This window comes from Schistocerca cancellata, chromosome 9, assembly GCF_023864275.1.
Source record: "Schistocerca cancellata isolate TAMUIC-IGC-003103 chromosome 9, iqSchCanc2.1, whole genome shotgun sequence".
In the NCBI taxonomy this organism is placed as follows: domain Eukaryota; kingdom Metazoa; phylum Arthropoda; class Insecta; order Orthoptera; family Acrididae; genus Schistocerca; species Schistocerca cancellata.
This window is the reverse complement of record NC_064634.1, coordinates 104,027,963-104,100,051: the sequence shown is the minus strand read 5'-3', so window position 1 is coordinate 104,100,051 and position 72,089 is coordinate 104,027,963. Positions and strand designations below refer to the sequence as shown.

Sequence of the window (72,089 nt, the reverse complement as noted above, 5' to 3'; positions counted from 1 at the left end):
CAGTAATTTGCGGTAGGATCGTACTTCTGTCACGTTGGACGATTATCTTCAGTCGTCATTGGTCCCCTTCTTGCAGGATCTTGTTCCGGCCGCTGGGTACAACTCGTGAAATGGTCGTACGGGGAAAATTCCACTTCACCGCTACCTGTATTCCATCGCTCGTGCGCCAACTATAACAAAACGTTCAAACACACTTGAATCTTGATAACCTGCCATTGTAGCAGCAGTAACCGATCTAACAACTGTGCCAGACACTTGTTGTCTTACACAGGCGTTGCCGATCGCAGAGCCATATTCTGCCTATTTACATATCTCTGTACCTGAATACCCATGCCTATACCAGTTTCTTTGCAGTTTCGATGTAGATGTACCTTGATCCCACTTCAGAAAGTCGTCCGTACATAGGGACGAAACGTTGGGTTTTAATGTGAAATCAATTCGGCCGTAGCATAACGGCCAGGAATATTTCATAGACTGTGACATTTGCCGCCGTGAAAGTTTGCATTTTTCAATGATGATACAGCTCACCAAACTTTGTATACGGTTCATGATAAAGTAACTGCTACTCACACAGTCTGTTCTGCATTGCACGCTGAGTCGGAGTACATTAATATTATCATACCTGGTGAGTAAATAAGATTTTATCTGTGCGGTACCGAAATGTGTAGGCCCTGTAAAGTGCCCGTTCACCTCTTCACGTCCCTCACGACACTCCAACTGTAACAGGTCGAAACACTCCGTTCGGGTCTCGTTCCTGTTGCACCGAAGATGCACGTAGTGCTTCAGTGCCCTGCATCTTAATACTGTTGTTATTAAAAGAACGATTTTTTTTTAAAAAAGAAACTTAATTTGCTTATTGTATACGATCTTTTACTATTGAGAGCAGTTACTATGGTTGTCAATCAATTCAGAATTTAGATATAAAAGCCAGTTAATAAATGCCAGTTGTCTACAATTCATTTCATCACTTACACCAAATCAGCTAAAATTAACCTACCTAATTAATAAGTGAGGCATGGGAGTGAACGATATGGCTGCCTGAGGCAGTAACGTCAAGGTTGTCATAAACAGATTAAATACGTTGTAACCATTTTAAACTACCGAACGAAATCACCTACAGTCCTGGATTAGTCTTTGGTAAGTAATTTTCGTGTGGAAAATTTAGTAACATAATAAACACTGTGTGTTGTGGTTGCGGTCTTCAGTTCAAAGACTAGTATGGTGTCCTTTTTATGGTCTTCTGTACTGTGCCTGTACTGTGCAAGCCTATACAGCTCGGAATAACTACTGCAACCTTAATCCTTTTTAACCTGCTTGCTGTATTGGCTGTATTGATCTCTTGGTCTCCCTTTAAAATTCCATAATTCCCCCCCCCCCCCCCCCACGCTCCCTCCACACTTCCCAGCAACACCAAATTGGTGATTCCTTGATGTTGCAGACCTTCTTCCGTCAACGGACACTTTTTTTTCTTGAAGCTGTGCCAAAAATTTGTTTTCTCGTTAATGCTATTCAATACCTCCTCATTGGTTACATGATCTACCCGTCTAATCCTCAACATTGTTCTGTAGCACCACATTTCAAAAGCTTCTATTCTCTAACTGAACTATTTGTCGTTCGCGTTTCATTTCCATACAAGGATGCCCTCCGTACAAATACCGTCAGAAACGACTTCCTAAAACTTGAACCTATGTTCGGTACTATCAAATTTATTTTCTTCAGAAACTCTTTTCTTACCATTGACAGTCTACATTTTATATCCTCTCTACTTCGGCCATCATCAGTTATTTTACTGCTCAAACAGCAAAACTCGTCTACTAATTTCAGTGTATCGTGTCCTAATTTAATTCCCTCAAACATCGCCTGATTTCATTCGACTACATTCTGTTATCCTCATTTTGTTTTTGTTGATGTTCAACACACCGTCCATTCCATTCAGTTGCTCTTTCAAGACCTTTACTGTCTCTCACTGAATTACAATATCATCGGAAACCTAAAAATTTTCTGTTTCCTGTTCCTGAACTTTAACTCGTTCCTTTTGTTTCCTTACTGCTTGCTTGATGAACTAATCGGAGATACCAAGGATAAGCTACAGCCTGACCCTCTCAGCAACCACTGCCTCTCTCTCTTGCTCCTCAACTGTTATAACTGCATCTGGTTTTTGTAAAATTTATAAATACCATTTCGCTGCCAGTATTGTACCACTGCTGCTTTCAGAATTTCGAAGAGTGTATTCCAGGCAACATTGTCAGAAGCTTTCTCTAAGTTTACAAATGCCATTAAAGTAAATTTGTCTTCTAAGAGAACTCTTAGGGTCCTAAATTTATCCGGAATCCGAGCTGATCTTCCCCGAGGTCGGCTTCTACCAATCACCGTGCGTCAATCTGAAAATGCACTTCTTTTTCTTTTCTTTTTTTCACTTCTTTAAATTGAATTAGCACTCGGAATTAGGTTTAATATTCACGGAAAATTTAAGGGACAATGCTTGTAAAAATTTCCTAAGATGAGTTCTATAACTGTGCTGTAGATTTCATAGAGTACGCACTTGTGCGACAGGTGCTGCAGTGCGCTGCAACCTGTCATCTCTTAGTACACGAAGCTCACAGCCTACTTTCGAAGCTGTCCTCTGAGATTGGAGACAACGGCCTCCATCAACAACATTTGAACTGCCAAAGGAAAAGTGGAGCTGTGCATTTGTTAAAATTGATGGTTCCAAATTGTTTTAAGATGGTCTAGATGGGCAGTTTCACGAGGGTGAAACTCTTACAGGGGCTTTTGGTAACACGACCTTGGTTCGCTACCAGGCCACTTGGAGCGCTACAAGTCCATAATCTCGCTTTCTTATTGCTTGTGTCTTCTGTGTTTGTTTTCATTTAGTAGTTAACAGGAGATGGTCTCATCACATTGTACCTGTGATTACGACTTCTCATATGTATTGCATTAATTGAATTGCATTGTAAAGGTGTTGCTCGTATTCTGATTGTGTTCTGCAGGCATGCGCGATACTGGGTGGGGTAAATGATTCCATATTTGTTTTTATTTTCTGTGAAACAGAAACTGCTTCCATCGTATGGTATTCCGTGGACTTCAGTTGTTATTGCTTACAAATCAGTGTGTGGAGTGCTAGATTTAAATGCATTTAAGTATGTTGTTCTTATCCTACTTTATTTTCGTTGGAATCCGTTCCGTTCTTTCTCGCATTTAATGGGGAACTCCGTGTTAGCAGATTTTGATAAAACTGATATTGAACTTTATTGCATTTTGTCACGGAATGAGCAAGTAATTCTGATTTGCCGGTGTATTCTCTGTAGCCTTAGTGAAAAGAACGTTTTTTCATGGAAATGTTAAAAATGTGAGAGTAATTACGCAAATGTTTCCACACGTTGTTACCAGGTACTACAAAGTGTACATTTTGGCAGAAGTCAATGAAAATTTCGGTGGCCTCCATTAAATGCGCATCTATGAAAAACGGATGGGAATAAAATTACGCAGAATACGAACAATATACATACTCTTTTAAATCGAGCATTTCCATACAGACTCATAAGCAATAACAAACAGACCTGTGTCCACAGAATACCAGCTTCTCTTTCATGTGAAACAAAAACAAATATCGTATCATTTACTCCATTCGATATTACGAATGACAGAAAAATTTAGACAGAATACAAACAACATACTTACAATACAATTGAAAGAGGGCCACGCACCCTAGAAGACCATAATCAGGAGCATAATTTCCATTTGATAACATGCACATGGTCAGAACTGAAATATTCGATTTTACAAATAAATACACTTTACCACCGACTACCAGATCAACTCCAAAGAAAAATGAAAAGTACTATCATCTAGTACTCGTATTTCACAGAGCAAGAATACAGATTATCGTACCATATTTACCCAAATTCGAAGTTCTCTGCCAGGCCACTTATTGCGCTATTGTCGGCCTGTGTTTCTGTATCGTAAAATGGGCGTCGCAGTTCTCATATTTTGGTTTTCAGTCGCAGTACCGTTTCAGCCGAACGGAAGGTCGGTTCAGGTTGTGAATGGATAGTCTTGAGTATGATAGCTGTCCGCAGCAACCTGCTGAATACGATGTATCGTAATGGAAGAGACTATCGACGACATATATTGCTTCGCTTATCCTTCGAAGATAAAGTTTGGAGGATCTGATCTTTTAGAGTCATGGTTGACAGAGTCACGTAACAACTCATATGGTGGGTACCTTTAGTAGCTGGTAAATGTTTAACGGGTTTGCGTAATTATTTATTGGTATAATAGTCTTTTTACGGGCTGTGTGGATCAATAGTTAATGACTGTAATTATGAGTAGTTGATTTACGATAACAGACTGGAAACGGCGTATTGATGGAGTTTCTGGACGCACACTAAGAGGTAACTAAATTTTATTACTCTGCGGTACACTCTGGGATTGATTTGTTGCTTTTTAGTGGTTGGGCACAGACGAATTTTTAGTCCTTAAGCTATATTTAAGGTGAGAGCATTTGACAGTGGAAAATCATCTAGTTCCTACAGTGAAAATTTGCTCCTGAGTTCGTGAAGATCTCCCTTGATACAGTTACAGAGAAACCTCGCCTGGTGGCGAGGTGAAACTAGCTCTCCGATTTGAGTAAAATCTGCGTCTCGTGTTGTGAAGATGATTATGAAATGGTTACATTATTAAATTCTTGTTTCTGTAAGAATAATAAACCTTTAAAGTTACTGAAAAAATATTGACTGCTAAACTCTGTTTGTTCATTCAACAAGTTGTCAGACGCTTTCTAATTACTCTAGCAGAACAAGTTTCTTACCATTGTTTTCCATATGGAGTGCACCTACACTGATATGGATGTCTCTTTGCGTCTGTTAGGGTACATTTGGTCGGATATTGCAGATTTGTCAAAGGGTTAAGTATAAAGGCATCTGTGTATTCTCTGTAACGTTGTAAGATGTCTAATTGCCTTCGTTGCTTACTTATTCCGCCCTCACAATCATATTCCGCACATCAAGACGCTTCATTCGAACCCAAACTCGATAAGATAAAGTCAGTGTTGTATGAATTCATGTGAACGATATGCAAGTAACAAGTAAGCGCATCGTGGTGGAAATACTCGAGGCTGGCGTACACACATACATTCCAGACACGACGGTCACAGAAGCTTTTAGTTCGGGAGAGAAACCGCACAACGGGACGCCGGTCCCTTCAGAGAACAACCCAGCCTATGTCAGCCAGTGACCACCCGTGTAGCGTGGGCCCGAGTGAAAGGGGGGAACAACCCCGTGTTTGGCTTAAAAGCAAATTCCGATACATTGTGTGGGAGTGGCCAGCCTATGCATTGTCTACACATAGCATGCAGTTTCAGAGATTTTCACAGGGAGATAGCAAACGCCAAACGCCAAAGCTACAGGTATTCGGATTGGTCACCTTAAACGAAACGTCATTCTCGCGTTTTAGAAGAGCAATGCTGATTGGCAGACGATATTTCTGACGCCTTGAGCTGAAGAAATAATGGAAGAGACCGAAAGATATACCCCCTCATATCTGGCATGGAGAGGTGCTGTTCCGTTGTCGCTCTTGGAGCGAGGAACAAGTCTCTCCTTAGTACTTCACTGGGAGAGCACCTCTGTCGAGAGTGAATCGAAGGGCGACTCTATATTGAGTCCTTGCGATTAAGTGTTGTTGACTGTGTTGGCTGACACACTTATTGTGCGGTGTGAACGGACAGAGTTATAGTTAAATGCCTGTGAGCGAATTTTGAGTGGCATCGCGGTGGACTGGATATCTGACGGGTGTACCACGTCAATACTTAGATTGGGGGCGAATAGGAATCCTTAACTTCATCAAGACATAAGGAGAGTTTGCTTGGTGAAGGTCAATCCAGATAGAACGAGAGTTATCTTATTTGTCAGCAGCGAGCGGCACAGACAGCAGTCATCGCAGCTTACGGTATTGTGCGCTACAGCTATTGCGAGCCCCATATTTCCTCCACAACAGTACACTTCACTGCATTTCACACGCAACAGCCTTGACCATACCTAGCAACAATCTAAAGCATAATTATTCAAGTTGAGTAGGCGCGCCTCTCACCCATTCTGCCAAGTCAACAACCATCTTAAACTTTGTATAGAAATTTCGTTAGCGATTCCTATCCTTTAGAGGTAACTTCACATTCCGAAAAGAACCAGGATATAACTTTTTCAATTTATAACTAAAAGTGCCATTGTGATTTTTCAGAGTTTTAGCAAAATAAATAATAACTTTTGTTAGTTTCATGTTTTTCTTACACTAACTGGCACTCCAGTACCCAAGCATCCCACTAGTTACGTAAGAAATTTTGTGAATTTTTGTGTCATTTCCTTACGGCGGACGACTCCAGAAGATATTTATTGCTGAAAGTTTTTCAGGCATTTCTCTTTCGAACGTCAGGAGCGTCTGCCTGACTTCTGTAGTAGTGTGGGGGTGGAAATTGCATCTTGCAGGAGCCAAAGGGTAAAGGGTACATCTCAGATTAATCCGTTGCGCAGAATAACAGAATAACAGATCAACCCCACACCTCAGAACGTGTATGGAAAGTTCTTCTTGTAGTGCTGGGCGCTCAAAATAACCGAGTCCCTGCATTGCCGAAGCTACCTAATACTTTACCAATCGCTGTGATCGATTCATTTTCGGTCAGCTATAGGCGAAGAGCTGCACTGCAATCAGGACTGGTGATCAACTTGACGAGCTGCGGCCGTGGACCATGTTCCGACAAGTCGCGGTATCGCACCCGAGCTTCGCTGACCGGGGATCCAGATCAGCACTTATACGTACTTCGTCTGGGCTACCAAGAGATTGAATACTCTTAACTCGACTGATGTTTGGTCTGTACTTCACATCTCCTCTCCCTGGTGGTCCAGAATAAGTTACTCAAGAAATTCCGTTCTCTACACAAACCATAAAATTAAGATAAACCACCACATCAAGCCGCATGACTGCCAATAGTGGCCGGTTGCACACCATTCATAAAGGTAGAAATCCCCGCACACAACCCTCCAAAAATCCACGAAATAGAAGACACCCTGTTGTCACCGAGCCGTGATTCTAAGAACACAACTATACAAAGCCCGACTGCCCTGGCCCACGCACAAGGGCAACTTGCTGGCAGATTCCACGCAATCCTCTTTGCCTTCTCTCCGGCCGAGGGATAGCCGAGGGCGCCTTTGAAAGAGAGCGGCCCCGACAGCCGCTATTATCGCTTGTCCCCGACATTCCTGGAACCCGGTGCAGGTCGCCGCACACAACTATCCTCTCCTGTGCCCTGTCTGCTCAGAATGTCCACCGACAGAACTTGGAAAATATAGCAGACGGAGTAAAACATATCGCCTGATTTAATTTATGCAAAGAGTAATTAAAGCCCTTGATACCCACTCACCTTTCTGTCATCATTTCCCTGTGAGGGCAGTTAAAGTAAAGAAATAAGTGAGGACAAGCCAAGACGGTTTGGTATCTCTCGAACTCGGTAGACCAAAATGGCTGCGGCTCCTAGGATTTTTTATTTGGCCTTTTCGTTGATGGCCGGCCGGAGTGGCCGTGCGGTTCTAGGCGCTACAGTCTGGAACCGAGCGACCGTTACGGTCGCAGGTTCGAATCCTGCCTCGGGCATGGATGTGTGTGATGTCCTTAGGTTAGTTAGGTTTAATTAGTTCTAAGTTCTACGCGACTGATGACCTCAGAAGTTAAGTCGCATAGTGCTCAGAGCCATTTGAACCATTTTTTTTTTTTTCGTTGATGATTACTGTCCGTCTATGGGAATTTAGAATTTTTGTGGCCCTCGTACACTTATGACGAATTGGATATACTGCTTATTGAAATTACAAGAAATATCATAAAGCTACGGTACTTAAGCAAAATTCGGTTCCCGACTTACAAATCAAAATACATTACCCTTCTACGATGTCTTATTACGTCAAAACTAGAGATAAGTGAGAAATAATAACTTGCAAGGCTTCTTAAATGAAAGGAAAGATTATGAATATACTCTATTTGGTCATAATTGCAGTAAATTTTACCTAAATATTGTAGTTACTTTATGACTACCTACTTTAAAAAGAGAAATAAATACAATTGTTTAAAAGAGTATTACTTGAGAATCAAAGGTACAGATATTCTGATTGGTTTATAAATATCACTAAACTAATTGCATTTGGCAAAGATAAACAGCAACGGAAATCAGATTTGTCTTCATGAAGGAAGAATAAGAGAAAGGTAATAAAACATATTGCTAAATTGGCCTCTGTGAGGCTGTGATACATTTAACAGAAGAAAACTGCGTACTTTTCGCGGAACAGAAATTGCATAAAAAAGTTTTACGTAAGTATTTTGGGCAACTGATATTGACTTGATATCGATGAGAGAAGAGTCTGAATGAGTAGTCTGAATACGTTTTCGTAATACACGAGTGCTAATCCGCTGTATGAAGGGTAATACAAAAAGGTACGGCCAAACTTTCAGGAAACAATCCTCACACAAAAATAAAGAAAAGATGTTATGTGGACATGTCCTGAAACGCTTCATTTCCATGTTAGAGCTCATTTTACTTTCGTCAGTATGTACCGTACTTCCTCGATTCACCGCCATGATTTCATACGCGGTACTTTACCTGTGCTGCTAGAACATGTGCCTTTAAAAGTACGACACAACATGTGGTTCATGCACGATGGAGCTCCTGCACATTTCAGTCGAAGTATTCGTACGCTTCTGAAAATCAGATTCGGTGACCGATGGATTGGTAGAGGCGGACCAATTCCATGGCCTCCACGCTCTCCTGACCTCAACCCTCTTGACTTTCATTTATGGGGGCATTTGAATGTTCTTGTCTACGCAACCCCGGTACCAAATGTAGAGACTCTTAGTGCTCGTATTGTGCACGGCTGTGACACCATACGCCATTCTCCAGGGTTGCATCAGCGCATCAGGGATTCCATGCGACTGAGGGTGGATGCATGTATCCTCGCTAACGGAGGACATTTTGAACATTTCCTGTAACAAAGTGTTTGAAGTCACGCTGGTGCGTTCTGTTGCTGTGTGTTTCCATTCCATGATTAATGTGATTTGAAGAGAAGTAATAAAATGAGCTCTAACATGGAAAGTAAGCGTTTCCGGACACATGTCCACATAACATATTTTCTTTCCCTGTGTGTGAGGAATGTTTCCTGAAAGTTTGGCCGTACCTTTTTGTAACACCCTGTATATATACCGAAAATGTGTGAAACTGAAACTGTAAATGCTCGACTATAATGACTTGGAAGCAGTGAATTTTGCACCAAAACAGTGTGCAATATTGTATCTTACATTATCAAAATGGCTCTGAGCACTATGGGACTTAACATCTGTGGTCATCAGTCCCCTAGACTTAGAACTACTTAAGCCTAACTAACCTAAGGATATCACATACGTCCAAGCCCGAGGCAGGATTCGAACCTGCGACCGTTGCAGCAGCGCTGTTCCGGACTGAAGCGCCTAGAACCACTCGGCTACAGTCGCTGGCCTCTTACATTATCGCTGTACACAATTTTTCTTCCGCTATCATACTCTTTCGGAAATTTGTGTTCCGTTTCGAAATTTCACCCTATCTTCTACAGCGCATGAGGCAGTGTATTACCGTTCATTTTGTAACGTGTAAAATTTTTCAGTGAATTTTCAGTTCCCCGGGTAAAGAAAAACAAACTCTCCTAAATGTCTGTCGCTATTTATGAGATGAGTTGTTATCTCCGACTTCTTCTCTGTTTCAAAACCCGACGAGTCATTGCACTGTCGAAACAATGTCAATAAAATGATGAGGTCATTTTTCTACGTAATAGCACAGAGTGGCTGACAGTGAATAGCTGCAGCCATCTTATCTAAGACCTAGCGCGTCAACTGTCGCAGAGTTCTAACTCAGTTGCCGTCGGGAGCGGGGAAGTGTGAGAGGACGGGGGAAGGGGGGGGGGGGGGTGAAGAACAATTATGGGGACACCTGCATCGATCGATAACAATTCGTTCAACTGTCCTACAGTATTTGAGGGTATCAGTATACTAAATCTGCCGATTGTTAGGGGAACTCGTGGCGGAACGGGATACTTAATGTTTAACAATTTCTATAAAATAAGGGAACTCAAGGAAACACTTCTTCAAGTGATAAAAAATCTGAAGTGTCGGCAGACGTGCCAACACTGTTTTGTTGGAGGAGACCGAAATGCACGCTATAAGCTCACGCAGGCTGGCGTGAGGTCTGAAACAGGATACGTAATGAATGCTATAAAGAAAAGTACGTAGCTTCTGGAATACTTAACTTTAATCCACATTTGTAGAACATCTCTCGTTACTGTACAGGCTTTATAATCACAATATCAATTGGTAATGGCGCCTTGCTAGGTCGTAGCAAAAGCAGCTGAAGGCTATGCTAACTATCGTCTCGGCAAATGAGAGCGTAGTTATCAGTGAACCCTGGCTAGCAACGTCGGCTGTACAACTGGGGCGAGTGCTAGTAAGTCTCTCTAGACCTGCCGTGTGATGGCGCTCGGTCTGCAAGTACTGACAGTGGCGACACGCGGGTCCGTCGTATACTAGCGGACCGCGGCCGATTTAAAAGCTACCACCTAGCAAGTGTGGTGTCTGGCGGTGACACCACAAAAACACCTTGTAGTGTAACCTAATGTACCTTATTTTAAAATCACTTAAAACAATACATTTTGCATATTTTACAATTTTTCAAAGAAAGTCTTGCATATTTCCCGTTGCGCCCCACCCACGGGGCAAAATGAGATAAGGGTATTTTTTTTTAAATTGTTGCATAAACGTTGCATTTGAATTACGAATATCGTATTAAACTATGACAAAATGTTGTGTAACAGGCAGTTCAGACTAAGGAATGTGTAATTTAAACAATTAAAAAGTCATTCTTCAAAATAAGAAGATATTTTGCTGTCATTCTGAAAAATGTACAAAGCTTAATACCCACCAAACCACTAACTACTAGCCCTTTCGACAATAGTCACAAATCAGTATTTCCTCTTCATCTTCACTGTCTATGCCAGCACATGATTTGTGTGTCCACTCTGGCATGCGACCCAGCCCTCATTAGAAACGGAGTAGAAGTCCCCACAGTAGAGACCCTCAGTATCATCTCTCTCTGATTCTCTCTTGTCCATCATCTTCTTCCTTTTATTTTTCTTAAGGTCTTTGATGTCCCCTGTTTGGTTTTTTTGGGTGCACAGTTTAATATTTTTGCCTTAAGTTGCATTGCACCTGACGTCTCTGTGCTGACATTGTTCATATTTGCGCATCCTCCTCCTTTCTGTAGGCCTACTTTACGTGCGACAGCATTCTGCAGTTCCTTCTTATAAGCAGAATCAGTTAATACTTCGGTTTTTCCTTTTCGTCTTGTAGTCCACCGTGTATTTTGACAGATTAGTGGGATTGTAATGACAGCCTCGGGCGATATCTGGAAAGCTGAGTTTTGCGGCGAACATAGCTCTTTGGGAGAGTCTGGTATCCATGAACATCCAGGCTGGGTTTGCTTTCTTCTTGCATCAAAATATGACGGGGCAGAACGGTACACTATCCCATTCTGCCCCGTCCCGTTCCGCCCCAAGAGCACTTTTGAGGTTAACAACTTTCATGGAGTGTAATAACTGACATATTTAAACGCATTAAATAACTAAAGTATGACATATGCCATGCACTTTCAGGGAATGTGTCATTTTAGGGTATACAATTAACAATTAACAGCTTACCTGGCGTTGAAATTCACCAAACGTTAGAACAACGCAAGCGGTAACGTGACGGACAATTCACTTAGATCTCGCACTTCAAACTAAATCAGAATGCCTGCCCTCACTTCCCTTCCATTCGGAGAAATAGTTACATGGCCATACAACAGGTTGCAACACTGTCCAGTCTAGAAAAGAGCAATTTCCCATTATGCCCCGCTATCCCGTTCTGCCCCGAGTTCTCCTACTTGTTTTGTAAATAAAACCGCCTTTTCTTGTTGCAACTTAATTTATTTCTCCCAGATGCGTTTTACCTTTCTCTTACTCTAAGGCGTCTTCAGTATCATAGTTTGCTGGGATCTGCCTTTCCTCTCATCTGCTCTGGAGGCTGGACCACAACTCTATTTCAGAAACATAAGCACAATTTTGTATTCCGAACTTTTTGACACTCTTCACTATGTTTATCCTTGTTATTTATGGTGTACTATTATTCTTATGGCACTAATTGTAGCTACCTGTCCGAACACTATAGTTTTAACAACGTAAATATTGTAACTTCGTTATGTTATGTATTTCTGTGCTTGCTGCGGAGGATGGCCACGCAAACAAACTTGCTGCCCATTTTTCATTCTGTTAACAACCTCTAACGACTTCCATGTTGACGAGACATTGAAGCCTGATCTTCCTGTCTTCCATCTTTCTGTTAAAATAGCAAAAACTAAATGGAAACTCCTCAGATACAGGCTGAGAATTTAAAAATTTCGCAAGGTGAATTTAATTCAGGGAAAAGTCCAAGGAAACACAGGTGCTTCTGCCCTTCGATTCATCACTTGAATTTCTTAAAAGAAATATTATGCCTAAGAGCTATGCCGGAGTAATGCAAGAGTAGGTTAAATTAAGAATAAGAAAACAGAAATGCGATTAAGCTGCCACGAACACCATAGTGAGCGCATTATTGTAGCCTAGAAAGACACAAAGTCCCCCGCCCTCACCACCACCACATTAGTGATGAAGAGATTGAAAAATGTATGATGAGGTAAAGTAAATTATTTAGATAGTTAAGGGAGACGAAAATTTAGTAGTGGTTGGGGACTGGAGTTCGATAGTAGGTGAGGGAAGAGAAGAAGATAGTAGGTGAGAGAAGAAAAGGAAAAATAATGGGTGAATACGAACTGGTGGAAAGGAACGAAAGAGCAAGCCGCCTGGTACACTTTTGCACAGAGCCTAATCTAATCTTGCTAACACTTGGTTTAAGAGTCATGAAAAAAAGGTTATGTACGCGGAAGAGACGTGGACACGCCGATAGGTTTCAGATTGATTACATAATTATAAGACGGAACGAGGTTTTAAATTCTTAGAGATTTCCAGGAGCAGAAGTGGAATCCGACAACAATTTTTTTTATGAGCTGTAGATTAAAAGTAAAGAAATTGCAAAGAAATTAGGAAACTGAGAAGCTGGGACGTGGATAAGTTGAAAGTATTAGGCGTTGTTGAGACTTTCAGAGGGAGCGTTAGGTAACAACTGACAAGAACAGGAGAATATAGTACAGTAGAAGACCAATGGATAGCTCTGAGAGGTCAAATAGTGAAGACAGCAGAGGATCAAATAGGTAAGAGGACATGGCCTAGTAGAAATCCTTGGATATCACGGAGATATTGAATTTAATTGATGTGTAAAAACTTCTAAAAAATTAGATTGACAGTAACTACAAAATGACTAAACACTAATGGGAAGAGGACGAATGTAAGGATTTAGAAGTATGTATCACCAGGGGAAAGATAGATGCGGCTTACAGGAAAATTAAAGAGCATTTGGAGAAATGAGAAGCTGCTGTATGAATATCAAGAGTTCATATGAAAATCAGTACCAAGCAAAGAAGGGAAAGCTGAAAGGTGGAAAGTGTATGTAGAGAATCTATACAAGGGAGATGTACTTCAAGGCAGTTTTATAAAAACGAAAGGGGATATAGATGTAGATGGCAGATATGATACTGCGAGAAGAATTTAATGGACCGCTGAAATACCTAAGTCGAATCTAAGCTCAGGAATAGATTAAATTTCGTTACAATTACTAATAGCCATCGGAAAGCCAGCCATAACAAAATTCTTCCATTTGGAGGCAACTTGCATGAAACAAGCGAAATACTCCCGGACTTAAAGACAAATAAAACAATTCCAATTCCTTAAGAAAGCAGCTGCTGACAGGTGTGAATATTATCGAACAATGTATTTAATGAGTCATGGTTGCAAAATACTAACACACATTCTTTACAGAAGAATGGAAAAGTCAGTACAATCCGACCTCGGTGAAGATCATTTTGGTTTCCGGAGAAATGTGCTAAAAAGCGAGGGAATACTGACCCTACGACTTCTCTTACAGAACAGGTTAAGGAAAGGATAACGTATGTATATAGCATTTGTAGAATTAGAGCAAGTTTTTGACGATGTTGACTGGAATACTCTGGCTGATAGCTTGAAGGTATCCCAGGTAAAATACAGAGAGCAAAAAGGCTATTTACAACTTTTACAGATACCAGACGGCAGCAAAAAGAGTCGAGGTGCATGCAAGGTAAGCAGTGGTTGAGAAGGGAGTGAGACAGGTTTGTAGCGTATCCCGATGCTATTCAGTCTGTACAATGAGGGCAGTGAAGGAAACAAAGAAGTATTTGGAGTAGGAATTAATTTTGACAGAAAAGAATTAAACGCCTTGAGGTTTACTGATGACATTGAAATTCCGTCAGACAGTCCAAAGGGCTTCGAAGAGAAGTTGAACATAATGGACATTGTCTTAGAAGGAGGGTATACGATGAACATAAACAAAAACAAAACAAGAATAATGGAATGTTGTTTATTGTTGTGGTCTTCATTCCAGAGACTGGTTTGATGCAGCTCTCCATGCTACCCCATCCTGTGCAAGCTTCGTCATCTCCGAGTACCTACTGCAACCTACATCCTTCTGAATCTGTTTGGTGTATTAATCTCTTGGTCTCCCTCTACGAGTTTTACCTTCCACGCTGCCCTCCAATACTAAATTGGTGATCCCTTGATGCCTCAGAATATGCCCTACCAACCGTTACCTTCTTCTAGTCAAGTTGTGCCTCAAATTTCTCTTCTCTCCAATTCTATTCAGTACCTACTCATTAGTTATGTGATCTACCCATCTAATCTTCAGCATTATTCTGTAGCACCACCTTTCGAAAGCTTCTATTCTCTTATTGTCTAAACTATTTATCGTCCACGTTTCACTTCCATACATGGCTACACTCCATACAAATACTTTCAGAAACGACTTCCTGACACTTAAATCAATACTCGATGTTAACAGATTTCTCTTCTTCAGAATCGCTTTCCTTGCCATTGCCAGTCTGCATTTTATATCCTCTCTACTTCGACCATCATCAGTTATTTTGCTCCCCAAATAGCAAAACTCCTTTACTACTTTAAGCGTCTCATTTCCTAAACTAATTCCCGCAGCATCACCCGATTTTGTTCGACTACATTCCATTATCCTCGTTTTGCTTTTGTTGATGTTCATCTAATATTTTCCTTTCAAGACACTGTCCATTCGGTTCAGCTGCTCTTCCAGGTCTTAACTCCTGATAACAACGTCCTCCTGAGTAGTCCCCGCCCGGAGATCCGAATGGGGGACTATTTTACCTCCGGAATATTTTACCCAAGAGGACGCAATCATCATTTAACCATACTGGAAAGCTGCATGCCCTCGGGAAATATTACGGCTGTAGTTTCCCCTTGCTTTCAGCCGTTCGCAGTACCAGCACAGCAAAGCCGTTTTGATTAGTGTTACAAGGCCAGACCAGTCAATTATCCAGACTGTTGCCACTGCAACTACTGAAAAGGCTACTGCCCCTCATCAGGAAACACACGTATATCTGGCCTCTCAACAGATACCCCTCCATTGGGATTGCACCTACGGAACAGCTATCTGTATCGCTGAGGCACGCAAGCCTCCCCACTAATGGCAAGGTCTATGGTTCATGGAGGGGGGGGGGGATATGTAGTCGAATTAAATCAGGCTATGCTGAGGGATTTAGACTGAGGAACGAGACACTTAAATTAGTATTTTGGCAGCAAACTGATGATGGCCGAAGTAGAGAGGACATTAAATACAGACTGGCAATGACAACAAAAGCGTTCCTGAAGAACTGAAATTTGTTAATGTCGAATATAGATTGAGGCGTTGGGAGTATTTTCTGAAGGTATTTGTGTGGAGTGTAGGCATGTATGGAAGTGACACAAGAACAATAAACAGTTTAGACAAGGACACAGCAGAAGCTTTTGAAATATTGATCTACAGATGAATGCAGTAAATTAGACGGGTAGATCGCGTGACAAATGAAGTTGTGAACAGAGTTTGGGAGAAAAGCAATTAATAGCACAACATGACTAGGAGATGGGATCGGTTGACAGCGCACATTCTGAGACATCAGAGGAAAACCAGTTTACTGCTGGAGGGAAGACTGGGGGCTAAAAAATCGTAGAAGGAAACTAAGAGATGAATAGGGTAAGCAGATTCAGAAGGATGCATTAGTTGTTCGGAGATGAAATGGCTCGCGCAGGACAGAGTAACATGGAGAGTCTTTGGACTGAAGACCACAACAACAAGAAGTGCTATGCACATTTATCTAAAATTGGAAATTACGTCGATATAAAGCACGTATTTATTTACAACTTGCGGCACTACTCTTTCACATAAATACGAAGGCGAAAATTTCGAAAAGGAACATCGTGAGTATTAGTCAACTTAAGACATAAGCTGCGTATCAAAATGAAGGATCACATTTTCGAAACATCCTAATTGTCTCCCGTTGCGACGCACGAGTTTGAAATTTGGCTTAAAGGTGCCGACAACGTTCCTCTGTAGTGCTGAAAATGTATGGCGCCGTGTGTGACGTCACGGACTCGGCGCATCTTCAGACATCAAGGCGTCGACACAGACGAAAACAAGGCTACAGCTCAGAAGTTCACGTGAAGTGTAAGTTGGGTTCATGACGTCACGTTGGCGCCAAATCTTGCCACAATTCTGCACAACGCCACCATGGACATGCCAGTGGATGGGAAGGGCATCACACCCCTTTCAACTCACATATCACCTCTTCGTTTGACGCCTCAGCCGCGGATGTCAGAACCTCCACATCCAGGGCTGGAATCTCGTGGTTTCCGAATGTGTGACCGAGAAAAACTTTCCAGACAGCTCGCTTCTCATAATCAACATGAAATTGACTCAGATGGTGGTGTAAAGGGAATCAATGGAACCACCCCTTGTGGTGTTCCAAAAAAATATATGTTTATATTTTGATTAAATTATGATTCTCTAGTGAATATTCAGAAACCTGTTGTGAGTTTTGCACCACTTGTTGGCGGGAAGAGCAAAGACTTTTCAAAAACTTATGTACTGTATGGTCTAACAACCCTACCACAACAAAGGTAAAATTTAATTATGATTGTAGTGTTGCTCAAGCTGCTACATATTGCATTTTCGGGCAACAACAAAATTACATTATGTGGCAGGTGTCATTAGAGCACAGTTAATAAAGTCATTTCATGAAATAATGGATAAACTAGGCACTCATCTTTTCGTGTTTCCCACGCTGGTCTCGTTGTGAACTCGTAACTCAATCGTCGAAAATCTAGGCAGTGATGATTCCAAGCTCGGGTGCAAAGAGGCCTAGGTGTTATTCTGCGATATTCAAAAGTTTTATAGATGTGTTTCATAAACCATTCTTGAAGATTAAACTTTTGCAAGTTAAGAAAATGGTGATGTAAAAAAGTAATCAGCACTCCGAATTTAAGTTACCTTTCTTTTTTATCACTTTTGTTGCAATATCACGTAACTCACAAAACATCACTTCACAATATAAAACATACTTGAAAATATCTTCCTCATTGTTAAAGTTCACATTTCATAAACCGACTATAATTTGCGTCTTTTCAACATGACGACCAAGACTTGACTCTCTAATAACCGCTCACGCACCCAAAAATCAGCGTTACAAGTACGTCAAAGATCATAGTGACAATAGAAAAAATACACATAAGAATATTATCATTGCAATATGTACATATCGATGTATCGAAGTTTCTCTACATTAATGAAATCATATCTGAATGTTGTCACAGAAATATGTTAACTATTTTACAGAAACACAGTAGAATATTGCTGGTATCGAGAGGTTGAGGTGAGATGCCGTAATGGTTACGTAATTCAAGTACCATTACAATGTGATAGGTTATATGTCACCTGAAATCATTTGCAGAAGGCGTAGCGTTCTCAAGATTAAGAACAGAGTTCGCATTGCCACTTAATTTATTTGTGTCGTGATCATGTTCGATCACGACCGATTATGAGACATAGCAACTACGAACAGAGAAACCTAAGAGACCACACAGAGCTGGAAATTTTCTTTCCTATACTACACCACACGTTAAAAGAAATTGGATTTAAATCTCAAACAAGGTAAATGGCAATGCGCCTTCTGCCTTAACTACGACGTTTGCCAACATGCAGTCGGTCCCTGGTAGCTGTATGAAAACTATAAAAACACCGTTATTTCTGTTGCCATTAATATGAGATTGATAGCATGAAAATACTTTAAGTAATAAGCAGGCACTACAGCATTTGAGAGCACAATAACAAATTTAATTACCTTAGTCAGTATTGCTAACAATAGGCTCCGTAACAGTTCAATTTTCTGTCTTGCTGGCTGTTTCTTTAAATAAAGTCCTTTTACGTATTCGATATTTCATCTTAGATGCACACATAAATTCTTACATAGCACTAAACAATAGTAATTTTTATAATAACTAATTAGTGACTGCGGACCACGATACATACTCTTCCGCTGTCCTTAAAAAAATATATCAGGACTGTGGTAACAGAAGAGGATCACAATGCTTCAGCTGTCAAAAAATAATAAACACAAAATATCGTTATAGGTATAATTTATGAACAATTCGTATTCTGCGCCGTGGCGCGTAAGATATTCTTTGAAATATCAGGTGGTCGCTGCTAAGCGACGATCTAAGGAAGTTTCACACAAATTGTATGACTTTTATGAGCCTGCATGGTTAGATTATCGAATGTAAGTTTATTTAAGCTATCGAAACAGATACTAATATTACACCCTTCCCTTACGGTATTGATTCCCACTCATTTCGCGCTCGAAAACTTCAGTTTGCAGTAGAATGAGCAACAGGACTCCATTCTGGACAACGTTCGACTCAGCCACCACCGTCTACGCGTTTTAACCTCGCTGTAAGAATACCGTGGGGCCGCAACCCCATTGAACGAGACCTGACCTCTTTCGAATGTAGTACGCAACAATTTTTGCTCCAGTATACAGGGCAGAAACACTGGCGACTGTCCAAAACCATTCGACGAAATTTTAGCGTGATCCGCAGCTGCAAAGGGTATTAATGGCGGTATCAGAGGGAGGCAGGTACAACATTACGATTTAAGTGAATAAATCCGCAAAAAATCCATCTAGGACCACACAGTTCGGCAACATCGTCGGTGGCACTCACACACCATTGGTGAGTGCTTTATAAATGTGACTGTCAGTAACTTCGACACCAATTCAGCCTCACAGCTGCAGTAGCGCCTGAAGGTAGGCGAACCCCACCTAAGCGCTATCGAAGGGTGACCGTATCCCAACCAGAACAGAACCCTGGATCTGTACCCGTAAGTCAGATGGTGAAAATGCAGTCAGCGTCACAAGAACTGGATATCCTAAAAATGATTCAGGAAGACGTTGGAAAATTCCTTGAGTTCTTTGCGCTCAATGTGCGAAAGCTGACCTCTGAAACGTTAATTAGTTTTCAGGCACCCACTCAAGGGAGGCGGCGCCGATATTTAAAATTAGTTTAGAGAGGAAATGGCTCGAGTCGTGGGTGCAACGCGCCGACGTCGGGGAGAGAGGGACGGGGGTGGAGGGGGAAGGGGGGGTGGAGGAGGGGGGGAGGTGTGGGTGGAAGTGGGTGGAACCGCATTCGCGAGCGACCGGTGGTGGTGGTGGTGGTGGTGGTGATGGTGGCCACAGCTGAGTTAATTAAAAATGGCGCTATTGGTATTTCCGTTATTACACAACTCCATGTAAGTAATTAATAAGCGTACAACCTTCTGGAGAAAACTATTTATCGACCGCTGCCAAGTTCAGAAATTAAAGACCAAGTTCGCTTCCGCGAGCTTTCAGTGGATATTAAAACAAAAGCTTCGGCTAATTTCACTCGCTAATGGAGCGCAAATATTTTACCAGCTAATGGAGAATATTTTACAGGGCGTTCCGCAAGCACTGCGCGCGATCTTAAACTCGGAGGCTGTGCTGGTCCGGGGTGGGGGGATCTTACTGGCCGTGAAAGGGGGGCAGCCGGGCGCAGGGAGCCTGTTTGACCTTTGCTCGCCCGTGGGCGGGTGTCGCGGCGAGCAAGAGCGAGTCTGGGTACACACTGTGTTTGGTGCACTGTGAACTAAACAAACCGATCGTAAACGTCTCCTAGAGAGTGCGAGAAAGCACTACGTGCATTCGACGGGGGCCACAGATTACGTAACATTATTAATATGTTCCACAGATCATCAATGCAACATTTTGTAATGATATGAAACGTGTCAGTTTAACGTATGCTGTCTTTACACAATATAATTATTTTTTTAATAGTTTCTACATCGTATCTAAAAATTCATCTACTAAGCAGAAGGATCTGACATTCAGAAATTCTTTCAGTTTGTTTTTAAATTTTGATTGGTTGTCTGTCAGACTTTTAATGCTATTTGGCGAATGACCAATGATTCTTTTGTAGCACAATTCACCCCTTTCTGTGCCAGAGTCAGATTTAATCCAGAATGGTGGCGATCGTTCTTGCTTCTAGTGTTGCAGCTTTGAACTTCGCTATTGTTTTTGAATTGGGATCGGTTATTACTAACAAATTTCATAAGTGAATATATGTATTGTGAAGGTTCTGTGAATATCCCGAGTTCCTTAAATAAATGTCTGCAAGGTGATCTCGGGTGGGCTCCAGCTATTATCCTGATTACAGGCTTTTGTGCAATAAATACTTTTTCTCTTAATGGTGAATTACCCCCAAAATGTGATGCCTTACGAAAACAGTGAATAAAAACAGGCATAGTAGCCGAAATTACTGATATTTGTATCACCAAAATTTGCAATTACCCCAAAGGCATAAGCAACTGAACCTAATCATTTCATCAGATCACCAATGTGTTCCTACGAATTCAATTTCTCGTCAGTGCACACGCCCAGAAACTTTGAATATTCTGCCTTAGCAACAGACTTTCGTTCAAAGTCTACATTTATCAATGATGTTACGTCATTTACTGTACAGAATCATATGTACAGAGTTTTCTCAAAATTTAGTGAGAGGCCTTTTGCAGAGAAACGCTTAACAATTTTCTGAAATACATTATTTACAATTTCCTCAGATGATTTTTGTTTATTGGTTGTGATTACTAACTTGTATCATCAGCAAAAGATCTAGCTTTGCATCTTCATGAATACAGAGTGGTAAGTCACTAATATATATTAAGAAAAATAAGAGACCCAAGACTGAACCCAAGACAGTATTCCTCCCCGGTTGGAGGACTCTGATGACTTTTGCAGACAATCTCTACTGTTAATTTCAACCTTCTGCATTCTTCCGGTGAAATATGATTTAAAACCATTAGCCCTCTGTCCCACTCATGCCACAATAGTTCAAAGTATCAAGAAGTATTTCAGGATTCACACAGTCGTTGGGAGATCACAAAATATCTCAATGGGTGATGCTCACTTATTCAGAGCATCTAATATTCGATCAGTGAAAGCATATACAGCAGTTTCTGTTGAAAAGCATTTCTAAAAACCAAACAGACATTTTTTTAGTACTTCATTTTTACAAATATGTGAAGCTACTCTTGAATACATTAGATTTTCAAGCACAAAGCTGTCAGAAGTGAGATTGGACGGTAGTTGTCAGCATCAGACCTATCCTCTTTTTTATGCAACGGTTTAACCGTAGAGTATTTCACTTTATCTGGAAAAATGCGAGTTTCAGTGAGCTACTACATATGTGGCTGAGAATCCTACTTATTTGTTGGGAACAAGCTTTTAGCACTCTGTTGGAAATGCCATCAATTCCATGTGAGGGTTTGCTTTTGACTGATTTTATTATTTCTCTAATTTCAAAGGGAAAGACGGGTTGAATTTCAGTTTTATCTGATTGTGTAGATATTGCCTCTCCAGATACTGCCTTGCATTTTCTAATAAGTAGCTGGATCCTATTTTCTCCACCACACTTAGAAAATCATTATTAAAAATGTTTTCTACTTCTCGATTTTCATTGAGTTTGACAGAAGTACAATCTTCCTGTGCTCTCAGTTGTCCATTCCAGATTCTTTTAATTTTATTATCAGAGTTGCTAATCTCAGACATAATGTAGATAGTTCTGGACTTTTCAGTTACTTTTCTTAATACAGGGCGGTATTTTTTATAATGTTTCACTCTTTCTGGAATATTACTTCTTCTAGCTATAAGATAAATTTCCCTTTTCTGTTTACAAGATATTTTTATCCCTTTAGCATTTCATGGCTGTTTAGATGGTTTCTTACAATTATATTTCACTGTTTTCTTAGGGAAACTGTTTGCAAATATACATAAAGGTATCATGATAAAGGTTAAATTTTAAATTAGCGTCAGGTTCCCTGTACCCCTCATCCCAGTCTAACTGTTGCAAACTTTCTCTAAAATCTGCACTTGTTAAACAGATAATTGAACTCACTTTTTGGGGTCCGTTTTGCATTACTATATGAAGCTTTGTCATATATTGTAACTAGCTGTGCAACATGATCAGACAGGTCATTCGTAACAGGAAAAATTTTCTTTTAATAAATTTATCTTGGTCTTTAAAAATATTATCTATCAGTTTGCTGCTTTCCTGTACCACCTGAGTTGCAATACGAAATGAAATTAACTGTGACTAAGTAAGAAGCACAGGCTTTTCTTTTCTTCTGCTTTCTAAAGTAGCATCCAAGTTGTTGAGAAAAATAATACCCAGGAGAATGAAAAAGAAAATTGATGATGTGTTAGATGATGATAAGTTCGGCTTTAGAGGAAGTGAACGTCAGATCTGACGTTGCAGGAGACAATAGAAGCAAGACTGAAGAAAATACGAGACACGTTCATAGGATTTTCTAACTTGGGAAAAGCGTTTGACATAGTCAAATGGTGGAAGCTCATCGAAATTTTGAGAAAAATAGCAGTATGCTATAGACGAAGGTGGGTAATGTACAATATCTACAAGAACCAAGTGGTAAGAATGAGAATGGAAGACCAAGAACGAAACGCTCGGATTAAAAAGAGTGTAAGGCAGGGATGTAGTCTTTCGCCCCCCCATTTTCAGTCTAACCACCGAAGAAGCGAGGAAGGTTGAAGCGTGAGATGGAAATCCGAAGTGAAAGGACATCAGTGATAAGATTTGCTGAGGATATTGCTATCCTCAGTGAAAGGAAGAAAAACTGCAGGATGTGTTGAATGGAATGAACAGTCTAATAAGTGCAGAATGTGGACTGTGTGTAATTCGAAGATAGACAAAAGTAATGAGAAGTAGCAGAAATGAGAACAGAGAGAAACTTAACATCAGGACTGCCCATCACGAAGTAGATGCATTTAAGAAATTCTGCTACCAGTCGGAAGACAGAAAAAAAAATGCCTATGTTCTTCCTCAGGTTCAAGCTATCACAGTGCCAACCATGATAGAAATTGGTTCAGTGGTTTAGTCGTGAAATCTTAAGGGTTACTTTCAAACTTGTTATATTTTAATATGGATTCTACCCGATGAGGAGTGTGTAATCACCGTATTCGTTACGTTTAATCGCATGTATAGAACATATCAACAAAGAAAAGTATTTTCATAAATATGATAAAGTTCAAGAGTCAAAGAAAGAGTAGCTCCTTCGAAGAGTAAATATTTTCCCTAATCAATACATTTCTCGTACTAGATACTTTATAAGGAGGGCTAAGTTGCACACGTGCTCTAGGGGTACTAGCATGGTAGCTCAGCGTGTTCAGTCAGAGGATTATCTGACTTCTGAATGGAAACAACTGACTGAACTTATCAACGATGAACCTGAACGGGTGACGTGGAATGTCCGCTTCGAACAAATGCAACGAACAATAACGAAGTCTTGATATAGTGGGGGTCAGTGAAGTGAGATGGATGGAAGATAGAGATTTCTAGTCAGACCAGTATAGGATAATATCAGCAGCTGTAGAAAATGGTATAATGGAAATAGGATATGTTATGAATAGGAAGGTAGGGCACAGAGTGACTTATTGTAAATAGTTCAGTGATTAGTCTATTCTCATCAAAATCGACAGCAAATCATCACCGACAACGACAGTTCAGGTATATATGCCGACTTCACAAGCAGAAGAAGAACAGTTTCAGAAAGCGTATGACGGCAGTGAACGGGTAATTCATTGCGCAAAGGGAGATGAAAATCTAATAGTCATTGTTGATTCGAATGTGGTTGTAGGGGCTGGAGTGGAAGAAATGGTTACAGGAGAATATGGTCTTGGTAGTAGAAACGAGATAGGAGAAAGACTAAATCAGTTCTGCAATAAATTTCAGTTAGTAATAGCGAATACTCCGTTTTTGAGAATCGCAAAAAGAGGAGGTATACTTGGAAAAGACCGGAAGATACACGAAGATTTCAATTAGATTGCATCATGATCAGACGGAGATTGCGAAATCAGATACTATATTGAAAGGCATACTCAGGAGCAGATATAGATTCAGATCACTGTTTAGTAATGATAAAGAGTATACTGAAGTTTAACAAACTAGTCAGGAAGAATCAGTGCGCAGAGATGTGCGATACGGAAGTACTAAGATAAGAAGAGATACGTTTGAAGTTCTCTGAGGCTATCGAGACTGAGATTATGAATAGCTCAGTAGGCAGTACATTTGAGGAGCAAAAGAGAGCAATCACAGAAGTTGGAAAGAAGACCGTTGGCACAAGGAAGACAACTTCGAAGGAACCATGGATAACAGATGAAAGACTTCAGCTGATCAACAACAGAAGAAAGTACAAAAATGTTAAAGGAAATTCAGGAATTCGGCGTTTAAGTCACTTCGTAATGAAATAAATAGGAAGTGCAGGGAAGCCAAAGCAAAATGGCTGCATGGAAAATGTGAAAAATGGTAAAAGATTAGCGTATAGTGAAGTCAAAACAACCTTTGGTGAAATTAAAAGCAAGTGTGGTAACATTAAGAATTCAATGGGAATTCCAGTGTTAAATGCAGAGGAGAGAGCTGATAGGTGGAGAGAGTACACTGAAGGTCTCTACCAGGGAGAAGACTTCTCCAATGACGTGGGGAAGGAGAAACAGCAGTCCACAGGGAAGAGATAGGGGATCTAGAATTGGAATCAGAATTTAAAAGAGTTTTGGATGACCTAAGATCAAGTAAGGCAGTAAGGATGGGGGAAGTGGCAATGTAATGACTATTCATGTTGGTGCGTAGAATGAATGAGACTGGCGATATACTATTAATTTCTCGGAAAAACATTACACACATAATTCTGAAGAATTGCCAAAAACAGCGAGAATCACCACACAATCTGCTTACCGGCTCATTCAACCAATTTTTTGACAAGAATAACATACAGAAGAGTGGAAAGAAAATTGAGGATGTGTTATATGACAATCAGTTTGGCTTTAGGAAAGGTAAAGATAGCAGAGAGGCAGTTTAGACATTGCGTCCGATAATGGAAGCAAGACCGAAGAAAAATCAAAACACGTTCATATTATTTGTAGATCGAAAAGAAGCATTTGAGAGTGTCAGATGGGACAAGATGTTCCAAAATCTGAGAAAAATATGGGTAAACTATAGCGAAAAGCGCGTACTATACAATATGTACCAAGAGGAAACAATAAGAGTGGAAGACGAAGAAGGAAGTGCCCGGATTAAAAAGGGTGTAAGACAGGCATGTAGTCCCAAGCCCCTACTGTTCAATATATACACCGAAAAATCAATGACGGAAGTGAAAGAAAGGTTAATGAGTTAGATTAAAATTCAGGTTGGAAGGATATCAGTGATAACATTCGCTGATGACATTGCTATCCTCAGTGAAAGTGGAGAAGAATTGCGGGATGTGGATAAAATGCACAATCCAATAAGTACAGGAAATGGACTGAGAGTAAAACGAAGAAAGACGAAAGTAATGTCAAGTAACAGAAATGAGAACATCGAGAAAACATTACAGCTGGGGATCACGAAGTAGACTGCTACGTAGGCAGCCAAATAACCTATGTTGGCTGGCGCAAGAAGGACATGAAAAGCAGAGTATCACTGACGAAAAAGGCATTCCTCGCCAATAGAAGTCTGCTAGTATCTAACATAGTTCTTAACTTGAGGAAGACCTTTCTGAGAATTTGCATTTATAAAACTTTACTTCATTTTTTTCTCCGTAATCCGATTTTCGTGAAGTACAGCCTGTATGTTGTCCCAAGTTACACTCACGTTACCGGTGGAATCCCCATGACATTTCGTGAATAGTGTTAGAGATTAGGGGGTTCAAAAAGACAGACACGACTTTAATTCATGGTATCTTTCTTTCTCTGAACCAGTTTTGTTCAAACAAAGCCTATACGTTGTCCCAAGATTTACCCATAAAACAGCATAAAAGTCAGTCTAGTAGTTTTAGAGATCAGCGTAATCCAAGAGACAAACGGACAAATGGCTCTGAGCACTATGGGACTTAACTTCTGAGGTCATCAGTCCACAAACGGAGAGACACGACGATTTTACAATTCTAGATCGGGCGTTGTGTAACAATTGCAACACGTTTTCTTTCTTGACAGTTTCGGTTTAAAAATGTGGAATTTGTTGTGGGGGATCATGGAATACTCCCGCTTCAGTCCCTTTAGTTTAATAAAGTCCCACTAAGTGGCGGCGCTATACGTAACCTCCAAAATGGCATCTACAACGGAGGTGAGTTACAAGCAGAGAGCTGGCACTGAGTTTCTTTTGGGAAAAAAACCAGAGCATCGTAGATGGTCATCGATACTTGCAGAATGTCTACGGAGACTTGGAAGTGAACGAAAGCACGGTTAGTCGTTGGGCGAGACTTGTGTCATTATCGCGACAAGGTCGCGCATACCTGTCCTATTTTCCGCGTGCCTGGCAGCGGCACACAGCTGTGACTCCTACAGTATTGGAACGTGCGGACACTCTCATTCGAGATGATCGACGGATCAAAATTAAGCACAACGCTGCACTACTCGAAGTCTCTGTTGGCAATGCTGACACTTTCTTTCACCGTTAGGCGTACTCAAAGGTGTGTGCCCGCTCGGTTCCTTGCCGTCAAACAAAAGACCATAAACAACAACGAAGGACCATCAGTGCGCAATTGTTTGCGCGCTACGAGGCTGATCGGGACAATTTTTTGTCGAACATCGCCACAGTCTATGAAACGTGGGTTCGACCCTTCGAACAGGAAACAAAACGGCAATCCATGGAGTGTGGCCACACCATTTCTCCTCTGAAAAAAAAAGAAAAGAAAAAAAAGTTCAAGACAGAATCCTCAGCCAGTGAAATCATGGCAACGGTCTTTTTGGACTCTGAAGGAGTTACTCTATTTGATGTCCTCCCTCATGATGCGACGATCAACTCTGAAGCGCATCGTGCTACTCTCAGGAAATTGAAGAAACGACTTCAGTGTGCTCGTCGCCACAAAAATGCAAACGAAATTGTCCTCCATGACAACGAAAGGTCTCGCACAAGCCTGCGAACACAAGAGAAGCTCACAAAACGTCATTGGACTGTTCTACTTTATCTACCCTACAACCCGGATCGCACTTTCGTCTTCCATCCGTTTGGCCTAATGAAAGGTGAGCTCCGTGTGAAGCAGAGACGATGGGAAGGTTATTGATGGAAGAAGACGTTGGGTCCAACATCGACAAGTTGAGTGGTACTAGGCGGGAATACAGCCCCCCCCCCCCCCCAGCAGGTGGTTGAACTGAAATAATGTTGAAAAATAGGGTTTTGTAGGCAGAAAGATGGGGAATAATATGGTGTACTGAAATCCTAAAAAAACTGCTTTCGGGAAAAAAAATGTTCAATTTTTTATCGAACGCCCTTCATATTAGTATAGATTAAGACAACAGGTAACAACTTCCAAAGAAATAGAATATGTCATAGATGCCCAAAAACTGAAGTCAGAGTGGAGATTGGAGTACAGGGTTATTCGTAAGTACCGGTACCTCTGGGGTTGCAGGAGACGTCTGCGCGAAAAGTACAAAGCTCAAGGGAAAATGAGACGTACCAGTCGATAGAATATCTCTGCAGGTTTCCATTCGTAATACGCTTCTGACGTAACTGCGAAACACACTGCTGTGGGGTGGATAAATAATCCGTTCCGTATTGCCCTCTGGCTTTAGTTCGCACCTGCATACAGGCAATCTGAAACGTCCCTTTAGAAAAATTTATACATGACAGTGCTAGAAAGGCTCTACGTTATTTGATTTTCAAACAGCTGAGCTAAACTGAGCGTACTCAGACATTTCTCTCTTTACTTATTCTATCAACACTAAACTGACACACAATATTTTTTTTTTCTTTTAGCGCAACGCAATCTGACTTTCAATAATCCCTGCAAAAGAATGGCCCTGACTAACAGTAACGTATACCTTTCATGAGTCACTTACCTCACAAAAATCTTCGTTATTCGAACTACTGCAATAAAGCGAGCGCCAAGACTGCCAGCTAAATGAAAGATTCCAACTACTGAAGGCACTAACTACTGATAGGCATAGTTAGCAAATGAAAGATTTTGGTAAAGAACAAACAATATATTTACCTTAATAATGTTCGAAAGTCATAATCTATATATCAGTTCATGACATCCAGTCTTACAAATTTACTGTCTCTGATGGACACACGTCCAGATCATCCGCTCACAAAACTCCACCATCTCGCTCCCCACATCCGCCACTGCTTGCGGCTCACCTCCCACTGCGCAACGCTTCGCGCTGTTCACATCCAACTGCCCAACACTACAATAGCGAATGTTCCAACAATGCCAACCAGCCACAGACTGCACACAGCACAACCAGTGATTTTCATATAGCGCGCTATGTGGCGTTACCAGCATAAAACTCTAAACAGCCTAACAGCCTACTTACACTGTGAAGCAGAGATGATGGGAAGGTTATTGATGGGACAAGACGTTGGCTCCAACGTCGACAAGTCGAGTGGTACCATGGGGAATACAGCCCCCCCCCCCACCCCCCGCAGCAGGTGGTTGAATTGAGATAATGTTGAAAAATAGGGTTTTGTAGGCAGAAAGATGGGGAATAATATGGTGTACTGAATTCTTAAAAAAAAAAAACTGCTTTCGGGAAAAAAGATGTTCAATTTTTTATCGAACGCCCTTCATATTAGTATAGATTAAGACAACAGGTAACAACTTCCAAAGAAATGGAATATGTCATAGATGCCCAAAAACTGAAGTCACAATGGAGATTGGAGTACAGGGTTATTTGTAAGTACCGGTACCTCTGGGGTTGCAGGAGACGTCTGCGTGAAATGTACAAAGCGCAAGGGAAAATGAGACGTACCAGTCGATAGAATATCTCTGCAGGTTTCCATTCGTAATACGCTTCTGACGTAGCTGCGGAACACAGTGCTATGGGGTGGATAAATAATCCGTTCCGTATTGCCCTCTGGCTTTAGTTCGCACCTGCATACAGGCAATCTGAAACGTCCCTTTAGAAAAATTTATGCGTGACAGTGCTAGAAAGGCTCTACGTTATTTGATTTTCAAACAGCTGAGCTAAACTGAACCTACTCAGACATTTCTCTCTTTACTTATTCTATCAACACTAAACTGACACACAATTTTTTTTTCTTTTAGCGCAACGCAATCTGACTTTCAATAATCCCTGCAAAAGAATGGCCCTGACTAACAATAATCTATACCTTTCATGAATCACTTACCCCACAAAAATCTTCGTTATTCGAGCTACTGATCGAGTGCCAATACTGTCAGCTAAATGAAAGATTCTAACTTCTGAAGGCACTAACTATTGATAGGCATAGTGGCAAATGAAAGATTTTGATAGAGAACATTGTTCAAAAGTTATATATATATATATATATATATATATATATATATATATATATATATATATATATATATAAGTTCATGACATCCAGTCTTACAAATTTCCTTTTTCAGACGGACACACGTCCAGATCGTCCGCTCTCAAAACTCTGCTATTTCTCTCCCCACATCCACTACTGCTGGCGGCTCACCTCCAACTGCGCAACGCTACGCGCTGTTCACATCCAACTGCCCAACACTACAATAGCGAATATTGCAACAATGCCAACCAGCCAAAGACTGCACACAGCACAGTTATTGATTTTCATACAGAGCGCTACGTGGCGTCACCAACATAAAAACCTAAACAGACTACTTACAAATCCAGTTAACTTAGTTCCGAAGCGGGAAACGGTCGTTGCTGCACCTTCGCAGCTGCGGCAGTAGCGACTTCAATTAGCTGCGTGCACTTATTAATGTTTGACACCCCACAAATTGAGCACCTATAACGAGAGCTATAAAAACTGGGTGGGATGGTTTATTCACTGACATCTGCCTGTTTTGCGTATGCCCCGTACTTTTCGTGCTGCTAACAATTCTAGCCGTCCGTGAGAGCGTAATAACTGCAAATACGAGAACTGTGCATCCAATAAGCAGTTGATGGACTGTAGGCAGAACGAGTGTTGTATGGCAATTCACATCGTGTTTACGCCTCTTCAATGCTACATAGAATACGATGCAAAGAAAAAAGAAAAGCGGCCATGACACACAAGTACATGAAACGGGTGGGGGGGTGGGGAGGGCTGTAACAACAAAAATTTCGACGAGCGGCTACCGATTTGTGGTAGCCGACATTTTGCCAGCTGTTATCATACGCATTGGAAATTGGACAACGTGTTTTTGCTTGTCGATTCAATAAACATCCATTGTTTCTTTGACACTCGAAATGTGAGCATGGATGTCGCGAAATATCAGCGTGTGCGTGCTTTTTCGTGCGCTTCGTTTATTCATGAGACTTTGTCCGTCCCAACCTAGTGCAGATACGTGAACACGAGCTTGTTACGGCTATCATTGTTTTCTCTAATTTGTAAGCACTGTAAATTACTAACACCGTAGACTGACAACTGCAATAGATCTGAGTGTTGCTGACAAAATTTATAATTTGCGGAAAACGTACACAGGCTCATTATAAAAAAAATGTGGTCTCATGATATGTTAATTCAGACTTACTTGAAGCAAAATGGCACAAAAGGCATGGACGATACTGAAATGTGAAAATTGAAGGAAACTTAAAAGCTACAAAAAAAAAAAAAGGAAAGGCACTGGCTTAGATGGTATTAATGTCGAACTGTGGAAATATGAAGTGTTGTTCCTAAATCTAAGACTTCATCTACATCTACATCTACATTTACATTTCTACTCCGCAAGCCACCCAACGGTGTGTGGCGTAGGGCACTTTACGTGCCACTGTCATTACCTCCCTTTCCTGTTCCAGTCGCGTATGGTTCGCCCGAAGAACGACTGCCGGAAAGCCTCCGTGCGCGCTCGAATCTCTCTGATTTTACATTCGTGATCTCCTCGGAAGGTATAAGTAGGGGGAAGTAATATATTCGATACCTCATCCAGAAACGCACCCTCTCGAAACCTGGACAGCAAGCTACACCGCGATGCAGAGCGCGTTTCTTGCAGAGTCTGCCACTTGAGTTTACTAAACATCTCCGTAACGCTATCACGCTTACCAAATAACCCTGCGACGAAACGCGCCGCTCTTCTTTGGATCTTCTCTATCTCGTCTGTCAAGCCGACCTGGTACGGATTCCACACTGATGAGCAATACTCAAGTATAGGTCGAACGAGCGTTTAGTAAGCCACCTCCTTTGTTGATGGACTACATTTTCTAAGGACTCTCCCAATGAATCTCAACCTGGCACCCGCCTTACCAACAATTAGTTGTATGTGATCAACCCACTTCAAATCGTTCCGTACATATACTCGCAGATATTTTACAGAAGTAACTGCTACCAGTGTTTGTTCCGCTATCATTTAATCATACACTAAAGGATCCTTCTTTCTATGTATTCGCAGTACATTACATTTGTCTTCACATATAGAATAAATGCTGGAGAAACAAGAAGATCCAAATGTCTGTGAGACCCAAAGTATGTCTAGCTTTAAAAAGGGCTACAAAAATAAATCTAGCAACTCCCGAGGTTTCAGCCGCTGGATTCAGTCTGTAAAATAAACGGCAAAATACCGAATGCAAGGCTTAACAATACCACGGAAAAGCTAATATCTGAAGAACAATCAGGTTTTAGAAAAGAATGGTCAATTATTGATAATGATTTTACATTTCAAAAGGTTTAGAGAAGAGACGATAGTTCAATGGGGAATCCCATATCGCTTTCGTGGATTTTGAGAAAGCATTAGATAATGAGAAGAGAGAAATGCTATGGAATATCGTGGCTGAACGTGGTCTCGATGACGTGCGGGCGTCACACCGCGCCAGACAGGCCCTCCGGCTTTATTCTCTTCAAAGAACAACGGACTGAGAACAAAGGTGGTCGTGAAATCACACCACGGTGTCACATATTGTTTCAACTGGAGGCTCTACTTTCTCTTGGATGTTGAGAATTTCAACATCAAACCTACCGTTAATGTTGTCAATTTCCCCCTACATAGTATTCATATTTTTATTAACTGTGTCAATTTCAGACTTCATAGTATTTACTACAGAGCTTAAATTACCCACTTTTTGTTCTACCTGTTCTATTTGTTTACAAATTTTAATTCCTTGTTCTTCGACCTGTGCTTTAAGCTGACCAACTTGTGTGATAACGTTTTCGCCTAAATTTCTTTCAGTATCTGAAACTGCCTTTTTCAACTGTGTTTTAAGCTGATCATTCTGTGTTTTAAACTGCTCGTCAACTTGTGTTTTAAGCTGATCATTCTGTGTTTTGAGCTGCTCACTCTGTCCTGCAATTTGTTTGGTTAATCGTTCAAATAAGTCGTTCATGTTTAAAATTTTTACACTGTTTTCTTCTACGGAATCGGTGTATTCCGATCATATTTCAAAATTTTCTTTCGGTTCTTTCTTTATCTGTGGTGAATCAAACATGTCAGTGGATTCCTTCACGTACCCACTATCATCTACAAAGTCATCCTCTACTTCCTGTGTTATTCCTTGGTGTGTTCGAGGCAATCTCGACATTTCAATCTGTTCGTTAACATGTTCGTGGCATTGTATGTACGCCAATTGTCTACCGCTAAGGCCATCTGTTATCTGGTCGCGTAAACTCCTGTCATTGCCAGCCTCATTTTCCATTACGCTCGGCACATCTACTGTGTCTACATTCTTGTCCATTGTTGTTGTTGTGGTCTTCAGTCCTGAGACTGGTTTGATGCAGCTCTCCATGCTACTCTATCCTGTGCAAGCTTCTTCATCTCCCTATACCTACTGCAACCTACATCCTTCTGAATCGGCTTAGTGTATTCATCTCTTGGTCTCCCCCTACGATTTTTACCCTCCACGCTGCCCTCCAATACTAAATTGGTGATCCCTTGATGCCTCAGAACATGTCCTACCAACCGATCCCTTCTTCTGGTCAGGTTGTGCCACAAACTTCTCTTCTCCCCAGTCCAATTCAATACTTCCTCATTAGTTATGTGATCTACCCATCTAATCTTCAGCATTCTTCTGTAGCACCACATTTCGAAAGCTTATATTCTCTTCTTGTCCAAACTATTTACCGTCCATGTTTCACTTCCATACATGGCTACACTCCATACAAATACTTTCAGAAATGACTTCCTGACGCTTAAATCTATACTCAATGTTAACAAATTTCTCTTCTTCAGAAACTCTTTCCTTGCCATTGCCAGTCTACATTTTATATCCTCTCTACTTCGACCATCATCAGTTATTTTGCTCCCCAAATAGCAAAACTCCTTTACTACTTTAAGTGTCTCATTTCCTAATCTAATACCCTCAACATCACCCGACTTAATTCGACTGCATTCCATTATCCTCGTTTTGCTTTTGTTGATGTTCATCTTATATCCTCCTTTCAAGACACTATCCATTCCGTTCAACTGCTCTTCCAAGTCCTTTGCTGTCTCTGACAGAATCACAATGTCATCGGCGAACCTCAAAGTTTTTATTACTTCTCCATGGATTTTAATACCTACTCCGAATTTTTCTTTTGTTTCCTTTACTGCTTGCTCAATATACAGATTAAATAACATCGGGGAGAGGCTACAAACCTGTCTTACTCCCTTCCCAACCACTGCCTCTCTTTCATGTCCCTCGACTCTTATAACTGCCATCTGGTTTCTGTACAAATTGTAAATAGCCTTTCGCTCCATGTATTTTACCCCTGCCACCTTCAGAATTTGAAAGAGAGTATTCCAGTCAACATTGTCAAAAGCCTTCTCCAAGTCTACAAATGCTAGAAACGTAGGTTTGCCTTTCCTTAATCTTTCTTCTAAGATAAGTCGTAAGGTCAGTATTGCCTCACGTGTTCCCATTTTTCTACGGAATCCAAACTCGTCTTCCCCGAGGTCGGCTTCTACTAGTTTTTCCATTCGTCTGTAAAGAATTCGTGTTAGTATTTTGCAGCTGTGGCTTATTAAACTGATTGTTCGGTAATTTTCACATCTGTCAACACCTGCTTTCTTTGGCATTGGAATTATTATATTCTTCCTGAAGTCTGAGGGTACCTCGGCTGTTTCATACATCTTCCTCACCAGATGGTAGAGTTTTGTCAGGACTGGCTCTCCCAAGGCCGTCAGTAGTTCCAATGGAATGTTGTCTACTCCGGGGGCCTTGTTTCGACTCAGGTCTTTCAGTGCTCTGTCAAACTCTTCACGCAGTATCGTATCTCCCATTTCATCTTCATCTAAATCCTCTTCCATTTCCATAATATTGTCCTCAAGTACATCACCCTTGTATAGACCCTCTATATACTCCTTCCACCTTTCTGCTTTCCCTTCTTTGCTTAGAACTGGGTTTCCATCTGAGCTCTTGATGTTCATGCAAGTGGTTCTCTTATCTCCAAAGGTCTCTTTAATTTTCCTGTAGGCATTATCTATCTTACCCCTAGTGAGATAAGCCTCTACATCCTTACATTTGTCCTCTAGCCATCCCTGCTTAGCCAATTTGCACTTCTTGTCGATCTAATTTTTGAGACGTTTGTATTCCTTTTTGCCTGCCTCATTTACTGCATTTTTATATTTTCTCCTTTCATCAATTAAATTCAATATTTCTTCTGTTACCCAAGGATTTCTACTAGCCCTCGTCTTTTTACCTACTTGATCCTCTGCTGCCTTCACTACTTCATCCCTCAAAGCTACCCATTCTTCTTCTACTGTATTTCCTTCCCCCATTCCTGTTGATTGTTCCCTTATACTCTCCCTGAAACTCTGTACAACCTCTGGTTCTTTCAGTTTATCCAGGTCCCATCTCCTTAAATTCCCATCTCCTTAAATTCTTGTCCATACTGAACGCAAATTACACCTCACTACTGTACTTGACGTTCACTGCTATTTACGTTTCTGAATATTATTGCAATTCGTGCCACTGAACATCCACTGTTCGGTATTCACGTTAATTTGTGACCGAAAACAACTGGATGTCCTGTCACCGGGAGCCACTTGTAAAGTGCGGGTGGGGCACACAATACTCTTTAAAGCCTGTACTATGGTAAGTGAGTGGGGTTCACCTTACGAGACAGGATTTTCGTATAGATATTGACCGCGTGTACCTGAATGGTGGCAAATCTGACTTATACCCACTCTGTAATAACAATGATCCGTCAAGTGAGTTCAAAATGAAATTACACGTCAGTATGTACCAAAAGCAACACTGAAGATGCTACCAATTTGATAATAATATGGTCGCCAGCCTAATTAGGCATTAATTGAGCTTCTCCCCTATACAAGTTGGTGTATATTCATGCAAAACAACACGTAGTAACACTACATAATATAGTAAAATTTTAGAACCTGAAAATCTATTGAACTGATAGTTTCACGTTCTGTACTGATATGGAAAAACCATGAATACATAACACTACACTATAATGTATACTACCAAGCTTCGTACTGTCTATTGATCTAATTAAATTCGGGCATAGGTTACCCTAGAAATAGCACTTTCGAGCCACACACAAAATTTCAATTTTGATAAAGATAAAACACTGATAAATTTTGACTTATATATTGACTTTAACTTTTGTTGGTCAAACTAATGTGGGACACTTCAGAATTCAAATGAATAAAAAGGGGGGGGGGGGACCCTGAAACTGTTATGATCACCATATTAAGAAAATTTATTACTGAAATTATCATGCGTTCAAGATTTCCAGTATATGAGTTACTACTCTTTTTATCTTATTTACTTCTCATTTATATCTGTCTCGAAATAATTAAACTTCATTACTACATCAGTATTACAGTTATCTTTCAACTTCGTTAGACCTTCGTTATTCATTTACTGGTTCATTAACAAAACAGTTATTTAAACACCATTCTAACATAACTAGGTCTGCAAGTAATTATTATTAACACAAAATTTAATTTTTCATTTCGGGACACCCTGATTGCACAACGTTTGGAAAGGACCCTGTCTAGGTTAGTTGTGAGGATAATTAAATGAGGGGAAGGTTCTGGTAAAATTTAGGTTATTATTGAACCGCCGGCCGCGGTGGTCTAGCGGTTCTGGCGCTGCAGTCCGGAACCGCGGGACTGCTACGGTCGCAGGTTCGAATCCTGCCTTGGGCATGGGTGTGTGTGATGTCCTTAGGTTAGTTAGGTTTAAGTAGTTCTAAGTTCTAGGGGACTTATGACCTAAGATGTTGAGTCCCATAGTGCTCAGAGCCATTTGAACCATTGAACCATTCACTCTCTGGTCCACACGAATACAGTACTAAAAGTTTCAACCTGCTTGTATCGATGCGGCGGTTGGCAGGCGGAGAGATGGCGAGGCACAGAGCACACATACAACCACAGCTATGGCTCTTGACGTATCGGCACTTTAATTCTTCTTAGCGTCGTAATACTTTTCCATTTAGTGCCTATGGAATTTTGCCATGCTGTGTGGGTGTTGGAACAGCATACCCGAGGTTCAGAGAAACTACGTCTTCCAGGAGAGCCTCCTCGCTCCAGAAGGTGTTGCTCAGACCAATGCCAAACTCCAACTACAACTGCTGATCCCGTTGTGCCGTGCAGTGCCCGTGCGCAATTTCCCGCGCTCGCCTGCCATCCACCTTTTACCGATCTCTTACAGGCCGGGTATTCACTCGAGGTTTCGCATGCTACATATCCTAACACATTGACTACGTATGGACCAGACGCACAATTACAATTTTAAACATCTTACAACAGTTTCAACATTTGTTTAATTTCAATTCTGTTACAATATCGCTTGACATTTGACATAAACATTAATATTCACATTGTAACTTGTTTATAGTTTTCTTAACACAATGGCACGAAACAAAAAAAGAAATGAAATCAGAACATTAATTATATAAGTTTATCGAAAAATCAGAGGAAAAAAAATATTATATGTACAATTGGACAGAGTTGTTGTTGTTACAAGTGCAATGGCTCTTTGTGCGCAAGATGCTGTTTAACAGTACCCCAAGTATCCACTACATCCTGTAGTGTAAAGTATTCCTCTTCTCTCCACAGAATATTGCCCTGACATATGTCATCAATTTCGATTCTTGCCAGAAACCGAAGAGCAAATTCAGATGTTGCTACGGGCCATTTGGTTTCAGTTGCTTCACCGTCTGGATCTTGCACGGGTGCCAGTGCAAAATAGACCGCAAAACTTTCCGTACTGTTGATCATAGGACGGGAAGTTCTAATGACACTGCACCAGCAGCCCCAGTACCCTGGTAACGTGCTGCATGATTATCTACAGCAACAGTAACCTCGTGAATAGCTTCGGACGGGACAATACACTTTCCTCTTCCAGGTCCCACACCATTCTCACCCGTATTTTAGAATGCCATTACCTTCGTCTTTAAACCTTTTAATGTCATCAGGGCTCTCCTCAGACCTTTCACTCGTTGATACTGTCTCAATGCAGCGCTGTAATTACTGCCGTTCACATAAAACAGCTTCATTAAAAGGGCACAATCTCCCTTCTTCTCGACAGCCAAACTGTTAATCCATGTTATAGCTTGACAGCTGGTAGCGTGGGTGTCGTACCGACGTACAAACAGTGTACAGCGCCAGATTTTCACCTGGTGTCCAAAATTGGAACAAATATTTTAACGTCGTAAATCGGTTATGTATTAGCGCCTTAGCATAGCTACCAAGTTTCCCTGCCATATGATAATTACAACCCATACTGCACCTCCCTTAGTAGCTGTACTTTAATTACAACCAGCCATTGTAATTTGTACAACAGTAATCTGACCAAGACCCTGTGACAAACATGTCGGCACCAACCAAAAACATCAAACTAGCCACGCCCGGGTTCCCGGGTTCGATTCCCGGCGGGGTCAGGGATTTTCTCTGCCTCGTGATGGCTGGGTGTTGTGTGCTGTCCTTAGGTTAGTTAGGTTTAAGTAGTTCTAAGTTCTAGGGGACTTATGACCACAGCAGTTGAGTCCCATAGTACTCAGAGCCATTTGAACCATCAAACTAGAAACTACACTATTCAAAATACCAGCCCCTAGCGTATTATAATTGAGCAGTCTTAGGGGATACAATAAGTGAATGATATTAAACAGAAGCTACCTCTTTTATCAACAACCTCGAGCAGCTATTCACTACTGCTACAGGCAACAGGACAACACGAGGCTAGTATATGGGGGACAAAACACCAATATGAAATTCGAAAGACTTACAGCTACTGCGAGGTGATGGGGCTGTGGTTGCAGTAGTGCATACCCCTGGGACGCAAAATTAAACTCCCTATGATCGGAAAATGGAGTGAATCTCCCTACGCAGTTAGGCGAATTCATTTTTAAAAGGTAATGAAACATGTCGGACAATGGATATGCACTCCGTCTTCTGGTCACAAGTGGCCCATCGGTACCATCCGACCGCCATGTAATCCTTAGCTGGGGATGCGGATAGGAGGGGCGTGTGGTCAGCACACCGCTCTCCCGGTCGTTATGATGGTTTTCTGTGACCGGAGCCGCTACTATTCGGTCAAGTAGCTCCTCAATTGGCATCACGAGGCTGAGTGCACCCCAAAAAACGTCAACAGCGCAGGGCGGCCCTGATGGTCACCCATCCAAGTGCCGCCCACGCCCGACAGCGCTTAACTTCGGTGATCTGATGGGAACCGGTGTATCCACTGCGCCAAGGCCGTAGCCCACGGTCAGTGGATAACGTCTTCTTAAATTTGAATTTAACAGGGTTAGGCCCACCTTTAAAAGTTAATAGTCATGCATAAAATTCACAGGTCAGCCAACACACGACACCATATGTTAGTGAAGGGACTCATACAATGAATGAAAATGCACGCTTATAAAAGAAGCTGTTTGTTAATCTTAATGTGCATTCAATTGGGGAAATCTTCAAGAGGATGACAATTAACGCAAAGCTAAAGAAACAGCACTGCTCAATTCCAATCTTGGCACAAATTTTGCGATCGCGTAATGAATATTGCGAATGGTCAATCTTAAAGCATAACAGAAAGTGTTCATGAAAAGTGAACTCGTAAGAGTATATACCGTTCAAATATGCAAAGTGCATCCTGTAAATCAAACAAATAACTGCGGTCATCAGTTATCGAAACGATTAACTCGGTGCCAGTGATGGCCGTGTGTTGATTACAAGGAAGTCAGCTGAGGGTCTAAAACCAAACTGACTGCTAGGCACACTGGAACTAAATCTAGAGTTATTGTCTGGGGTGTGATTTCGTACGACATCAGGAGCCCTCTCGCTACTATACCACGCACCCTGCAAAACTGTACGTCAATTTGGGGGTTCTAGCTGTCGTGCTGCGTGTCATGAATTGCATTAAAGGGGGCGTTTTCCAACAGGATAACGCTCGCCCACTTACCGTTGTTGAAAACCAACAAGCTGTATGGAATATCCACATTTTACCTTGGCCTGCTCGAACACCAGATCTGTCTCCAATTGAACACGTATCGGACTTCATTGGACGACAACTCCAGTGTCATCCAAAAACCACATTAACCGTCCCATTGTTGACCGACAACGTACAACAGGCATGTAACTCCAGCCCCTAAACGACGTCTGGCATTGTACAAAACAATGCGTGCACGGTTTGTAAGGTGGCAACAGCCTTGCACCTTACATGAGCCCATTTAACGTGACACTTTAGGTTTCGTTGGAGTTCAAATGGCTCTGAGCACTATGGGACTTAACTTCCGAGGTCATCAGTCCCCTAGAACTACTTAAACCTAACTAACCTAAGGACGTCACACACATCCATGCCCGAGGCAGGATTCGAACCTGCGACCGTAGTGGTCTCGCGGTTCCAGACTGTAGCGCCTAGAACCGCACGGCCAAACCGGTCGGCTTTTCTGGAGTAATACTCTAAATTATGTTGTAGTAAATCTATGTGGAAACGCATCGGCACGCGATAATTCTACGATTTTGTAATTATAAGATTTTGCGGAAAAGCAGTACGTGAGACAGAGCTCGGCTACCTACCCACCCAGTCGACGAAGGCCACAGCCTAACCATATGAATGGTGAACTGGGGGATTTCTGTAATCCGGTTAGAGAGGCCACAACGGTCGCCAACCTCTGAAGGACGTGCGGCTGCAGGTGTTCAAGTGTTTGCCAAAACATAGCAGTGGCTAGCTGGACGAGCTTTCCTGTGCTTGCTCTCGCCTATGTCCCACTAATTTTACGCCTTCGAGTAACTCAAGTGGGGCAGGCCAGGAGTTCCGAATAAAAAAACTTTCAATGCAATAATCTGTGTTCGCTACGACGGGGAATCGTGCTGGGAAAATCCCGAGTGGTCTCTTGGGAGAAAACTTCCAGTAAACGTGTTATTGCCCACAGCTGTGCTTCTTCCCAGCCGGCGTGGGCGGAGTTTACTTGTGAAATTTTGTAGAAATAAAAGAAATGTGGAAAAGAGTTCTATTCCCAGGCCGTACATTGGTCGGCACTGGCAAACTGGGTATTTTGAGAGCTTCAAGTGACGTGATTCGCTCGTAAAAGTTGAGGGGAGAAAACGAAGGTGAAGAGCGATCTTGCTGGACTCTCATTAATGGTCTTCCGTTCTGGTCTCTCGTACTGAGAGGACATTAGCCAAGTCGTCTCCTGTCTTGGTCTTTCGTTCTGAGTGGACGTTAGCCGCGCCAGCTCTTTGCTGCCGGGAAGATCGTTGCAAATAGAGAAGTTTATGGACAGCGATCTGTTGTCCGAGTAGTGTAGGAGTGTACTTTCCGAGACGCCACATGCCAACCGCACAGCCGCGCCGTCGCCGTCGGAGACCGCCGCTCCAACAGGAACATTACGGTGAGACCGCTCCCGCTTCGGCCTGTGTTAGGAGTAATGTTAAATGGATCACGTGCAATTGCTGTTTCCACTGAGGTTTCACGGTACTTCGGAGTGTAGTGGTTCTTCGTACTTTACGTTTTGTGTGGATGTCAGCCGGTCAACTGAATTATAAGAGATCGCGTTTTGGACCAATTTTAACACAGTTCACTGCCAATGCCTGTCAGGAGGATAGTTTGTAAATTGTTCATTGTGTTTTATTCAGCATTGATCTTGTAACGGAACATATTAAAGGCTTGACTGCACCGAAGTATGCGATACCCTCCAAATTCAACCAGTTTAACGAGTATTTATGATTATAGCAAAGGTATTGTGTATGTTAACAATGATTGCATAACATGTCTCCATAAACAGTCAACCCATTAAATTATACTGAATAACTGACCCACACAAAAGTTAATATCACTTGATCATTGATACAGCAAATGTCATCATGTAAAAACACTGAGTTCATCTTAAATAATTAATATGAAGTACGAAAAATAGTGGACAACTCAGGTATTTTGGATCTCCTTAAATAAAAATCACCCAGTGAAACCTATTTGTTCACTAGGAGCGTTTTCACTCAGTATTCACATAAGCAATCCTGTTTTAGACGAAAACCAATGTAATTCTTAATAATTCATGTTATTTATTTATTTATGCAAATTAGAGAAGTCAATTGACAAACTTCTAAAAAACTGCCTTTTTGTAACATAGAATTATTCTGTCAAGTCAACAAATCTGTCTGTCATTTTAATAACATGTTAAATTATGTCACTCGATGCAAATTAATAACTTTTCTGCACAAATTATGATAACAGATGTACATGTGACTTATAAACTATATCTATTTTTAGTAGTTCTTTGACAATGTTATAAATACAAGCAGCAAGAAGGGTCGGGAGGCAGTCGGAATGTCACTTTGGTAAAGTGTGTTTGTGTGTTATTGTTTGAGGTGGATAAACAATGCAAAGAACATGTAAAGGAAGTACTACTTTGTGTTGTGCCATGGTCTTTGGTGGACAGTGGAATTAAGATGGCCACCAGAGTAATAAATATTTGAAGTTTACATATTTGTTGGTTTCGCTCGTTCTTTATCATCAAAAGCACATCAAAAACACGGGACCTCATGTTTTTAACCCTAGACAACCAGATTTAGAGCCAGCATCAGCATCGAGACACGGCAGCGATCCAGCAAGTAGCAGCGATTACCACAACACAATGCATTTTAATGGCTCCAACCTAACATCAAGTGCTAACAAGCTCCGCAAATGGGAGTGAAATAGTGCGATTATGGCAATTAGCAATATCTACGACCATTACAATCTGAAGGTTATAATAAAATTGTTGTGATTCAGTAGAGCCTTTACTTTAAGTAGTTGATACTAAATTCACCCTTTTGCTTTATTTTATTTTTGTGTATGTGTTTGATGTCATTGAACACCCTAAGTGTTCGTGATCGTTCATGTTTGGAAGTAAAAACAGGTGTGATTTATCGTCAACGCTACCACCGCAGGTTAATTAGGGGTGCCAGGGCCACATTTAAACCTAGCGTTATCCAATTTTGCGTACAGTTCCACTCCCAATTTCTCTGTAAGTTGTTTGTCAGGGGCGAACACACGCAAAAAGCGGACAAGCAACGGGTGGGGTGTTACGGTTTTCATGGTTTCATGTAACATCCTGTCCAATAAATTGATTTTTGATGTACCAGCACGCCACATTTGTAATGGCTTATCGCACGCTTACATTAAGTGGTGTGAACTCACAATGTTATTGACTTAAAGATGTTACCTATAAAAATGCATTCCCGGAACTGCATTACTGTACATTAATTACTTCTTGGCGCTGCAACTTTTTTGCTTCAATGCATATTACATCCATTATTCAGGAAACTGACCATCATTTGTTGCACTACACTCTAAATGCACTATCTGTCCACTTCGAGAGTACTGACCACCTATACTAAGCTTGCAGAGAAACTTTCTGAAAAATCGACAGTAGATGCCACTGAGCTAAGGTCATCTTAATCGTGAGTCCGCTTGACAGTCATCGTCAAACTTCTTCAACACCCGACGTTTCGATTCCTACGCTGGGATCTCCTTCAGGACTCCACCGATATCCCAGGACGGCTGTATACTAACGAATGACATTTCTTTTCCTTATTGTTTCACCCTCTTCCCCTTCATGGGCGGTCGTGGGTTGCTAATGGTAGAACATTCCATTCTTCAAAGTTTTAAAAATATAATAAAGACGAAGCAGGTTTTGATTAATAAGTTAAAATTTAAATGTTGTTACTAACATCCATAAAATGACGCATTTTACTGGCGTTTGCATACTAATAAAAGTGCGTATTTCCTTTTTTGTCTAAATTAAAACCAAAGGACAAAAATCTGAAGGCGGAACAGAACAAAACGGACGTTTAAAACACGTTGCACGAACGGTGACACCCTTTTACAAAAGATCACTACGCTTTCACTAAAAAAGTGAAAGATCTTCACTGGGAAAAGAATTATTTAGGAACGCGGAAAAGTTATATGCGGGGTTGAATGGTGTGTGTATAGACACAGGGGTATGTGAAGGCATATTTTGGTGTGGATGGTGCGAAGATAGAAAATGAGGAGTAGTCTGGTGTGTAGACAGGACCTCAGTGCCGTATCAAGAGAAGGGATTTGGTGAGTGGGAAAGGGAAAAGGGAAGGGGAGACATGATACGAACGGGATAGGTATGTGTTATAGTTTACAGGATGGATAAACATCAAGGTGAATTTCATTCTCTGAGAATGGGAGCTGGTTCATGTTGCGTTGGGATGGCATATGGAAAGTGTGTATAGGTGTAGGGATGTTTGGGTTTCTTTGTAAATGTGCCGAATCGTACCAAGATTGGTGATCTAAGGTGTCACTAGAACATTGATTGAATATAGTGCGCAGATAGTGTATCATATGTGGAGGTGTTCAGTGTGGGTGAAGAGGGGTGGGAATTTGATGTTAGATTATCCATGTTGAGGAAGGTAAACGGATGTAGAAAGCAAGACAGAGTGCATGGCGCTCAAGGATTTTTAGAGAGTGATATGAATTGGGCTGGGAGACAAAACTGACGTAGGTTACGATACAATGGATCTAAGTTTTGTACTCGTGGAACATAGTGGAGCGTCGTAATAGCCATGCTCGACTGGTTAGTAGTTTCAGTAGTTTCTATCTCTTGTTTGGGTACTGTTGGATGGTTAGAAGGTCACGTTTCCATCAAGGGTACCAGCAGAGGGTTAATAAAAGGTATTTTAGTGTATTTGCTAACTAGGTAGCATAGTCATAAATGGTGAGATAAATGTCGTCGAAGGTACGGGTGGTGCCTCCCATAATTATTATGTCTGGGAGGGGTTTATTTCCAAGAGTCACTGGTTACAGCAGGAGGGAAATTGATTAAGATAAAGGGGTTGTAGCGATTTCTTAAATTTATTTATTGGTTTTCGGGAGACGCCCATACGGCCACCCTATTAGTTAAATGTGAGTTATGACGACACGTGCGTGACGACAACAAAACACCCAAATCCTGAGCGGAGAAAATCTCCGACCCGGCCGGGAATCGAACCTGGGCCCCTTCGGTTAGCAACCCGCCGAACTGACCTCACAGCACATCGACCGAGGCGCACTTCCTGGAGGGCTGGATAGAGGGCTAGGAATGCTGTGCCATCAGCATACTGGAGGATGTGGCATAGAACGAACTGTCAAGTTCAATTACAAAGGGCATTTTTGCATGCTTTTCCGTAGAAGTGTAGTTACTGGGTTGAGTCGTCAGGCTGTTATTGGTTAACTCATCACTGAGTAAATACTGAAAGCAGATGCTGCAAGAGAGGGGGAATCCAAATATTGTTTAAACGCCTTGGTTGTTTTCTGGCAGCTGTTTACGTTCCTCGCTCGCTTTGGCTGGGTATTTACTTCCACGATAGAGGGTAGGCACAAAGATTGAGCCTTGTAGCAATCGTCTCTATAGAAATTTTATTTATTCTTCTATATTTCAACTGCTTCTACAAATATTTACAGTTTACAGGTTTCAGTCAGTTGTAAAGATGAGCCAGCAGATGGCACTACATGCTAATCAAGTCCAGAGAGCCCGTGTACGCAGTGAAGTACACTCCTGGAAATTGAAATAAGAACACCGTGAATTCATTGTCCCAGGAAGGGGAAACTTTATTGACACATTCCTGGGGTCAGATACATCACATGATCACACTGACAGAACCACAGGCACATAGACACAGGCAACAGAGCATGCACAATGTCGGCACTAGTACAGTGTATATCCACCTTTCGCAGCAATGCAGGCTGCTATTCTCTCATGGAGACGATCGTAGAGATGCTGGATGTAGTCCTGTGGAACGGCTTGCCATGCCATTTCCACCTGGCGCCTCAGTTGGACCAGCGTTCGTGCTGGACGTGCAGACCGCGTGAGACGACGCTTCATCCAGTCCCAAACATGCTCAATAGGGGACAGATCCGGAGATCTTGCTGGCCATGGTAGGTGACTTACACCTTCTAGAGCACGTTGGGTGGCACGGGATACATGCGGACGTGCATTGTCCTGTTGGAACAGCAAGTTCCCTTGCCGGTCTAGGAATGGTAGAACGATGGGTTCGATGACGGTTTGGATGTACCGTGCACTATTCAGTGTCCCCTCGACGATCACCAGTGGTGTACGGCCAGTGTAGGAGATAGCTCCCCACACCATGATGCCGGGTGTTGGCCCTGTGTGCCTCGGTCGTATGCAGTCCTGATTGTGGCGCTCACCTGCACGGCGCCAAACACGCATACGACCATCATTGGCACCAAGGCAGAAGCGACTCTCATCGCTGAAGACGACACGTCTCCATTCGTCCCTCCATTCACGCCTGTCGCGACACCACTGGAGGCGGGCTGCACGATGTTGGGGCGTGAGCGGAAGACGGCCTAACGGTGTGCGGGACCGTAGCCCAGCTTCATGGAGACGGTTGCGAATGGTCCTCGCCGATACCCCAGGAGCAACAGTGTCCCTAATTTGCTGGGAAGTGGCGGTGCGGTCCCCTACGGCACTGCGTAGGATCCTACGGTCTTGGCGTGCATCCGTGCGTCGCTGCGGTCCGGTCCCAGGTCGACGGGCACGTGCACCTTCCGCCGACCACTGGCGACAACATCGATGTACTGTGGAGACCTCACGCCCCACGTGTTGAGCAATTCGGCGGTACGTCCACCCGGCCTCCCGCATGCCCACTATACGCCCTCGCTCAAAGTCCGTCAACTGCACATACGGTTCACGTCCACGCTGTCGCGGCATGCTACCAGTGTTAAAGACTGCGATGGAGCTCCGTATGCCACGGCAAACTGGCTGACACTGACGGCGGCGGTGCACAAATGCTGCGCAGCTAGCGCCATTCGACGGCCAACACCGCGGTTCCTAGTGTGTCCGCTGTGCCGTGCGTGTGATCATTGCTTGTACAGCCCTCTCGCACTGTCCGGAGCAAGTATGGTGGGTCTGACATACCGGTGTCAATGTGTTCTTTTTTCCATTTCCAGGAGTGTATTTATTATGCAAAGCAATAAGGCTTTGAAACTACGCAGATTCGAAAAAAATGTTATTTGCCTTTGGAGTCCGTGTATTACGACCTGCATCCGTCTGTACGATATGGATTTCGGTCAGATCTCGTGGGTACCGGGTCCGTTCTGACTGACCGGTTTCCTGTTAACAGAATTTCCGGCCACTGGTTCTGTTGCCATATTCTCACGTGAGACAATAAGCCCCGCTGTGAAATGGCCGTTTTGTTAACACAGGGCTTGGCGGCAATTACACGTGCTTCGCTTCGTTAATGGCGCAGTACCGTGGTGGGGCGGCGCTGAAATCTCTCTGTATTTGTATGAAATATATGTAACTGTTCACGAGCGTGTTACTCATTTTGCTGTGTTGTTTGCAGTACTCGTGCATAAATTTATGGCTCATAATAGTACTTTTGAGAGGATAGATTGTAGTACAGACCATTCATAGTTACTGGTGCAAGGTCGGGACAAGTGATCACATTTCACGCGCTAGTTTTTGCTTACTTCACGCAGAAACAATACGGCAGTTTATTTGATAATCTTTCTGCCGTTTCATGCTTATGGGTACGGAAATCTTCCCGTTGGTTTTTGTAGAGTTAGTTAATAACTTTTGATGAATCATGTCGGTGATTTGCCATAAAATCCGTGTATAACGAGCAGATGTATAAACTGACCCAGCCACATTCACTTATCGCAATCAGAAGATCACTGAGCGCAATACTTGACGCTGTTCGAACATAACATACACAGCTCGACGAGGTTCAATACTGAGTCATGTGTTAGTTTCTCATATATGTTAACAATTTTTTCTTTTAATACATATCAAGTAGAATTACTTGATTTTGCAGGTGACACAGAGGTTTTAACCGACCCTAATAAACATAAGGCAACACAGGAAATTGTAAATAGGATGTTCAGAATTAAGTCGAGGCAACCTGTGTGCGAGCGATACCATCAGTTTAGATCGTTTGTTTGCTCGTTTCATTACGAACTTCTAAGCAGAAGCGAGTCACTTACTTAGCATTGTTCGTGTAAAGCCGGGCGGGATTAACCGAGCGGTCTAGGGCGCTGCAGTCATGGATTGTGCGGCTGGTCCCAGCGGAGGTTCGAGTCCTCCCTCGGGCATGGGTGTGTGTGTTTGTTCTTAGGATAATTTAGGTTAATTAGTGTGTAAGTTTAGGGACTGATGACCTTAGCAGTTAAGTCCCATAAGATTTCACACACATCTGAACATCATCTGTTCGTGTAAATCATATCAAATCATTAATTCCTTGTGTTTTTGTGCATTGGGAGGCCTAGAGTCGAATATCTTAGTTGAGTGGTTTAGATTTACACCATATTTAAAGCCCTTTTTAGTAAGGGTTGGGACTTAGCCTACTGTTTCCTACTGTGAGTTGAGTAGAAGGAGACTCTTCGCTCACAGCTCCAGGCAGTGCTGACTTCTGTAATGCAGCTTGATGCTGTTGTCAATGGACATCACTGTACATGGAGGGGGAGACATGGTTGGTCAAGGGATGTGCAGCATATCCCTTATCTCTCTCCAATGTTACATTGCTGTGATGGTCAGGCTAATGTTCTCATTGAAGTTTACACTTTATCTGTGGTCGAGTAAGAGGACTTTTAAAGGTGTCCCATGTGGAAAAACATCTTCCAGGAGACTTATCAGAGCCCATCCTTCCAGCCCCCACCCGCCTGCCTGTCAAACAGGTTTCAGGCACTGTCAGTAGCTGATACTGATCCAGAGCAATCTGCAGTCCTCTGCCCTGTTTCAGAGATACCCTATTTGTCTACGAGGTCCAGCAATTCACAAAGTGTAAGGTTATTCATGTTCGGTGAGCTACCAAACTGAAGTGTTGGGCGCCTGATGGAGTACATTAGGATATCAGCACATGTGGCGAGGCAGCTAACATTGTCGTGCCTACGCAGACCGGATATGAAACGTCGCAAAAGATAGCACCGTCGGCACTTAACATCTACATCTACATGATTACTCTGCAATTCACATTTAAGTGCTTGGCAGAGGGTTCATCGAACCACAATCACACTATCTCCCTACCATTCCACTCCCGAACAGCACGCGGGAAAAACGAACACATAAACCTTTCTGTTCGAGCTCTGATTTCTCTTATTTTATTTTGATGATCATTCCTACCTATGTAGGTTGGGTTCAACAAAATATTTTCGCATTCGGAAGAAAAAGTTGGTGACTGAAATTTCGTAAATAGATCTCGCCGCGACGAAAAACGTCTTTCCTTTAATGACTTCCATCCCAACTCACGTATCATATCTGCCACACTCTCTCCCCTATTACGTGATAATACAAAACGAGCTGCTCTTTTTTGCACCCTTTCGATGTCCTCCGTCAATCCCACCTGGTAAGGATCCCACACCGCGCAGCAATATTCTAACAGAGGACGAACGAGTGTAGTGTAAGCTGTCTCTTTAGTGGACTTGTTGCATCTTCTAAGTGTACTGCCAATGAAATGCAACCTTTGGATCGCCTTCCCCACAATATTATCTATGTGGTCTTTCCAACTGAAGTTGTTCGTAATTTTTAGACCCAGGAACTTAGTTGAATTGACAGCCTTGAGAATTGTACTATTTATCGAGTAATCGAATACCAACGGATTTCTTTTGGAACTGATGTGGATCACCTCACCCTTATTTAGCGTGATCTGCCACCTGCCACACCATACAGCAATCTTTTCTAAATCGCTTTGCAACTGATACTGGTCTTCGGATGACCTTACTAGACGGTAAATTACAGCATCATCTGCGAACAACCTAAGAGAACTGCTCAGATTGTCACCCAGGTCATTTACATAGATCAGGAACAGCAGAGGTCCCAGGACGCTTCCCTGGGGAACACCTGATATCACTTCAGTTGTACTCGATGACTTGCCGTCTATTACTACGAACTGCGACCTTCCTGACAGGAAATCACGAATCCAGTCGCACAACTGAGACGATACCCCATAGGCCCGCAGCTTGCTTAGAAGGCGCTGGTGAGGAACGGTGTCAAAAGCTTTTCGGAAATCTAGAAATACGGAATCAAATTGAGATCCCCTGTCGATAGCGGCCACTACTTCGTGTGAATAAAGAGCTAGCTGCGTTGCAAAAGAACGATGTTTCCTGAAACCATGCTGATTACGTATCAATAGATCGTTCTCTTCGAGGTGATTCATAATGTTTGAATACAGTATATGCTCCAAAACCCTACTGCAAACCGACGTCAATGATATAGTCTGTAGTTCGATGGATTACCCCTAGTACCATTCTTAAACACTGGTGCCACCTGCGCAATGTTCCAATCTGTAGGTACAGATCTATCGGTGAGCGAGCGGTTGTATATGATTGCTAAGTAGGGACCTATTGTATCAGTGTAATCTGAAAGGAACTTAATCGGTATACAGGTACAATCTGGACCTGAAAACTTTCCCGTATCAAGCGATTTGAGTTGCTTCGCAACCCCTAAGGTATCTACTTCTAAGAAACTAATGCTAGCAGCTGTTCATGTTTCAAATTCTGGAATATTCCATTCGTCTTCCCTGGTGAAGGAATTTCGGAAAACTGCGTTCAATAACTCAGCTTTAGCGGCACAGTCGTCGGTAACAGTACCATCGGCACTGCGCAGCGAAGGTATTGACTGCGTCTTGCCGCTTGTGTATTATACATACGACCAGAATTTCTTCGGATTTTCTACCAAATTTCGATACAATGTTTCGTTGTGGAACCTATCAAAGGCATCTCGCATTGAAGTCCATGCCAAATTTCGCGCGTCTGTAAATTTTAGCCAATCTTCGGGATTTCGCGTCCTTCTGAATTTCACATGCTTTTTCCGTTGCCTCTACAACAACGTTCGGACCTGTTTTGTGTACCATGGGGGATCCGTTCCATCTCTTACCAATTTATGAGGTATGAATATCTCAATTGCTGTTGCTACTATATCTTTGAATTTGAGCCACATCTCGTCTACATTTGCGTAGTCAGTTCCGAAGGAATGGAGATTGTCTCTTAGCAAGGCTTCTAGTGACACTTTATCCGCTTTTTTAAATAAAATTATTTTGCGTTTGTTTCTGGTGGATCTGGAAGAAACGGTATTGAGCCTAGCTACAACGACCTTATGATCACTAATCCCTGCATCAGTCATGATGCTCTCTATTAGCTCTGGATTGTTTGTGGCTAAGAGGTGAAGTGTGTTTTCCCAACCATTTACAATTCGCGTGTGTTCGTGGACTAACTTCTCGAAATAATTTTCGGAGAAAGCATTTAGGACAATCCCGGAAGATGTTTTCTGTCTACCACCGGTTTTGAACAAGTATTTTTGCCAACATATCGAGGGAAGGTTGAAGTCCCCACCAACTATAACCGTATGAGTGGGGTATTTATTTGTTACGAGACTCAAATTTTCTCTGAACTGTTCAGCAACTATATCATCGGAGTCTGGGGGTTGGTAGAAGGAGCCAATTATTAACTTAGTTCGGCTGTTAAGTATAACCTCCACCCATACCAATTCGCACGGAGTACCTACTTCGACTTCACTACAAGATAAACCACTACTGACAGACACAAACACTCCACCACCAATTCTGCCTAATCTATCTTTCCTGAACACCGTCTGAGACTTCGTAAAACTTTCTGCAGAACTTATTTCCGGCTGTAGCCAGCTTCCTGTACCTATAACGATTTCAGCTTCTGTGCTTTCTATTAGCGCTTCAAGCTCAGGGACTTTCCCAGCACAACTACAACAATTTACAACTACAATTCCGACTTTTCCTAGATCCAAGCACGTCCTGTATTTGCCACACACCCTTTGAGATTGCAGCCCACCCCGTACTTTCCCGAGGTCTTCTAACCTAAAAAACCGCCCAGTCCACGCCACACAGCCTCCGCTACCCGCGTAGCCGCCAGCTGAGTGTAGTGAACTCCTGACCTATTCAGTGGAACCCGAAACCCCCCCCCCCCCTATGGCGCGTATCAAGGAATCTGCAGCCAACACGGTCGCAAAACCGTCTGAGCCTCTGATTCAGACCCTCCACCCGGCTCTGCACCAAAGGTCCGCAGTCGGTTCTGTCAACGATGCTGCAGATGGTGAGCTATGCCTTCATCTCGTAAGCAAGACCGGCAGCCGTCACCAAATCAGATAGCCGCTGGAATCCAGAGAGAATTTCCTCAGATCCAAAGCGACACACGTCATTAGTGCCGACATGTGCCACCACCTGCAGCTGGCTGCACCCTGTGCTCTTCATGGCATCCGGAAGTACCCTTTCCACATCAGGAATGACTCCACCCGGAATGCACACGGAGTGCACATTGGATTTCTTCCCCTCTTTAGCCGCTATATCCCTAAGGAGCCCCATTACGTGCCTAACATTGGAGCTCCCAACTACCAATAAGCCCACCCTCTGCGATCGCCCGGACCTTGAAAGCTGAGAATCATCCTCTGAAATAGGGCAGGCAGCTGCATCTGGCTCAGCCAGAGACAGTACCTGAAACCTGTTTGTCAGACGCACCGGTGAGGCTTTCTGATCAGTCTCCGGGGACGTCTTTCGCTGCCTGCCACGCCTTGGAACGACCTCCCAATCAATCACAGGCGAGGGCTCAGCCCCACTGCGGGCAGCAACCGGGGCAACCACAGCGGCAGACCGATATGGGGACAGACGGGATGAGGTTGACATCCCCATGATACCCAAGTTCGGCTCCCCACAGTGGTGCCCATTGGCAACAGCCTCAAGCTGCGCAACCGAAGTCAGCGCCGCCTGCAGCTGTGAGCGAACGATGCCAACTCAGCCCTCATCCGAACACAGCAATCACAGTCCCTGTCCATTCTAATCGATGTTGAATAACAGTTACTGAAACACGAGTCCGTGCCTAGATAACGCAAGGGAAACACGCAAAGAATGTATAAACTAACCTGTACAAATGCCTAACGACTGCGCTACAATCTGCCTGAATTTACGATTACAATAACTAAAACTTGAAATTACACCTCCTATGCGAAACTATGTAACAAATAAGTGAGATAGGAGTATACGACTTGCTGCTGGCAGCTGCTTATCCAACGGCGGCAGGGAGCACACTTGCTGGTTAAAGTGATTCTGCGCTCTAGGCAATGTCCAGCGGCAATTTACTGCTTTGTTTGGCTCGCAGACAATATAATCCGTTCACAGAAGTGACACGTGTAAAATTCCTATATTACGTCTGTTTGAATGCACATTTTCTTCCTTCTCCATAAGCTAGTCATGATGTTCTATCTGTGAATTACATGATTAAAAATTTCAGTATCTGTGACCATTTAATAAGATAAAAATTAAAGATACATATACAGTTGGTAAAGACGTACGCTTATAAAAGTTCACCAAACCGAACAAAATCAGTCCTGATAAAATGGACAGTTATATTTACATAAAATCAAGTTCCACAGAAATTATTTCTATTAATCTCCTAAGGAAGTCCCACACCATTTTAGAAAACGCGAAGATGAAAAAAGAGGTTGGGTACTGCATAACTCCATCTACCGACCTACCGTTTATTCCATAACGTGATGCTCTTGCTGATTACGCTATACTGAAGCTTTCTAGTACATGAATTTGTATTTCACGTTACAATGTTGTAAAGGCTTTAATTGCGAAGACGTAATTAATTTACATTTGACTCAATTTCCTCATTTTCAGAGTACTGAAGAGCGATCTGTTTAAAAAAAAAAAAACATTGCAAAGCCGAGATCGCATAAAAATTTCTTTATTTAAGACGACCTTCAGCAGTCATTGCTGTCATCTTCAGGACTTTATCATCGTTTTGTTGCTAAACATTTACATTTTACGCTGAACCTCACGCACAAGATGTCAAGTGGATAAACGTCTGTCGTCGCTAAAATAGTTAAAAACTCAAAGCAACATTCTCAAAAGTCCGTGTATATATATATTGCTCACACATGCTTGTTACATCATACAAACACGGTACACAATAGCACATATATTTATATATGCTGGACACATTACTGTATGCATGAGAACATGGCCTTTTATACAAGGTGCTGTATGTTTTTAAATATTTTAACGATGACAAACGTTTATAATGTGCTGAGTTTTATCCACTTGACATCTTGTGAGTGAGGTTCAGCGTTAGATGAAAACGTTTTACGACAAGAAGATGTTAAAGTCCTGAATACGACAGCAGTGACTATTGAAACCGGTCCTCTTAAATAAACTTTTTGTGCGATCTAGGCTTTTAAATGTTTTTTAATAATTTAAATTTAATTACAACAAATCTTAATAAGAACGACACAGTTTTCATAAACTTCAATTATCCATTGCCTTAAAACGCATTACTTTCATAAAATGCAAATTATAATGCAAAAATTACGAAGTATAAAAACTATTTAACCACCAAAATTACGTTTCTCGTCATTTCATTACAACCAATCGTACTAATAACGATTCGTTCTCGAGGCGTTCAATGTGCTGGTGCCTAGAAACAGCATATATTGATGGGGTGTAACAAAAGTAACCGAATATGGGCTTCTACTGAACACGACAAGTACACTAAGATGACTTCCTTTCTGAGGGCATCGTGATTTGTGCTTTCGACGTAGGGAGCGATCTTGCTTCCTATTGGTTCTACTTTATGTGACACGTTGCTGAAAAATCACAGAACTTATTTTGTGTTCACGTGACGGAACGGCTCCTCAACGTGAAATGGCAGAAAATGACGTCACAGAACTCGTAGAGCACCACGCCAACGTTAGCTAACTCGTTTCGTGTGCCGACGGCGTCAGGGGTGTTGCTAGAAAAGACTCCAGTATGGACACTGTGAGTAACAGAACAGTCATCTCAAAAGAGTAAGATGCACTTAAAGTCACTCACTTGTGGAAGATAAAAGCAAAGCGTAATTATTATTTGTGAGATTATTAGTTCCAATTCATAATCCGATCTGGAATATTTCGAAGTATGCACCAATCGTCAGAAACCGTAACCGGTAATGCCATCTCTTAGTAACATAAAATACTTGAATGAAAATTTTCACCCTGCAACGGAATGTACTCTGATGTGAAACTTCCAGACAGATTAAAACTGTGTTCCAGACCGAGACTTTAACTAGGGACCTATGGCTTTCGCGGGAAAATGCTCTACTTCTAGAATGAAATGTTTCATTCTGGAAACATACACCAGGCTGCGACTAAGCCATGTCTCCGCAATATCCTTTCTTCCAGGAGGGCTAGTTCTGCAAGTTTCGCAGGAGATCTTGTGTGAAGTTTGGAAAGTGCGAGACGAGGTAATGGCGGAATAGAACCTGTGAGGACAGGTCGTGAGTCGTGCTTGAGCAGCTGTGTCAACAAACAAAACTTCGAACTTAGAAGAGTACATGTTTTATATTGCAGAAGAACATTTTAAGTTGAAGAAGAATAACAAATATAAAGGACTGGTTTCAAAATTTTTTATCTGTTGCATTATGTGAGCTACAAAGAGGACTTGTTTTATTGATTAGAAGCAGAATACTTCTTTCTTTTCTATTATTCCTGGAATCTTTTTCATGTTGGTTCTAAAATGAGACTATTTTAATTTGGCAAAATCCACCCGACTCCGAATGTGCTTTTATTTGCCGAAATATATATGGCTTCCTTGCAGACATCATATGTCTTCAGTGCATAATAAATTGTGAAATGTTTTTGAACGGATGTTTGTTACAGATTTTTCCGTCACATTTTTGCCTGTTATTAGTTATTTCCTACAAGGTGCTCACGCCATTGGAAGTGGCAATCTGTAATCTATTTTACCTTAATTACTACTTCAATTTTGTTCTATTTTTTTAAGGGTATGGAAATACATGGGAATAAAGGAGCTAGTCAGTGACAGGTATGGGGGAGGCATTGTGGCCAGGCCTCGGATCTTCGACACAGTTTGAATCTGCCAGGAAGTTTCAGCGTTAGAAACTGTTTGCATAAATATTCTCATTCCTGTGTGAAAACTTTGATATTTACGGATAATATAGTAGTACTCGTGTAATCCATTATTTTCAAAAGTCATTATTTGTGTAATCCATTATTTCAAAAGTAACAACTGTACTGAAAAGTAGAAAGAAACAAAGCACGTAATATATTATTGTTCTTGTATGTAAGCTGCTCTAGTTAGACAAAGATTTTCTTTATCGTAACAACTGTGAGAGTATTAGTCTGTGGCAGTTGGATCATTCTGGCAATGACGCATGCTCTGTGTGCAGCTGTGATTACCGATTAAATACATAAGGAACAATATTTATAGCGTGGCTATATATGGAGTTACTGCAAGAGGAGATGTGCTACTATTAAATTATTTACGAAACATGACAGTAAAAGGAACGAGGAAAGTCATGGAAATACTTTTCTACCGATGAATAGCGCCGTCCAAGTAATAATCCAGCTAAGTGATGTTAATTTATAAAATGCAGTTTCTCACTAATATTTTCATATTTTGGAATCAAATGATTCCATAGAGTGTAAAGAACTGATTTCTTTCATTAACTATTTTCACGTTCATTCATTACAAAGTATTTTAGCACTCAAAAGCTTTATTACGACCATTGCAGTGAACACTCTAGCTTTCATCATCACCATCATCTTCATCATCCAGTTCTATCACTACTTAATGATGGGGCCTCTGAGTCGGTGTGTAAGAAAGCATACCAGTAAGATTTTCCATTTCTTCCCATCCTGAGCTTCCCGTTACCAATTGAGTCCCACTGTCTTCCTCATATCTCTTTCCCATCTGGCTGGTGGTCTTCCTCTAGGTCTTTTTTGGTTAAAAACTGGCTCTAAGCACCATGCGATTTAACATTTGAGGTCATCAGTCCCCTAGACTTAGAACTACTTAAACCTAACTAACCTAAGGACATCACACATATACCTTCCCGAGGTAGGATTCGAACCTGCGACCATACCAGCAGCGCAGTTCCGGACTGGAGCGACTAGAACCGCTCGGTCACCGGGGCCGGCTTCTTTTTTGGTAAATTTCGCTCCAGTCTAGGACTTGTTTAGACCAGCTACCATCTTTTACTCGAGCAACACCACCAGCCCACTGCCATTTCAATGTATTCACTCTTTCCATTATGTCGTTGACCTTTGTTGTTCATCTTCTTTCAATTGCGCTCTTCCTGTCTTTTTTCGTGTAACCCGACACTGATCCTTTCCATTCCTTTTTTGGCTACTGTTAGCTCCCTCATTTCATGTCCATGTTTCACAGCCGTAAGTTATTACTGGCAATGTAATTGGCCAGAAATAGATTTATTCAGGTCAACCAACATCTTGGATTTCAAAATTGAAGATTGCTCCCCATAAGCTTGTCAGCGCAATTTCATTCGTCATAATATTTCTGGTTTTAAATCTCCTTTCATGTTTATCAGTTGACCCAGAGAGATATATTCTGTGACTCTTTGGAGTTGTGCACTTCCAACTGATATACTTTCCTCAGGTGTCCATTCACTGATCATCATCTTGGTTTTATCAGTGTCCCTTTTTAGTCCAACTTGTTCGTTAACTAATACTTGAAGTTCTTCTACGTCATTCTTCTCTTTAGTAACTGCGCTATATTACCTTTAGGAGTATTTATTTTCTTAAGCCCATGAATAGTATTGTAGTGTGTGTGCATGATGGTGTGAATGATTATGCCCCCATCTCGTGGTCGTGCGGTAGCGTTCTCGCTTCCCACGCCCGGGTTCCCGGGTTCGATTCCCGGCGGTGTCAGGGATTTTCTCTGCGTCGTGATGGCTGGGTGTTGTGTGCTGTCCTTAGGTTAGTTAGGTTTAAGTAGTTCTAAGTTCTAGGGGACTGATGACCATAGATGTTAAGTCCCATAGTGCTCAGAGCCATTTGAACCAGCACCGTGAATGATTACCGTAGTCATTATGTTGTTAAATTATTATGTGATCCAGTGATACAGAGAAGGAAGAGATTACTGTTTAATGTCCCTTCGACAACGAGGTAATTGGCAACGGAGCATAAGCTCAGGTTAGGGAAGGATAGAGAAGGAAATCGGCCATACGCTTTCAAAGAACCATCTCGGCACTTGCGTGAAGCGATTTAGAAAAATCACGGAAAACTTATATTAGGATGGCCGGACGTGGGTTTGAACCTTCGTCCTCCCCAATGAGTGTCCTGCGTGCTAACCACTGCGCTACATCGTTCGGTCAGTGATTCAGTGTAACACATCGTCAGCTACACCTGGTCAACCGGCCATTTGTCATAGTTGTTTTGTTTCATTTTAATTGCAAAGTGGCAGTATGTGATGGTAAAACTATAATAATTTTTACTATGCGTACTCAAATTTTGCTATACATTTGTGTCAGGTAGTTCGATGTCTTGACCGTCATACTTCCAATAGATTAACATCTTTTATAGTAAACTCCAACGGCCGCGTAGTAACACGGAATGGATCCTTCCAGATGCCATCAAGAGCACAAGATGGAGCCAACTGCAGGGAGTGAATCACGTCTGTGCTAACGATGTGTGTCGCTTTTGGATCGGAAGAGATTCCCTCTGGCTTGTGGCGGCTGCCCTAAGTTTTGCCTGCAAGGTGACGACATGGCTCACACTCTGTAGCGCCACTGACGGTACCGACTGCGGATCTTTGCTACATAGTCGAGTATAGGGTCTGAATCAGAGGCTCATACGGTTCTGTGGCCGTGTATGCTGCAGATTCTTTCACGTGCGTCATAGGGTGGAGAGGTGTTGGGATTCACTTAATAGAAAAGGGGTCCACCACACACAGAAGGCTGCTACGCGCTTACCGCAGTCTGTGTGAAGTGAACTGGCTGGTTTTATAGCTTACGGGATCATGGAGAAGTTTAAAAAGGGATACAAGCTCAAAGGAGATCTATCACAAGGCAGATTCAGAGCTCATCGATATCATAATTCGAAATTTTCGTAGCTGTATTTGGAAAAAACCATCGATCCAAGCGCTTGTAGAATGACTGAAGCAGAAATCGTTATACTGTAGGTACTGACAGCTGGCAAAATCTGGAGTTGAGTTCAACCCAAGTTTTTACCAAGCAGCTAATAGCATTTAGAAATAGACGGAATTCAGATGGTTGTGGCGTGTTTCTTGCTGTTTGAAGCAGCTTGTGTTGCAGCGTAAGTGAAGTACATAGCTGCTCCGAGAGAGCATGGTTAGAAGTTTCTTTCGATGACTGTAATAAAGTAGTAGTTGGTTTCTTTTACCGGTATCGCGGCTTAGATGATACACTTTCTGAAAAGTTCAAGGAAAATTGGAGTCTCGTTTCAAATAGGCATCAGACTCATATATTATAAGTGATGGAGACTTCAACCTGTCTTCGTTTCCTGGCGAAAATACCTGTCGGCAGTAGGCACAGAAGATCGTCTGAAGTTGTACTTTTCCAAAAATTGGTTTGAGTAACTGGTTCAGCAGCGCACATGATGTGTAAATCGGTGCTACAGCATATTAGATATCGTAAAGACAAAGAAATCTGAGCACATTAAAAGTGTCTTAACGGATACAGTAATTAAAACCGCAGGGTCATAGTAGCAAGATTGAACATCGTAACATCCAAGTAAACCAATATTAAATGTAAAAAATATATATTTTAAAACAGCACATAAGGTTCCACTTGATACCTGCCTAAGAGAGAGCCCAATTTTTTTCCATACTTAACACTAGATGTCGATCAAATGCGCTTCATATTCAAAGACGGGAGTTGACAAGAAATTAATAAGAGCTAATTAATAAGAGGTGGAACTGGGACCACAAGGGGTATAAAGCAAGTAGAGTTCACAGAGATAAAAATGTAAAAAAACACGTCAGATTTAAAAGGGAGCATCCGCGCGGGATTAGCCGAGCGGTCTAAGGCACTGCAGTCATGGACTGTGCGGCCGGTCCCGGCGGAGGTTCGAGTCCTGCTTCGGGCATGTGTGTGTGTGTTTGTCCTTAGGATAATTTAGGTTAACTAGTGTGTAAGCTTAGGGACTGATGACCTCAGCAGTTAAGTCCCATAAGATATCACACACATTTGAACATTTTTTAAAAGGGCGCAAAAGCTCCAAGACGGAAACAGTTTACAAATGCTCGAAATGTATTGAGAATTTCAATGCGAGATCCTTTTAATAGTTTCCAAAACGAAATTCTGTTTCGAAATTTGGCAGAAAGTCTTTAAAGTTTCCTGCGTATGTAAGGTATGCCACTAGCAACCAACTGTCAATATGTTCACTACGTATCAGTAATGGTAATTTTAGCAACGAAAGGCCACTAAACAGGAGTTTCCGAAATTATCTCCAAAAAGAAGACGCAGTAAATATTCCAGAAGTTGGATGTGTTTGAAGCCTCTTCAGTAATTTAATAAAGGAAATCTTTCCGGTCCCGGTTTGTATATGAGATAGGTTCCTTTCGGATAATTCTGACGAAATAATTTCATTTTTAACTGTCATACACAGCTGCCCGCTCAACACAAGATGAGTTCCCAATAATGCAAAATTGCACAGGTCATAGGAAAACATAATAAAGGTATTAGAGGTAATCTGATGAATTATAGACACACATCATTGTCATAATATGTACGAAGATTTTCGGACACATATATTCTGTTCCATGACAAAACAACTCGAAGAAAAATATCAATTGACACATAAGCGGCAATGAATGAGAAAATATTGCTCTTATTAATTATATCAAGCTCTTTATTTGCACGAAGCAGTAAGTCTTATCGACATCGAGTTCATATTTCTAGATTTCTAGAAGGCTTTTGCCACCACTGCTCACGAGCGGCTTCTAATCAGACTGGGTGCCTATAGAGTACCGCCTCACCTGTGCAACAGGATTTCTGATTTCCTGTCAGAAAAGTCGCGGTCAGTAGAAGTCATCACGCAAGACCGAAGCTACACCCGGAGTTCCCCAAGAAAGCGTTGTAGGCCCTTTACTGTCCTTAATCTGTAAAAAACGTTTAAAAGACAAAGTCAACAGGCAAAAGATTGTGTTTTACTTGCATAAAAATTAGAAGCTGCAACAAATTTACGATTTAGACATTGGAAAAATTCAAATACCTCCAGCTCGTTTTGTATTACACTTTCCAGTCATAGCAATGCGACGATGTGTCATAGGCCTGAGTAATCACCTTTTGCAGAGCGGACCGCGGCAAGACGCCAGTGAGATTCTGGAAGGTGCTGTCAGGCGTCTGGAGCCATGCCGACTCCAGTGCCCTGTCCAGCTACGCCATGTTTTCTCGGTTGAAGATCCACGGTGGCGTGAACAGCCCGACCAAAGTTGTCCCACAGATTCTCGATTGGGTTTAAATCCGGGAAATTTGCAGGCCAGGGGAGTAGGGTAAACACATCCCGCTGCTCTTCGATCCACGCACGTACATGGCGACATGTGCGACACGTTGCATTGTCCTGCTGGTAGGTGCCATCCTGCTGAGTTAAGAAAACACGGCGTCAAGGACAGATGCATACTTGTGTTGATCCACTGTGCCTTCAAGAATGACGAGATCGTTGAGGGAGTGGCACGGAAACATTCCCCAGACCATACAGCTTCCTCTTCCGCCCTGGAACCTTCTGACGTTTGTTGCAGGGCGTCTGTTTTCACACGTTTCATGGCGTACACCCCAATGTCCATCTGTTCGACGCAGCATAAAAAGTGATTCATCTGAAAATACCACTTAGAGGATTTATTTTACAATTGTTATCGCCTTCTTTTGTCCAAATAAAGAGGTACTCGTCAGCATTCAACTTCTTCATTCTTCTTGTAGACAAAGGAAAGGGTTTGTCTGGATCCAAAGTACCACAGGGAACCTTTGCTAGTAGACTTGTACTCTCCGCTATCCTCCAGGTCTTCCAAGCCGAAATGTTTGCATCAGGGAAAGCTCCATGGTCACCATAATCTGCATGGTTACCCCATACAACAGCCAAGGTCAACCACGTACTGCCTCCAAAGACAACTGGTACATCACACGTGAACTTCATTCTTAGTCCACGAAAGACATTTGGACTACCAATAAGCTGCTGCTTATTGAACTGGCCAGCAAGGTCAGTGTCTATTGCTTTCAAAGACTTGTACACAGTAGCGTTACTGCCGTGAAAATTCCAACATGGCTGCATGAGCCGGCACCTGCTGCGGAGGCCCAGAGCAACATAGTGGGCTGAAATGTCGTTGAAGAAACACTGTTGCCGGCCTCTTGGTCCATCTGGGCGGTCAACTGCTCAACAGCTGCACGTCTGTTCACCCTTACACTTGTCAACCGCCGCCCTGTCCTCTATGGATCGTCATGCACCTCAGTTGCCTCGGCGCCAGTTTTTGATTGCGTCATTTTGCCATGCACGATGTACTTTAAGCACTATGGGACGAGAACAGCTTACATACTGACCCGTTTCGGAAAAGCTTTCACCCTTGACTCGAAAGCCAATGATCATGCCCTTTTGGATGTCAGATAAATCTGACCGTTTCCGAATTATGACAACGACTGCAATGTATTCCGCGTCTCCCTCCCTCCTCATCCCCCCCCCACCCCTCCAAGACACGCTTTACATAACCTCGACTACTAGTGCTACCAAATGCCGGCTGTGAATGTTTCTCGTACATTGACGTGGAACGCAGACGGCGGTCACATTAATGTGACTGGTACGTGTAATCGAAGTAGCTGGGATAATGTTAAGGTGGGTATGATAAAGAAGTTGGAGTATGGATCATAGTGTTAAAGATACGATAAAGAATTTGGGGTATGGATTATTAAAACAACATCGGTTTTTTCTCCGGTGAGATCTTCCCACTAAATTACAATTTCCTACTTTTTTTCTTGGAACGCCGAAATATTTTTCTTAACTGCCACTTACGAGAGTCACTCCAAATGAAATGCACACTATTTTTGTAAAAATACAGTTTTAATTCTGCATGTGTGAAAGTTTTACAGTGTGTAGATACATCCTTCCCGCTTATTTTCAAACTTAGTTCAACCTGTTCCCTTGAGTGGCGCCGTCACAGCATGTCTTCAAGATGGCTGATACACTTGACGTTCGTCAGAAGCAACGTGCTGTCATAGAATTCCTGTGCTGTGAAAACGAGACAGTGGGAAACATCCACAAGAGGTTGAAAAAGGTGTGTGGAGATGCTGCTGTCGATCGCAGTACAGTTAGTCGGTGGGCAAGCAGGTTACGTGATGAAAGCGGGCACGGCAATACTCAGTATTGTCCTCGCAGCGGCAGGCCTCGTACTGCACACACTCCAGACAATGTGCAGAGAGTTAACGAATTGGTGACTGCTGACAGACGCATCACAGTGAATTAATTGTCACGCTACGTTGGGACAGGGGAAGGAAGTATTTGCAGAATACTGAAAGTATTGGCGTTAAAAAAGGTTTGTGCCAGGTGGTTTCCCAGGATGTTGACAGTGGCTCACAAAGAAACAAGAAAAACGGTATGCAGCGAACTTATGGAACAGTACGAGAATGGTGGAGATAAATTTCTTGGAAGAATTGTGACAGGTGATGGAACATGGCTCCATCATTTTTCACCAGAGACTAAGAGGAAATCAATGGAGTGCCATCATGCAAATTCATCCAAGAAAAAAAATTCAAAACCACACCTTCTGCTGGAAAAGTTATGGCTACGGTGTTTTTTGATTCCGAAGGACTCTTGCTTGTGGATATCATGCCAAGAGGAACCACCATAAATTCTGAGGCATATGTGACGACACTGAAGAAATTTCAAGCTCGACTGAGTCGTGCTCGACCACATCGGAAAAAGCAGCGTGTTTTGTTGTTACACGACAATGCACGACCACATGTAGCCAAAAAACCATGGAAGCGATCACAAAACTCGGATGGACAAAACTGAAACACCCGCCTTACAGTCCTGACCTGACTCCATGTGACTATCATCTCTTTGACAAACTGAAAGACTCTCTTCGTGGAACAAGGTTTGAGGATGGTGACTCCTTTGAGCACGCTGCCAAACAGTGACTCCAACAGGTTGGTCCAGAACTTTACCGTGCGGGTATACAGGCGCTGGTTCCAAGATGGCGTAAGGAAGTTGAGAGGGACGGAAATAACGTGGAGAAATGAAAATATTGTTCCTAAAGGATGTATCTACACATTGTAAAACTTTAAAACAGGTAGAATAGAAGATGGATTTAAAAAAAAATAGTGTGCATTTCTTTTGGAGTGACCCTCGTACATAAGGAGAAATAATTATCATGGTAAAATAGGAGGCGTCAGAGTCCGCACAGAAAGATTTAAGGCATCATTGCTAATGTGCTATTTGAGACTGGGACAGTAGATGACTAGGCCGAATATGATTTGATGCACCCTCTGTCAAACACTTGAGTGTGAATTTCAGAGTAATTATGTAAATGTGTTGTAGCTATAAAACGGTTTCCTGCAATTTTAATCTTTTTTCTTTTTCTTTTCTTTTTTTTTTTTTTTTTTTTACTAAGATGGTATTTGTTGAAACGTCCCCTTTGAACAATTATACAAGACTGAGCTTAACCTGACACACAATATTTTTTAGCGCAACGCAATCTGACTTTCAGAAATCCATACAAAAGAATGGCCCTGACTAACATTAACCTATACCTTTCACAAATCACTTACCTCACAAAAATCTTCTTTACTCAAGCTACAACAATACAGCGAGCGCCACTACTGCCAGCTAAATAACAGATTCAAACTACGGAAGGCACTAACTACTAGTAGGCATAGTTAGCAAATGAAAGATTTTAATAGAGAACAAACAATGTATTTACCTTAATAATCATAATATATATACCAGTTCATGCCATCCAGTGTTACAAATTTCAAATCTCCGCCATTTCTCTCCCCACATCCACCACTGCTGGCGGCTCACCTCCAACTGCGCAACGCTACGCGCTGTTATCATCCAGCTGCCCAACACTACAATGGCAGACAACAATGCAAACTAGCCACAGACTGCACACAGCACAGCCAGTGATTTTCATACAGAGAGCGCTACGTGGCGGCGGCGTTACCAATATAAGAACCTAAACAGCCTACTTACATAGCCTATAGCCTACTTACATAGCCCCCATGCACCCACAAAAAATTTTACAAATTGTTTTGGGCAGTGGCCAATAATGATTTGATAAAATTTTTCATAATTACAATAACAAAGATATCAAATGCACACACTTATTGATACAATGTTGGTCAAAAGCTAAAATTTTCTCACAGTCCATAAAGACAGTCTTGATCATTCATCATAATAGTAATTACAGTTTTTTTCACAAAGTCTCATTAGTAAAAGAAATTGCACACAGAAGTAGTGGATTTCCATGCAGTCTTGAAGAAGTAGTGTTGTCCTTCCAACGGAAAGACAGTGCTGACTCTTGACATGCAGACAGGTAATGGGCCACAACAGAGCAAACCCACCGCAGAGTCAGTCGAAGTTGATGAATATTGGTAGGTAGGTCATCACAGAGTAGACCCACTGTATTCCTGGTAGAGATTGTGGTATTGGTGGGCCATCAAAGATGCAGACTCACTGTAGTCCATGTAGAGACGGCCAGCATATGAAACGTCCCCTTTCAACAATTATACAAGACTGAGCTTAACCTGACACACAATATTTTTTAGCGCAACGCAATCTGACTCTCAGAAATCCCTACAAAGGAATGGCCCTGACTAACATTAACCTATACGTTTCACAAATCACTTACCTCACAAAAATCTTCGTTACTAAAGTTACTGCAATACAGCGAGCGCCACTACTGCCAGCTAAATAAAAGATTCAAACTACAGAAGGCACTAACTATGGTTAGGCATAGTTAGCAACTGAAAGATGTTAATAGAGAACAAACAATGTATTTACCTTAACATCATAATATATATCGTAGTTCATGACATCCAGTTTCACAAATTTCAAAACTCCGCCATCTCTCTCCCCACATCCACCACTGCTGGCGGCTCACCTCCAACTGCGCAACGCTACGCGCTGTTCACATCCAGCTGCCGCTGCCCAACACTACAATGGCAGACAACAATGCAAACTAGCCACAGACTGCACACAGCACAGCCAGTGATTTTCATACAGAGCGCTACGTAACGTTGCCAATAAGAAAGCATAAACAGCCTACTTAAATTGTTCTTGCGGACATGTCCGAAAGAACAGATACCATCTTAGTAAATATACAGTTAAGGCTCACCGGCCATCTTCTTCTTCTGTGCGAATGCACAAACAGTGCCCGGACTCTTACGGGAATCGGCAACGCGCCGCGAGTAATGAGTATATCGAGCAGGGGCACTACTGAGGGACAATACGTTGAGAATGTGGGTTTCGCAGGAGGCGTGCCAGAGATAAATCCCTGCAGTCGCGCTATCCTCTGTGTCCTCGGTGGCTCAGATGCATTAGCCGGCACGGTAGCTCAGCGTGTTCGGTCAGAGGGTTAGCTCACTCTATAATAAAAAAACTGAGTTAATCGATCAACAACGAACTTAAACGGATGTCTTACGACGTCCGCCCCGAACAGATGCAACGAACAAAATGATATATATATATATATATATATATATATATATATATATATATATATATATATATATATATATATGAAAAGATGGATAGAGCGTCTGCCATGTAAGCAGGAGATCCCGGGTTCGAGTCCCTGTCGGGGCACACATTTTCATCTGTCCCCGTTGACGTATGTCAACGCCATTAAGCAGCTAAGGGTGTTCATTTCATTGTAATTTAATCTCTTGTGATGTAAAGAAAACAGACTTTCTTCTACTCTGTTAATCAAAGTGTACAGCATCAGACCCACCCAAATAATTGGGCGCGTTAGCAGTTCGCTTCTGTGATTCGGGGACGATCACTGGCTCTGCATCGAATCTGCCGGTCTGGATGGCAGGCCGGAGTGGCCGAGTGGTTCTAGGTGCTACAGTCTGGGACCGCGCGACCGCTACGGTCGCAGGTTCGAATCCTGCCTCGGGCATGGATGTGTGTATTGTCCTTAGGTTAGTTAGGTTTAAGTAGTTCTAAGTTCTAGGGGACTGATGACCATAGATGTGAAGTCCCATTGTGCTCAGAGCCATTTGAACCATTTTTCAACTGCTTCTTTAATAGCACCATCCAAATGCCTGAAAGTGCATGCCAGAATCTCAGTGTTGTTATGTTACAAAGAATGACTGGCGCCAACGCAATGTTCTGCAATTGTGAATTTCTCGACTGTGTGACACTAACCTGTCGCAGGATACTATGAAGAGTCTTATTTCTTATTATGCTGTTCCCCCTAGGTTAAATGACCATGCTAAGGTCCACAGGTAGTGTTACTCTTCGTCCCCTTGTGAGTAACACTGGTGCTCTGACATATCGTATAGAAAACACATTTCTATTCTGTTGACCATTGTAGTAGGTCGGTGTTAGCACAACATTAGGAACTCCACGGATTTCTTTCGTCGATTAGACGGAATGTGTTTGAATGATTGAAATGATATTAAGTTTTGATGTGGTCTGACTTTTCACCCACGTTCCCCTCGCTGATTTGTTACGGGTGATTGGGATTAGGGTACCCTCATCCACACACCGTAAGGTGGCTTCCACTGTATCTATGTATATGTAGAATTAAGGACCCTACGTCGACTTACACTATGTGATCAAAAGTATCCGGACACCCCCAGAAACATACGTTTTTCATATTAGGTGCATTGCGCTGCCACCTAGTACCAGGTACTCCATATCAGCGACCTCAGTAGTCATTAGACGTTGTGAGAGAGCAGAAAGGGGAGCACCGCGGAACTCACGGACTTCGAATGTGGTCAGGTTGTTGGGTGCCAATTGTGTCATACGTCTGTACGCGAAATTTCCACACTCCTAAATGTCCCTAGTTGCATTGTTTCCGATGTGATACTGAAGTGGAAACGCCAAGGGAAATGTAGAGCACAACAGCGTACAGGCCGACCTCGTCTGATGACTGACAGGGACCGCCGACCGTTGAAGAGTGTCGTAATGGGTAATGGGCAGACATATATCCAGACTATCAGACGGGAATTCCAAACTGCATCAAGATCCACAGGAAGTATTATGACAGTTAGGCGGGAGGTGAGAAAACTTGGATTTCATGGTCGAGCGGCTGCTGATAAGCCTCACATCATGAAGGTAAATGCCAAACGATGCCTCGCTTGGTGTAAGGAGCGTCTACATTGGACGATTGAACAGTGAAAAAACGTTATGTGGAGTGACGAATCACGGTGCACAATGTGGCGATCCGATGGCAGAGTGTGTATGGCGAATGCCCGGTGAACGTCATCTGCGAGTGTGTAGTGCCATCATTAAAATTCGCATTCGGTGGTGTTATGATGTGGTAGTCTTTTTCATGGAGGGGCTTGCACCCCTTGTTGTTTTGCGTGGCACTATCACAGATCAAGCCTTCATTGAGGTTTTAAGCACCTTATTGCTTCCCACTGTTAAACAGCAATTCGGGGAAGATGAGTGCATCTTTGAACAGAATCAAGCACCTGTTCATAATGCAGTGCCTGTGGCATAGTGGTTACATGAAAATAACATCCCTGTAATGGACTGGTCTGAACAGAGTACTGACGTGAATCCTACAGAACACATTTGGGATGTTTTGGAACCAGGCCTGACCGACCGACATCGATACCTCTCCTCAGTGCAGCACTCCGTGAAGAATGGGTTGCCATTCCCCAAGAAAACTTCCAGCACCTGATTGAACGTATGCCTGCGAGAGTGGAAGCCATCATCAAGGCTAAGCGTGGACAACACCATATTGAATTCCAACATTACCGACGGAGGGCGCCACGAACTTGTAAGTCATTTTCAGCCAGTTGTCCGGATCCTTTGATCACACAGTGTATATTGATTTCCACTTAATTTTTATTCTGTGATCTGTACTATGAGCAGACAGAGTTGTCACCTATCATTGCCAATTTGTTTATGGAAGACTTAGAGGAACGTGCCTTGGATTCAGTGGCTTTGAAACCTGCGTGTATTTTCAGATGTGCAGACGCTAATTTTGTTGTTTGGCCTTTTGGCAGTGAGAATTTGACCGACATTTTCGAACATCTGAATTCAATCCAACCGAATATTTTTTTCGCGATGGCGGTGTAAAAGGACAGCTGTCTTCCTTCCTTGATGTTTTGGTTAGGAGGGAAGTTGGCGATGCAGTTTCTAGGAAGCATAGTGACACTGACTTATATCTGCAGGCTGATAGTTGTCACCATCCGGCTCAACGTGAAGGGGTACATCGTACTTTGGGGCTCATGTCATGTCGGACTCTGAGAGTTTGTTAGATTTCAGTTCTATAGAACATGCCTGCGGCGCGTTAGAGACGAGAATTGCACCCCGACAAACTCCGCCGAGGAGAGCTGCAGACCGCACCGCTCTTGTTGAGGAATGGAATCGACTGCCAAGAGAGCTCTTTAACAATCTCGTAGAGAGCATGCCACGTCGCTGTACCGCCTTTTTTGATGTTAGGGGTAACCATACCGCCTATTAACAGCATTTAACAAAATGGTTGAAATGGTTCTGAGTACTATGGGACTTAAAATCTGAGGTTATCAGTCCCCTAGACTTAGAACTACTTAAACCTAAGTAACCTAAGGTCAACAGACACATCCATGCCCGAGGCCGGATTCGAAACTGCGACCGTAGCAGCAGCGCGGTTCCGGACTGAAGTGCCCACAACCGCTCGGCCATAGCGGCTGGCGACTTTTTAACAGCTTCTTTTGTTACGGAAGAGATTTCGAAGTTGAGTCATTTTGTAGCAAATGTGTATTTTAGCTATCAGAACTTTTCTAACATTATGTTTTAGGATGTTTGCCAAATGTCTTGTGGTCAAGCTGAAGTTCGTTCATTATTCCTTCTGTCATCCTCATAAGGCAATATGCCCACTTTTCTTGAATATCCTTAACTTTAGGACACTAGCGTACATTTTAGAAGCCACGATTCCTTATTATTACTTAGGTCTGAGGCCGAACACTTACGCCCATACAGGAAAACAGAAATGTAGCACTGAATAATTCTGATTCTCAGTTGCATATTAGGATACTAACTCATGAAGAATTTTCTCAGTTAGAATAATGAATATTTTTCTCAGCCTGATGAGTTGTAGGCTTCATCTACCCTTTGGAGTTGCAGTGTTGTCCCATTTTGTGATTAAGACTTGTCCACTGTTGACTGTGCAGCCTTTACCTTAGAGACTAGGTGGTTGCTTAAGGACGTGTTGTGGAAAAGGGAATTCTGAAGTGTGGGTTGTTACTGTTTACGGAACTAGTTCATGCTCGCTTGTCATGTTGTTCATTAATAACGCTGGTATAAGGTCACGTGCCGTGGCTATGCTGTCAAATGACGGGAGTTGAATTATCAGTTAGCTATTTGGCTTCTCGACGTGATTTTAAATTTTGGTCTCTGATATTGATATGTTTTAGGTGTCCCACATTTCTGTGGACCGAGGTAGATGGTCGCAAGATACTGCCGGACACTTTGTGTTGGACCAGCTGGGACACTAGGAGACGATACTAAAAGGGAAGCTCTGTTCCATTTCGAATTATATTCAACTAATGTAAATTCAGTTAGCATTAATGTGACCTAGCTGCCGTTGATTGCTCTACAAATTGTGAAACAGAGTTCTTGTCTTTTCAATAAAAATGTCTACGAATTGCAACTGCATTACTTTTCAAAGTCGGGCTTTCTATTTCAATTTTGGAGAACACTGTGATTTTTCTCTTTGGAAAGGGTGATAGACCAGACTCTTCACTACGCCGAACGAAGCGGTTTACCATGCACCTGCGCTTAGGAAAATCGTCTGCTACGATGACGTCTTGTACCTCTACTTTTACTACACCTGCATGTGTACTCCACAAGTCATAGTAGCGTGTGAGTCGGAGAGTAATTTGTGTACTACTGCCCTTCTCGTGTTTCCCTGTATCAGTCCCGCATCATTCGCGGGAAGAACGATTACAGGTGTAACAGTTTATAAGACCAAAACTGGGAAAGGGTGGAGCGAGTGGCTGATTAGTGACAACGTTAACATTTTCAATATTTATTAAGGTCCGAAATGCACAGAACCTTGGTCGCTGACGACCATAACAACCATACTCACTATAATTATCCGGCAGAGAGCAGTCTCTGTTTTTTTCTTTATTCTCCTTATTTTGAAAGAGAGACCACAAAAGACTTCAAAATGAATTTACTTTCTTAAGAAAAATGTTACACCCGTGTCAATACTAAAGCTCAGAGTCTAAAATCTAGAATTCAAACTTTTAAGCCAGTTTTCAAATACTAACGTAGCGGGAAGGCGTGCCGATCCCGGGCACGAATCGCCCCGGCAGATAAGTGTCGAGGTCCGGTGTGCCGGCCACTCTGCGGATGGTTTTTAAGGTGGTTTGCCATCTGCTTCGCCAAATCGGGCTGGCTTCCCTTATTCCGCCTCAGTTACATTATTTCGGCGATTGCTGTGCAAACACTGTCTCCACGTACGTATACACCATAATTACTCTTCCACGCAAACGTTTGGAGCTTGTAAGACGTATACATTGCCAGCGATGGGCGAGGCATGACAGAATCTCTGACCAGAGAGTAGTTTATCGTTAGTTGTTGCTTGTCGCTAGTCTGCGCTTGACTGCGCGAGTCGACAGTAGTAGTAGTCAGTCCGTGCTAGTCCGTGCTAGTCTGCGTGAGTCGGCGGGAGCCGGCATGCGTCGGCTGTGTGCTCTGCTCGCGACTCTGGTCAGGACTCTGGAGGATGAGTATTGTTGTAGAAGGTATAGAAGCAGCCTTGCCCATATTTAATAATGTATGTTAATTGTAATTTAATTTGTTCCACAAAAATGCCCCAATAATAATTTTTTAATATGAAGTAACTCTTTTAAAGAAAAGCATTCATTTCAATTTCAAGAAAATTTCCATTGCATGATCATTCCTTCCAGAAACCAGAAAAAAATTATACGCCAGCATTGCACGAAGCTGTGTCAAAATTTCCAACTTAAGAGCAGATATAATTACGGTTTTTATTGAGGTAAGAATTTTTGCTTCTTTTATTCAGAATATAGGGCCGAAGGTCAGCGCTGCTGTCCTCATGAAATTTATCAGGTTACTAAACTTTTTTATTATTTTGGTGTTTAAGAATTTTTCTGTTTCGAACTTGACATTAAATGAGAAAAGAATTTTGTGGTAACATTAAATGTGAATGCATTTCTGCACACAGACTGTAAACGGGAGCCAATTTTGTTCAGAGGTTACATTAAAACTAATTTTGTTCAGAGG

The 72,089-nt window shown here is 42.2% G+C and overlaps 1 pseudogene; it reads right to left on the bottom strand.

The window, feature by feature from the left end:
* Positions 1-39,058: 39,058 nt before the first annotated feature.
* LOC126102406 (5S ribosomal RNA) lies at positions 39,059-39,176 on the bottom strand (annotated as a pseudogene).
* Positions 39,177-72,089: the final 32,913 nt, after the last annotated feature.